The 72,089-nt window shown below is 42.9% G+C and overlaps 4 protein-coding genes and 1 non-coding gene across 5 annotated transcripts in view; 3 read left to right on the top strand and 2 right to left on the bottom strand.

The window, feature by feature from the left end:
- The window catches only part of LOC126563853 (guanine nucleotide-releasing factor 2), a 22,826-nt gene extending 19,307 nt beyond the window's left edge, over positions 1-3,519 (bottom strand). The window contains exon 1 of the mRNA XM_050220633.1: positions 3,057-3,519. Coding sequence (XP_050076590.1) covers positions 3,057-3,519 — 463 coding nt within the window. The remainder of the gene's footprint in view (positions 1-3,056) is intronic.
- Positions 3,520-28,864: 25,345 nt separating this feature from the next.
- LOC126560843 (ubiquitin-like-conjugating enzyme ATG10) lies at positions 28,865-29,504 on the top strand. Its single transcript, XM_050216795.1, has 2 exons — positions 28,865-29,174; positions 29,236-29,504. The coding sequence occupies exons 1-2, from the start codon at positions 28,865-28,867 to the stop codon at positions 29,502-29,504; spliced, it is 579 nt and encodes a 192-aa protein (XP_050072752.1).
- A 2,344-nt stretch (positions 29,505-31,848) lies between these two features.
- On the top strand, positions 31,849-33,351 carry LOC126557626 (2-(3-amino-3-carboxypropyl)histidine synthase subunit 2). Its single transcript, XM_050213475.1, has 2 exons — positions 31,849-31,995; positions 32,059-33,351. Exons 1-2 carry the CDS (start codon positions 31,849-31,851, stop codon positions 33,349-33,351), a joined length of 1,440 nt encoding a protein of 479 aa, XP_050069432.1.
- Positions 33,352-34,513: 1,162 nt separating this feature from the next.
- Positions 34,514-36,318, top strand: LOC126557598 (mitochondrial-processing peptidase subunit beta-like). Its single transcript, XM_050213421.1, has 3 exons — positions 34,514-34,599; positions 34,862-36,076; positions 36,166-36,318. The coding sequence occupies exons 1-3, from the start codon at positions 34,531-34,533 to the stop codon at positions 36,304-36,306; spliced, it is 1,425 nt and encodes a 474-aa protein (XP_050069378.1). The 5' UTR covers positions 34,514-34,530; the 3' UTR covers positions 36,307-36,318.
- Positions 36,319-62,128: 25,810 nt separating this feature from the next.
- Positions 62,129-62,225, bottom strand: LOC126564783 (U6 spliceosomal RNA). Its single transcript, XR_007607083.1, has one exon. It is a non-coding gene; the product is annotated as a U6 spliceosomal RNA (small nuclear RNA).
- Between the last annotated feature and the right edge of the window lie 9,864 nt (positions 62,226-72,089).

The raw sequence follows: 72,089 nt of genomic DNA, 5'->3' as shown, positions 1-72,089 counted from the left end.
ACACCACTAGTGTGGAGCCGTGGGTTCGGAACCGGCTCCGGCGCAAGCTCCGAAAACGGTTCCTATTATTTGTGGAACCGATCGGAGCCGGTTCCGGTACTAGAGCCATTTTTCCCATCACTAGTATGTACAGTAAATAAAACAGAGCAAGCCATTATTTATGACGGTATTGTTCTCCGACAGGTTCATGCTAATATACGTTAAGAAGCTGCAAACGTAGCAGAAACATCTTAATTATTATCAATTAGGATAAAACATCAAACTCATTTATCATAGACAAAATTAAGCTATAAGATGCATAAAACTGCACAAAGAATTGTATACAGCAGTAGATAAAAAAAGTCACTCTCGTTAATTAAACGCATTAGCTAAATTAATAGTCCATTTCTCTGATGAATCTTGCATTGGTAAGTGAGCGTAAATTTGCAACCATACATTGGCAGACGGTGATCGAAAACACAAATAAATCGCATCGAACAGAATGCAACACACAACAAGCAGTGAAGTTTTTGTTTTTATCTTCACCTACATTACGCAGCACGCAAAACACCGAAGAAAGCAAAAGCCAGCAGAGTCTATGGTATCCCGCATTTCATTGCGTGCGTACAGCTTAACTTCAGATTCAGACAGAAGGCACGTAAAAAAATTACAATGATTGATTATGGGGTGAAGGAGGGAGCCTCAATCATCAATGTATGCTGTCTACCATTGTTCGATTTTTGCCACCTTCCTTCGGATCAGCAGCCGAACCGGATAAAACTTTCTCCACCCAAAACATCATTATCAGAAGTGAAGCGTATTGGAAGGACGAAGAAAGCAAGAATTATAATCATCTCGGATACTTTTACTTTCCTTGTGCTTCAGAATTAAAAGAAGAGAAAGAGATGAAATTAAGCGAAAGTCAATCGTGGAAAATTCGTGTGGAAAGGAAAAGAACAAAACTACAATAAATGGACTAGATGGAAAAGCGCAGGACAGCGGCGGACCGTTAGTGTGACGCAAACGGTACCGGTCTTTACTCAGCAGGACCTGGGTTCAAATTTCATACGGATAGTCCTTTCGTAGCGAGGACTTAACTATCAAACTACATGCCACCAAAAAGTCTAGTAAGCGAGTAAGCTGACTGTCTGGCCAACACAGGTCGGTTTCGTCAAACAGAAGTGTACAGGGTGTTCAATAAGTTCGAATACAACTTTTCATCGATTTGTAGTTCTGCACTCTGTGTATTTATATTAGTGGCAGGTTTAGTATCATGTATATGCTAACCGTTGAATGTGGTGTCGACTAACTGTCAATTAGTGTGTAAACACTGTGCACGATAAAATAGTGCCACGATGTTATAGTAAAATTGTTTGTGGGAGTTGAGCAGCCCGGCGACATATTCCGGCGGTTGAAATCTCACGGGAATTTGCAGCGGAATTTTATTTATACTACCATCCGTCGGTACCGGGAGACGGGCTCAACCAATGACCGTACAAAATCCGGGCAGCCGCGTTCGGTGAGGACGCGAGCAGTCATCAAGGCAGCGAGGGAGCGAATCCGTCGAAAAACCCCGCTCGATCCGGGAGACCGCTGCTGACCTGAATGTGTCAATCGAGACGACTCACACTATTATGACCAAGGATCTAGGGTGCAAACCGTACAAGAAACATAAAGTACATGGAGTAACGGAAGCTCCAAAGAAGAAGAGGCTGGACAGATGCAAATTGATACTTTCGCGGCACGCATGTCAGAAGTTCGTGGTTTTGTATGAAAAGCTCTTCGTTTTGGAACAGCCGCACAATGTTCAAAATGATCGACTGTGGGCACCTACGTTGGCCAGCATCCCCCAAAAAACATCTTACGGCTCCAGAATGCCGCGTCGGTGATGGTTTGGGCGCCGTATCCAGGCGTCGGAAGCTTTTACTGGTTTTTATTGAGAAAAACGTCAAAATTATCGCCGCGTACTACAAAACTCAGGTTCTGGAGAAGGTTGTGGTTCCGGCACTTCAGGATCTCTACGGGAAGGATCCTTACATTTTCCAATAAGACGGCGCTCCGGCCTGCACGGCGAATATCGTTCAAGCGTGGTGTCAGGAGAATTTGACGGAGTTTCTAGATAAGGTTGTTATGGCCATCCAGTTCCCCGTATCTCAATCACCTTGATTACTATGTATACATGCTGGTCAAGCAAAGGGAGTATAAAGTGAACACAGTCGACCAATTCAAGAACGTTATTTACAAGATCTGGGACCAAATGTCGATGGAACAGGTGCGTGCCACGTTCATTTGAGAAACGTCTCAAGCACGTGGTAAAGTACACAGAGAGGGTGCTCCCTCCTAATATTCCAAAAAGATAGTAAATAAACATGGCTTCACGAAAATATACCCAAAAAATTATATGTTAAGTTTACATTGGTTGAGATCGTTTTTAAAGTGTATTCGAATAAATTGAACACCCTGTATACAACACTCTTTCCTGCCGAGATGCGATCCGCTTAACCAACACCATAATATCTTTGGAACTGGAACACCACCTGGCGCAACCTAGAACTCAGCAACAAACTCCGACCCATCGAGTTCAACACCGCTTCATGCGAAGATACTCGAATCCAGCCATCATCAAAGAGTCCTAACTCGCTTTTGAAGACATACACACCTAACCCATTTCTACATCCTCAACAAATCCAGTCCTCCACTCTGCAGCTTCTGTGGCGTTGACATCCTCACCGATTGCCATGGATTCACGACACACCGAGCTACCTCCCAACTAGACGTCGATTATGCAAATTCTATCACCCGAAAAACTGCATCAGAACCGCCATATTAGATTTCTACGCATAAGCAATTTATAAAGAGAAATTGAAGCAATAGTTTTAACTTTTTACCAACCATAAGTGCAATAATTAAAAAAAAAAATAGATAGGCCACATGTTCGATAAAGTTTTATATTAGGATGAATATCCTTTTGTTTACAGCAGAGAGGCGAATGTAGTCTCAGGAATTCAATGCCTCTCTAAATAAACGAAAGAAAAAAGGTCCCAAAGAAGCCACTGCAATGAACAAATCTAGCTTACTTGAAGCGTCATCGTCATCTGCTAATAGGTCCATCTGGTGCTTGTACTGGAACTGTTGAACGCCTGGCACCGTGGATACTCGCTGGCTCGCCTGCTCTCTTTGGAACACGTCGTAGGTGGATGAATTGGAGCCACCAAACAGCTTCATTTTGCTTCCGGTTTGGTGGCCTTTTAAGCTCGGAAAGCTATATGCGTCCTCCTTTCCGCGTGTGTTCTTTCGGGAAGATGCTTCCGACTGAATCACCTCCTCCCGTGCACATCCCGAAAAGCCCTTCCTTAATGTGTCTGAGCCGCCCGCAGACGGTTCACAGTCCGACTGATGGTTGACGTGCAAAAATGAGTCGAGATTGCTGGCACTTTTGAGAACCACACCAGAAGGATGATAGCGTAGATTATATGTCTTCCATTTTTTCCGTTCGAACGACGCACAATCGAATAGGAACGAATCGTCAAATTCAGGCATTTTGTGGCCTATTTGTACGGCTATCGGGGCAGAGAATGTTGATACGTTTACGAGAGCAGTACACTGCTCTCGTAGCTGAGAAGCTTTGATTTTATAACACTCAACGCGGTAGTTTCAATTAGGCTGTGTCGATTTTCTGAAACATAAATGATTTTATTGAAGTCTACTGTACATCGATGCCTCTTTAGATTCAGTCTAACCCATCTTACTAATTCCATCCAACGTTCATATCAACCCTCTTAGCATAAAAATCACATCATAATATACCACAAACATCCCTTGAAACCCACGCAATTATAGATTAATGGAGATGTTAAAATATATTCCACAAATATGCGAGGTGCGATATTGCTCCATATATGCATTTGTTACGGTCGGAAGTGACATATCTTATAATGCGACGGATTTGAAGTAAAAACAATCCCATTCCATCAAACATAATCAGAAACTATCTTCTGCTAGCGTGACAATAAATCATCCAACAGCAGACTAGACGCGTTGTACGAACGCTTCCAGCAGCTACCAGTTGTGCCATCGGAAAGATGGAGGCAAATTCCGTTGCAATAAATATTTTCCATCCGTATACGATACCAACAACCAAGCAGCGGGTAGCATTCTCAGCCGTGCGGTGCGCGATATCGTTTTGCCGGGTTTTTATTTGTTTTTTCATAAATGTGACCCTGAACCGTGTACACCGTCTTCCGAGCGAGTTTGCTCAATCACACCGCGCACAGCGAAAGGAAGAAAATTTTGCCACCCAGCACCGACAAATTTGAGGTCGCAGTTTCCCGCAACCGAGAAATCCCCTTGGATAAACGCATTAAAAATGCAGACCGCTGGCGGCACACCCGCTTCCCACGTCGCCGCCACGCGGGCATGGATTCTTGTGCAATGCCACGGCATTAATTTAACTATTCGTTCCGGTAAACTGGTGGACAGGTAAGCCAAGAACAACGGCTTAACCATCTGGCGGCAAGGGAAACGTTTTCCACGGTTCAGTTCGATCCAATTGGCAAGCGTTCGAAGTCTGTTAGGAGGAACTAGCCGAGGCTTTGGGATGGTTCCGGTTTCCGGTTCTTGAGCGCACATAGGCATAACGAACGCTCAACGGCAAAGTTCTAAACTAAAGAGGTCATCGAGCCAGTGTGACCGGAACCACCAACGAAATCTTGTCCGAACGCTTGACATCACCAAGGGGGAATGGGCATTTCGTTGCTTTCGGCGATGATACAGGGTTTTTGAGTAGAACTAGACTAGTGCGAGGCATTTCTAGACAACGGATACGATGAACTGGACAGCGGGTAGGTGGAACTGGACAATCGTCGCCCTTTCCTAACAGTGGTCAAGTTGAATTGGACAAACGCTAGATTGAAGTGGACTAACGTCAAGTAGAACTGGACAGTCATATTTAAAATGGTTGGTGAAACTGTTGGAAGCGTTTCGGAAACGCTTAGCAAATATTTTAAAAACAACCGTTGAAATACACATTGTTCATAATTTGCATGCATAACATGCATTCAATTAATAACATTAATATAGTTTGTACTATGAACATGTTTGAAAGCGGTAAAACAAATGTATATGATTTTTTGTACGTCTGATTTTACATTTTTCATTCTGTAAAATATCCATGGCAACAGCTACAACAGCTACAACAACAGCTAGAACTCGATTCAGTGATTATAAACAGAAATGTCTTCTGTCATCTACTGTTAAAAGATAAAATTTTGAACAGGTATTGCAAATATTGTATTTCTGCATGACATTTAAAAAAAAAAAACCCTACATTCTGATCGAAATTATATTCGGTGTGAAGTATACGTACGTTTGGGAATTATTTAGAATTTTTATTTATTTATTTACAATTGATTATGACGGTCCAATGCCGTATTGTCAATTATTTAGAATTGTAAATTAGAAAAAAATGTGTATTGCAGCAGTTATTTTTAAAATTTATAAAATTTGTCAAGCATTTCCGAAACGCTTCAAACCGTCTCGCCAACCATTTTAAATATGACTGTCCAGTTCTACTTGACGTTTGTCCAATTCAACTTGACCACTGTCGAGAAAGGGCGACGGTTGTCCAGTTTCATCTACCCGCTGTCCAGTTCATCTTAGCCGTTGGCTAGAAATGCCTCGCACTTGTCTAATTCTACTCAGAAACCCTGTATATCGTGCACCAGGGTGTAACCGCTTGTTGATGCAGGTTGATGCCATCTGGGGTCTTCGGAGGCGTGAAATGTATTCCTTCCTCTAGCACACACTAACACTGCCTTTCTTTAGCGTGAAGTTTTTGTAGTTTTCCTTCGTGAAGGTTTTATTTTTACCCGTGCGATGGGCGGGATGTAAGGTAAGTCTTACACATATGCAAGGCTGTACGTTAGTAATGCATGCTGAAAGTTTGCCTCAGACACGAAATCTTGCACATATGACAGCTATACGCGTGTAAGATTTGCAGGAAGTTAGTGTTTTGTCTAAATGTTTGCCATGCCAGTCGCAGCCGTTAATATTATTCCAGTTCTAGGCTCATACTACCGCTTGGCAACTTCCCACATATGTTTGAATGTCTGCATACCACGACTGTGGATGCACCAAAAATGCAACTATTCTATACTACTCCTCCAGCATTACATACTATATAGGCTAAGAATAGATATGCGGCTTTTGAGCGGCAAATGAAACATACAGGCGCGCAAGTAAAAGATCAAACATTTCAGTATCCGGCCAGCGGGGGTTGGGTTGGTAGCAATAACAAAACCAAGTGGGGAAAAAATCGAGCTGTATTTCAATTTTTAAAATCGAACGAATCATGTCTGACGTTCGCCTCATATAAATAGATCATATTGTCAGTCGTTCGTTCTTGGTTTTGTTCTTGCTCTTACGCCGGACAACGCAAACGGGGGCAGATCGCAAAAATAAATGAAACAATAATAACGATCTCGCTAAAAGCGTTCTGCTGCCTTGTGCGATTGGTGACGTAAATATTTGACGATTCTTTTTCTCTGCCGAGGCGCGTATAGGATACGGTTCAGAAGCTGTGCTCCTTTACGGTTAACATATTTGTCGACCTTCATTCCTAGTAAACATGATGACGATAAGTTCCATCATCGTCGCGAAAAGCAATTAAAAATGTGTCACATTAGCTATTGCTCAACGCAACGTTAACGGCAAAAAAATCATCCAAAATAATCGTCGCGACATGCACAGAGGAAGTAACATAGAAGAAAAGAATAGAGATATGCCCATGTGGAGTAATGTAGACATTGGGCAACTAGATTTACGGATAGCATGTAGTCATTCATGTGAAATTCGACCACATACCAGCAACAGTAACGCGCTAAATAAACAAACCAAAGATGTTATGTCGTCTGCATTTCCGCCAAAAGAGGTTATAGTGAAGAATTTATCGGTTTCGTATTTCCTTACGCTTTATATTTTCTACATTCTGGAAACGACACATTTGAATTTGGAAAGACTGGTGGCGCCACGATCACTATCATTCTTCTTGCTCTTCTTCTTCTTCGTGGTTTAACGACCTTCTAGGTCACAAGATGGTCGTCTTACTGGACTTTCTGTACTGGACTGGAAGTCCTCAGTACGGGCGAATATTCCGGATGGGCTTTGAGCCTCGGCCCTAGCGTGTGAAGACCGGCGACTTTGTCAGCTCTCCGCCGACCAAATCCCCCCCCCCCCCCCTCCCCTCCGTCATAATCATTACAGTGCTAATATAAGTTGACAATTCAATTTTTTCATGCTTATATCAATTAAAATCCAATCAAAATGTGGCGTTCATTAAATAGATCGTTTCCTCACAACCGCTACCCATAATCGAATTTCCCTTAAACACAAATAAAGTATTTAATTCAAAACGGCCAGTTACGTAAAGCACCAAATGGTGTTCGATCAACCCTGTAGATGCTATTTTGCTTAACCAAAAATGCAATTTGGAGGTCTCGGTCCTACACTGCGCAACTTGTGGCTCATCTTCGTCCATAACTAATCACGATTTTCTTTTTGGACTCCCCGCATTAGTTGGAGCACGATGTTGGGTAATTTTTTGTGTGCTACCATCCTTAAATTAGGTTTCAGAGTATCATTGATTTGCCGACGTAAACATGATATAAAAACCCAAACAGAACTTAAGCAAAATTAATGAATTGAACGTTGATAGGAGGTTGATTGGAAAGATAGATGAATCTGAGGCATCGTGTCTTAATTTGATTACACCCTACCGTACTAAACACTATCACCACATTCGCCCAAACAAACCCCCCCCCCCCCCCTCACACACAAACACACACACGCATACGCTGGGATTGAATGTTGTTTGTTGAAATTTAAATAAAGCACACGTTCATGCTTTCTTTTTTTTACGAGCGTCGATGATCACTGGACGTATCACTTTCTTCTACTTCGGAATGCGGCTAGCGAAATGCCCAACCGACGATCGTGTGTTGAATAATCGAAAAGCACCTATTGGGCATAAACGTTGCGTTTCGTTTGCTATTCACACATTGCGTTTCATTTTTGTCACTAAACAAAACAGAAAATCACATAAGTTGATTGTAAATGCACAGCGGTTTTCCTTCAAACTTTGGTCAACTTTGATTGAAGTAGTGATGTCGCTAATTGCCACCGCACACAACACAAACAGTGTACTAAAGCACAATTTACTCTGCGCGGTAAAATAACACTTGCTTCAAGGTCCAACAAGCTACACATCTTGCTCACGAAGCGCACGACGTCTCGGCTGGACGACAAAACACTAAATAACCGAATTATAAAGCCAAAACGGTAGACAGCGAAGCAAAACCGGCGGACCGGCAGCTAATTCCGGCCCTATGCTACCATGATCCGACGTAAGTCGCTCAACGTCTAACCGATACAATCGGTTTGCTTGCTTGTGCTCCTGTTATTCGGCACACTGTGGGCCGATTTAGTCGGTAAAGCGGGAAAGCTTTCTAATAAGGTTTTTAGATGGTATAACATCAATAATTATTATTAAAAAAATATATCGATCAAGTGTACAAAATTTAATAATACCCATCAATAAAGACTAAATTAAAGAAGTAATTTATTTAGCATCATAATGTCATTTGTCAATTATTGCACACCTAAGTAGAATTTTTAATGATTACATGTGTCTCAGATCGATAGAATTACTTGTTCAATACATTGTATGTCTAGGACCTAACAATTTCGATTGCAAAATAAAATATTTTTAATTTAGGCAGGCAATTTGTGGGTAAAGTCCAAAGTGCATTCATTTAGAAAGGTAAGTCTTTACGATTTTTTTTATTCGCCATCGCGCAGTAGACATACGTCATAACCATTTGTTTGTTTGTTTACACAATCAGGCGGCGTCCTAGCAATACAAATACCATACGTATAGCGGTGCACTGAGACATTAATAAGCATTTCGAGATTACGATATGAAACGTTTTCACAGTACCAGTACGAGAAGCAACACACAATCCATTAATTTTTTAGTTGAGTAGCTGTTGGACCTTAGAAACCCATTCATTTCGACTGGCGCCTATGGCTGAGCTAAATATTTTCATTGTCATTTAAAAATAGCATCCTGATTTTGAACGTAATCTATGTATCTGTAGCAAAAATCCTTAAGTTTTCAGGAAAAATTATGTCAGTCATTAATGTGTGCTAAACATTAAGAAATAAAGTAATTTTAACGTAAAACGCAATAATTGGATGGCAATAATTGGCAACTTTAAAATTAGCAATGCATTATTGCAAAACAAAAAATATGCGTAAAAATATGTCCAGCGTCCGTTCCATAGTGCCAACGATAACTCTCAGCTCTCGCGTACATGAGCTGTCTCAAAACATTGAAGAGTAGAGATTTTTAATCATCGCTGCTTATGTTGTTCATATCCAATCCATATCTCACGGTTATACGTATATTATAGCACGATGATTAATCCTATTTTGATAGAAGCTTAGTTTTAGAAAAAAAAACAAATCATTGCTTTTTGGGCCCGAAACAGCAGCTGGAACAAGTGTAGCAGCTAAAAATTTCCATACGTGGGTATACGTTAAACAAAAAAAAAGTTTTACTCGCTACAAAACCGAGTTACATAAAAAATACAGTGCGTCGTTAGTCGGATGAGTGCTTAGTGGCTACTAATTCTCTACGTGCAGTCATTGATCGAATATACTAACCAAAACATGGTGACGCTCTTCTGCAATGGATTATTTTTTCCACTAGATTTACCATCATGCGGGATGCAATAAATAGTGCCTAAGGGGGGTTTGGCCATTTTGTGCGGAATTAATCTGTCGTTCCAGATTTCACTATTGTTCCCTGGATTGGGAGAAGGTTAAGTGGTTCTTTGCTTTGTCTTAGCTCTGCTTTTCGTTGCTGGGAATGTGTAGTTTTTGGTTTTACACTCCAACTTTGGACATGATGATGGTGATGAAAACGATGCCGATCGGGGCAAAAACATTATAAATTGCCGATTGTCTTCTTTGCCGACACGATGTGATTCGCATTATTATTGTTTTGTGGGCTGATTTATTTCGTCTTCCCTCTTCTTCTGCTCTGACTGTTTTGTGGTGCGTGAATGTGTTTGTGTGTAGGTGTATGTAAATACGTGGGAGCACTGATTTTTGGATGAGCATGTGGTATGTGTCCAAGGCGCCCATTTTCGGACAACCAAAGTCCACCATGATAGTCCCATCACAGATCATTGTCGGGTCATTGCTCCTCTCTTCGCTGAACTTGCCACTGGATGAAAAATTGTCTTCAGTGGTGATATTAAAAGTATTGTCCAGCCCAATCTTTCTGATTACGTGACTTTAGTAGAAAATCTGGTACTATGTTAAGTGAATCTCATCATCATACTCAACATTGATTACTGTTACAGATTTGATCAGACCAGCTCAACATAGTAATACCTATAATCAGCCAACAATTGCGACTTGCGAGGTAAATTCTTAAACGTTCAACGTCAAACCGTATCAAAGGGTCAAAGTGTAACTGATGATCACTATTTGGTTGGCTTAGCGATACTTTATGTTATTCAGATATGGGATAGCGAATCGATGCCTTGTGATTGGAACCTCAGCATCATCAATCCGATATACAAGAAGGGAGTTATGTTGGACTGTTGGAAATATTCTCCCTAATCCTTCAGGATAAGCTTGTCCCATTCGATGAACAGATAGTTGGAAACTATCAAAGAGGAGTCCAAAACGGAAAATCTACCACTGACCAGATCTTCACCAATATTGGAAAAGATGGCTGAACAACAGTTGAACACGTACCATCACTTCATAGATTTCAAGGCCGCATATGATAGCATAGCCAGTGTAAAACTCTACGAGGCCATGAGCTCTTTTGGAATCCCGGCCAAACAAATCAGGCTTGTTAGAATGACCATGACCAGCGTAACATGCCAGGTGAAGGTGGATGGAAAACTCTCAGGGTCCTTTGCTACCACCAAAGGCTTGCGTCAGGGAGATGGGCTCCCCTGTCTCCTATTCAACTTGGCGCTAGAGTGGGCCATCCGTGACTCGGAGGTGGAGACTTCGGGAATCATCTTCTATAAATCAGCCCAGATCCTGTCATACGCTGATGATATAGACATCATTGATCTGCGGCTCTCTCAGGTAGCAGAGGCCTACCAAAGAATCGAGCAGGCGGCATAAAACCTCGGGTTGCAGATTAATGAGGCAAAGACCAAATTGATGGTGGCACCATCAGCGGTCCTACTAAAAAATCCGGAACTACGTGGGGGTGATGTACGGATAGATGACCGTAAATTTGAAGTTGTCCAAAACTTCTCCTATCTCGGGTCAAAAGTCAGCACCGAAAACAGCATAGAGACGGAGTTACGCGCCAGAATGCTGGCGGCCAGCCGGTCTTTCTACGGCCTGGGGAAACATCTCACCTAAAAAAAACGAATCGAAGCTGAGACTGTATCGTACCTTTATAGTCCCAGTACTCACATACGCCTCTGAGACATGGACCCTGTCCTGGAAGGACAATAGAGGAGCCGCTACAACGACGTGCTGTACGAACTGTATGACGACCTCACCGTCGTGCAGCGAATTAGGCTCGCGAGGATCCGATGGGCTGCCCATGTTATATGCATGGCACTGGACGACCCAGCTCAGAAAGTCTTCTAGGCTGTCCACACGGACAGAGGAGGCGTGGTAGGCCCAGATTGAAGTGGGAGGATGGCGTGGAATCATCCGCCATCAAGGCTGTGATAACAGATTGGAGGATGACGGCGCGGGAGTGACCGTGAGCGGTTCCGGATTTTTCTGCAGCAGGCCACGACCGCAAAGCGGTTATAGCGCCTGATAAGTAAGTAAGTAACCGATGCGTTATAGAATTGCTCGTTTCCGTGTCAAAGGAGGTTAAAGTAACAAGCGGCCAAGTGCATCGCCTTTGTTTTTCGGCATAGAAGTTGAAGAGCCAACCCGACAAACCCAGAGGCTCTTGTGGAGGAGGAGTACGAAGCCGAAGAACGGCGGGCGGAACATCGATATCAACAGAACGAGCGGAGGCGAGCAACTAGGGTCCTTAGAGCAGACCTAAAGAAAGGGGGAACGATCATCAAGGACGATCCAGAACGCCGCAGTTCTGGTTTGACAGTTGACAGGTGCCAGTAGAGATGCAGCTCTTCGAGCTAAAGTATGACCATCACCAGCCCCCATATGCCGAAAAAATGGGTATCAGGCGTCCTCTTAGTAGCAATATGGGACGGCAACGGTGGCACCTCGCCATAACAAGGTACTAGACCGCACTAACTCCGGACGAATAGACGGTGCTTAATGAAGCTGCGTCACTTTCTTAAATAATAAGAAACGACGGATGGAACGTGAAGCTCTCAGGTATTTGGTGAGATAAATGACGATACAATAAAAACTCTTCCAACGATTACAAAAAGGACGACTGCATATCATGTCGTCAACATGAACAGAGGATGCTTGTTAGGTCAAGGTGGAGATAGAGTGATGACGTTGATACGTTCAACAAAACGACCGGAAATGAAGGGTTGGTGTTAGACCGTGATCGGGTTCGAGGATTGTCCAGCAGGCAGGCCAAAACTGCGAAGCGGTGGTAGCGCCTGATAAGCAAGTAAATAAGGTCATGCCTGTCATCTAATAGTTTACTGGACTTTTAGGTACGACGCAATTGGATGCAGACTTCACTGCGGTGGGCCAATCCAAGAAGCATTTTTCTTACGATGGATGTTCCTTTAACATTGAATTTAATGCTTATTTTTATCCACATGTATTGGCTGGGATTGTCTTCATTCAAGCATCAGCACGTGTTTGGAATACACCAAAGAATGCGCATGTTCAATCGCCATTTAAGATACTATATTGGTCAGATAAAAATCATACAGAAGTCCGGTAGATAAAGAAATTGGCAAACGAGGAAATATAATACGACTGAAAACTAGTAAAAATGTATTGGTAACAAATTAGTTGGAACCAGTGAAGATGGTGCCAATCGATCATGGAAAATAAAGATACCCGTGGTCGACCGCATACTAGAGCCGATCGAATGGCACCATTAATAGTCCTCACTAGTGCCCTGTTCGCATCTGTAACCAAAGCAGCAAAAGTTTGAATAAAATTTAAATAATTAAGAAAACTGATACCGACACGTTCTCGATTACGAATGAAAAGAGCAGCTGAACGTGCTGAATGGTGCGAAAGGAAGATTACTTTATTTTATATTAATATAGGCGTTCGCGTTCGCCCGGGCCTATTTTTCTGCCTTTCTCGTTTGCCCTGTGCCAGCATGGGAAAGGAAGAAATGATGTTTGTTAGTACAGTTTGGTAGAGCATGGTACGTGGAAATGTGGGTGGAAATCGATCGATGTAAGGGAAGAACTGCTGAGTCGCTCCCGTGGCATAGTTTCCTTCAGCGCTCTCGGGCAGCAAAATGAGTGGAAACCTCACTGATAGCGGGATAAGGTAGAGTGAAGAACGGGTTTGTAAGCAGTGTTTTGAGGAAGCTGATGGGGTATGGAAAGTGTTGACAATGAGTGGGAAATTGATTGAGTGCATTTTTCCGGTTCTCCACCCGGATAACCCGTTCCTTTCCTATCCGTAACATTCGTTCCATTCGTTAGGCAAGCGGTTGGTATCGTCCTTGCAAGATTCGTGACCGTTTCGCTTCCTCTTTCTCACTATTACGCTTCTTCACACTATATTTTGCTCTCTCATCGTTATCATGTTAGTCCCCTGTCCCATCACACAATTTTTACGTATAGCATCAACATCAGTGTGCCTGGTACGGTGCAGTGCAATAACACCACGCAACTAGAGATGTGCGTACTGAGTAAAAGCTATACTCAGAGACTATGTGTAGACTAATGATTCACTCACTCATTATTTTCGGTTCACACTTACTCACCATAGATGGATTAAACTATTCTGAGGCCCTACGCGGAAATGTTGTTGGGTCCCCTTCAAAGAGGCCCCTGTAATACTATATCCTGTGACCGGGAGGGTTGTGGCAAATCATGCCGTTTGAAGGCCTTTGGCGGAATGGATATTCGGGCCCAAAAATCAAAATACTAACTTAACAGGCGTTGCAACCGCTTCGTGGTCTTGGCATGCTTTTTTGCCCCGGCCTTTCTGGTGGAGGCATCAACGCCATCACACCATCTCAATTTGGGCCAGTCACGCCTTCGTTGTCCATGTGGACAACTTAAAATGTACGGGCTTGGTCGTTAGGCGTCATTCTAGTGACATGACCAACCCATCGGAGCGTGGCCGAGTTTAAAGTTGAGTTCATCGTACAGCTCGTAGAGGTTTGGGTCAGAGATTTTTTTCGGATTATAGCATTACTTCGCGCACTGAGTGAATAAGTGTGCGGATATAAACCGAAAACTGTGAGTTATAAATCGGCACAGAGTCCTAGTCCGATCATCCGAAAAAGATGATTCTAAACTGTTCTTTTTTTATTCAAATCATTGAGTTTTCTCATCGCTACGTGAAACGTAAAACTAATCGTACATCAAACCCGGCTTTGTGAAAACAGACATGCGCCTTCAAATTTTCTTCCTGAGCAGGCTTGAACGGATCAACTTCACTCTGCATGTAAGCAGATGTGGATAGTTTCGACCTTTGTTTTATTTTGCAATAACGGCCTGGCAGGAGTACAAGTAGGCTCGACCTTATTCGATAAATATTTTGACGGTCGTGTACAGCTTTTAAACTACTCTGCGCAATCATATCTCGGTGTATTTCCACCGTTCACCCCCAGCCCAGTAATCGCTATCATGCATAAAAGTGAAGAACCTAAAGTGTCCATTACAATTGTTAAACGCCCTTTATTGCCCCTGCACGAGACATGAATCATCCAGTCTAGAGCCGTAGTACAATAGCATGTATCTTCCGAAAGCTTCTCTCTTAGTTTTCGCCAGCTCGCGCTTCATTCTCTATGTGCCCTCTAGCAGGGCTTTGCTAAAAGGGTGAAAGGCATACGGCTGTACGTTCATTTGTGTCCCGTGGAGCGTGTTCACGAAAATGTAAGCACCTGGTCGAAAGTCGCAAAGCGTGAAGCGGAATTGAAGCGCATTCGGCTTGGCCTTACTGCAACAAGCAGAAAGAAATTGATTTCTTTCGTCCACTTTTCGTTCGTCCCCAGGCCCACCAGCTTCAATTGAAAGCAAAACCGCCTCTGTGCTTTCCAATCGGGTGTGTTGGGTAGAGATATGCAACTTTATTTTCCCTTTTTTGTTCATTATTGTTATTATTACCTCTCTGCGCATCCTTCGCCTGTTTATCTGGTGTAACTTCAACAAATTTATCGCAATAACATCAGCGGTGGGAGCAGTGGAAGCAGTAGACCCAGGTGTTAATTAGATAATGTTGCTAAAAGCCGCGAATTGATGTTGGCAAGTGCAAATCATCCTCCTTTTGCTTTGTTTTGTTTGATTATTGGGGGTTTGTGCCGGTCTTCACACGAACAGACATCCAAATCCCATCTGGACCGTTCCTTCCGTAGCGAGGGCTTAACTATCAAACTACGTGCTATCAATAAGCCTAGTAAGCGATTAAGCCGAGGTCGGCTTCTTCTAGCAGAAGTGTAAACACTCTTTCCTGCCGAGATGCCATCCGCTTAACCAACACCATAATATCTTTGGAACTGGAACACCACCTGGCACAACCTAGAACTCAGCAACGAACTCCGACCCATCGAGTTCAACACCGCTTCATGCGAAGATACTCGAATCCAGCCATCATCAACGAGTCCTAACTCGCTTTTGAAGACATACACACCTAACCCATTTCTACATCCTCAACAAATCCAGTCCTCCACTCTGCAGCTTCTGTGGCGTTGACATCCTCACCGATTGCCATGGATTCACGACACACCGAGCTACCTCCCAACTAGACGTCGATTATGCGAGAATTCTATCACCCGAAAAACTGCATCAGAACCGCCATATTACATTTCTACGCATAAGCAATTTATAAAGAGAAATTGAAGTAATAGTTTCAATTTTTTACCAACCATAAATTCAATAATTTTAATTTCTGCAATAGTTTTGTATCAACCTTTATTACAGGGTGTTCAATAAGTTCATACAACTTTTCATCGATTTGTAGTTTTGTACTCGGTGTATTCTCTGTAACTGTGACTTAGTTTGTGAACACTGTGCACGATAAAATAGTGCCGCGATGTTATAGTAAAATTATTTGTGGGAGGTAATCAGCCCGGCGACATATTCCGGCGGCTGAAATCTCACGGGGTGAAGCGGAATTTTATTTATACTACCATCCGTCGGTACCGGGAGACGGGCTCCACCAATGACCGTACAAGAACCGGGCAGCCGCGTTCGGTGAGGACGAGAGCAGTCATCAAGGCGGCGAGGGAGCGAATCCGTCGAAAAACCACGCTCGATCCGGGAGACCGCTGCTAACCTGAATGTGTCAATCGGGACGACTCACACTATTATGACCAAGGACCTAGGGTACAAACCGTATAAGAAACATAAAGTACATAGAATAACGGAAGCTCCAAAGAAGAAGAGGCTGGACAGATGCAAATTGATACTTTCGCGGCACACAGATCAGGAGTTTGTGTTTTCCGATAAGAAATTTTTGGTTTTGGAACAGCCGCACAATGTTAAAAATGATCGCCTGTGGGCGCCGACGTTAGCCAGCATCCCCCAAAAAAACATCTTACGGCTCCAGAATGCCGCTTCGGTGATGGTTTGGACGCCGTATCCAGGCGTGGGAAGCTCCTACTGGTTTTTATTGAGAAAAACGTCAAAATTAACGCCGCGTACTACAAAACCGAGCTTCTGGAGAACGGGAAGGATCCTTACATTTTCCAATAAGAAGGCGCTCCGGCCTACACGGCGAACATCGTCCAAGCGTGGTGTCAGGAGAATTTGACGGAGTTTCTAGATAAGATGTCATGGCCATCCAGTTCCCCGTATCTCAATCCCCTTGATTACTATGCATGGACATGCTGGTCAAGTAAAGTGAGTATAAAGTGAAAACAGTCGACCAATTCATGAACCAATTCAAGTGTGGCGCACGTGTCGCGTGCGATTCGTTTGAGAAACGTCTCAAGCTGGTAGTGAAGTACAAAGGAGGGGGGGGGGGGGCTTGCTCCCACCTAATATGCCAAAAAGGTAGCAAATAAACATAGCTTGGTGAAAAAAATACTCAAAAAATTATATCTTATGTTTACATTGTTTGAGATCGTTTTTAAAGTGTATTCGAATAAATTGAACACCCTGTACAGTAGAGAGGCGAATGTGGTCTCAGAGACTCAAAGCTTCTCTTAATAAACGTACAAAAAATGTCCTGTCAGCCAGGACTTTTTTTTTTCAATGTCCGGCTCGATCTGCCAGAGATCGTTGAGCCAAGAAGAAGAAATTAGATTGTTCCATCGGCTACGGCTACTTTAACTCCATTCTCATAACTTTCGTGTGTACTCGATGAGTGTTTGAGTTACTACAGAGTTCGAATGCTATTTTGGTTACATATCCTGACCTTCATCAACAACATACCGGCAGACGACTCTTTTGCAAAGCGTCCCAGGATACGATATTCTACAGTTTGAAATCGCGATGCTTAGTCTCCCTCCCGCTCCTGAAACGAGGCTTTTGTGTTTTGGTTTTCTTCTACAGATAACGAGCATTTGTACTCGCGCACGCGGATATATTGCATTTCTCCACACGGGTGCAATAACGAAGCGAAAGAAGCAAACAAACAAACAAAAACATTCCCAGAAGGAATATAGATCGATGTAGAAAATAGGAGCGTATCATACTATTGTGCACATGAGCAGTATTAGGCATGTTAAAGTTTTCACTTGCCAGAATATATTCGGTCAGCTTCTGTTACCATTATTGTGGTTTATTCACCCGCCGTTAACGGCTGAACGAGGCAAAAAGGTTTATAAATTTACACTTTATTTACAAGGCCATACATAAGATAAAGAAACATAGGTCGTAAGTGAACGGAGGTGTAACAAATTTTTAAATGAGGACCGAGTCATGTAACGGCGTATCATTATTCTTGGGGGAGCATTACATCGTCTAGATGTATTTTATCTGAGTTTACCTAACAAGTAAAGATCGTCGAAAGTGCCTAAAATAAGTCCTGCTATGAACGTGGTTTGGTACAAATATTGCCGATGTTCCAGAGGCTCAAGGCCGAACAGTTGACGACACAGTCAGTGTAGGATGGGAGGGAGGTACTATCGACCCTATCCTAACTTACAGATACCGGAACGTGTAAACTTTCTTTGGATAGCGTTAAATCCATTTATCCATTAATTTGGGTATGGACAGCATATAGGTGAGCAGTACTCGAGGAACGTGCTAACTAGCAAGCAATACAGAGATTGTAAACACCGGAAGTCGTCAAAACCACGAGTCAATTTGAATACAAATCCTAGACTGCAATTGGCGCGGTTGATAACGTTGTCATAATGAAGTCCGAGCGTCAAGTTTTGGTCAAGCAAAGCATCTAGGTCGTTGAGGTGCCTATCACATATGCATCAGATCATAAAATAGCCCATCAGATCATAAAATAGCGTGACAGAACGACACCCACAAACACCATAATGAGCACATTTTTGCAAAACCAGCAAGCACGTGAGGTTGTGGGTTGTTGGGAACGCTATCTAATTCTTGTGCAGTTCCACCGGGTTTCCACCTTCTGTGGTATGCATCCTGCATCCTGAAAACAAACTCTGTCACTCTGTTAGCACAACGACAGATGACGGCGATGTGGTAACCAGCAACAGTGTCGCTGATAATCGCCCGGGCAAACACATCTTTCCATTTATTTTTATTTCATCTCTGTACGTATCTCAGCATTTATATCGCAAAAATGTTCTCTTCCCGAGCCAACACATATGAGTGGAGGATACACCTCTGGGGATACTGACCGTGAACAACTCGCCCGGAGGCAAAAAAAAAAGCAATGCAAGAAATAGTTTAAAATAAAATAACAAGCTGTTTCCGTGTCCAGGACATCCAGTCACAGCCGTCGTGGCGATAAAGTTATCCACGCGCACATCACCCCTTGCTCATCTCTCCCCAAACCCCCCCCCCCCCCCCCCCCCCCCAAACACTCCAATAGGTGATTTGTTACTTTACGGAGCCAATTAGTGCTACTAACAACACCATCGGTACCTTTGTGCGAGAATTTACACCTCAAAGTTTGTTGGCCGGTTAGAAGGAATTTTTGTGCCGGTGAGTAGAAAGGCAGCAGTGTGGATGCAGCTAGTTAGTGCACAGTTTAGAGGGCAAGGACATACGCGCGCATACATAGGCGATAACAATCTCGCGGCCACGCGCCCGAGCGCTATGATCTGACCATGAAAATTGTGTTCCCGCGCAAAACTATCGAACAATGGCGCGGGCGCGCGTGCGACAAACTTTCTCCGGACGGTAACTGATGTGCATTATGAGGCTCTGGCTCAGCAACACCGTTCCAGTGTTGGAGAAAAAGTTATTGCCGATCGAAGCGATGGCTTTGCTCCAACTATGATAATTAAACAAGGAACCAGCCGTCTAGTTGCGCTTCGGACAGTTCGATAGGTTTAGCCTGAAGCAGTAGTTCCATTAATTTTACAAAATGGCAAACATTTATATGATTTGCATGATAATAACTGAAAAGTGGCAAACAAATCGTTTAACCAATATCAATTTTATCAGTTTAACCGCAATTGCATCCAATGTTGATGCTGGTGGCCGGTTGTATGGTCTAGTAAGCATCCGGTTCACCAATCACATGACGTTGCAAAGACGAAATAAGAGCTTTTGGTCTCATCGCCAGTGAAACACTATCGCTCACGGTGTAGATTACGCGCCAAAATTCACAATACCTTTTAACGATGCTTTGCTTTGTTTTCTGGTGGGATTACGTTTCGCCATTCGGCAGAAGAAAAAAACCTTACAACAACGTCGGTTTTCTTTTTTCATGCCGCCATCTTTTAAACTTGGCAACAATTACAGTACAGGCGTTTTATTGTTTTTTTTTAACTCTAGGACTGTTTGCCTACATTAACACTAGAACTACCGCAATTTTGGCGCGTGCAACTCCAACGCGACCAGTCAAAATGACTGATGTTTACCAAATAAATATTTTTTTATTATCTGACTGACATTTTAACATTTTTTAAGTTTGTATGCTTGGCTCAATGCACATTTGATTGGTTGTTTCTTACACCAGCATTGAAAAACCCTCAAAAAGAACAATCCTGCTGTGTTGCAACCTCCAATATTCGCATCTTTAACAGCAAAATGATCAATCTGCCTTGTTATTCGTACAATTGTAAAACGATATTTTCTTTCTTGTAAACTATATATTATCTTCTTCTTGGCCTTAACGAACTACTAGGTCACGCCGGTCATCGAATGGTTTATAGACTGGCTGATATCAAGTTGTTGCATAGTCATCAGTCCTCACTACGGGGGGACGGGTCTGGATGGAATTTTAACCCTGGTTCTGCCGTATAAAGACTGGCACCTGGTGGTGTAGGTGCCACTGGCACCTACACCACCGGGCCGCCCTTATAAAACTTTATATGTCTAACTATTAAGTCCGCAAATAAATAACAGCCGTTTTAAAATCGATGGAGCCACTTTGGACTGTGGTGCGATTTTCACCTTTACAAACGTCATAAATCAAGTTCGGGAATGACATAATCAAACTGTGTTAAGAGATTAGCGATTATTTCATGCAAGTTAAAGTTCCTAGTTCTTGAAAATGTCTAATTTTGAGCCGGATAAGCGCCATATGCGGAAGGTGTTACTGTTTTTATTTCGAGCAAAGAAAACGGTAGCCGAAGTGCACCGAGAGTTTTCGTGTGTTTACGGCGATGCTGCTTGATGCGAAACAAGGTGTCGGGATTGGTTTCGACGCTTTCGAAGCGGTGATTTCGCCGTGGAGGATGCTCAACGTGAAGGAAGGCCCCAAACGTTCGCCGACGAAGAATTGACCGCGCTACTGGAGGAAAATCACTGCCAAACGCAAGAAGAGCTTGCAGCCGTGCTTGATGTAACTCGTCAGGCCATATCATCACGGCTGAACGCGTGAGGCATGATACAGAAGGAGGGCAAACCGATACCACACGAATTGAAGCCGCGGGACATGAACGCAGACACTTCATGTGTGAATTGCTGGTCCAGTGGCACAACAGAAGGTTCCTGCATAGAATCGTGACGGGAGACGCGAAGTGGAATTTGTTCAGCAATCCTAAGCGCAAAAAATCATGAGGATCCACCGGTCATACCCCAACATCATCAGCTCGGCCAAACATCCTTGAAAGTTATGCTGAGTTTTTGGTGGGACCAGCTCGGCGTCATCTACTACGAACTTCTGAAACCGCGAGAAACAATCACTGGTGAAAGCCACCGGAAATTGATTAGTTTAAGCCGAGCACTGTGTGAAAAACGGTCAGGATGCTCAACACGCCACGACAAAGTTATTCTGTTGCATGGCAATGATCGGCCACGTGTCGCGCAACCTGTGAAAAACTACTTTAATACCCTCAAATGGGATGTTTTAGCGCACCCGCCGTATACACCGGATCTGGCACCATCGGATTTCTATCTGTTCCGATCCATGGCACATGGATTGGCTGACCAGCGGTTCTCCTGCTACGAACAGATTCAGAATTGGTTGGATACCTGGATTGCGTCGAAAAATTTATCATTTTGACTTTGATCCAATTTCTACAAATAAAAATGCCACGAGTAAAAATAAAATTATAAAAAACGGCCGTTATTTATTTGCGCACCTAATAAAAAATATAAATTCACTTGAAGGGTATGGAATCAGTCAAAATGATTGGTCCGGTAGTTCTAGTGTAAATGAAAAAAAGTTGTTTATCCCGGCATAATGAACTGGCCCGACGCTAGAACGCAAAGCGTTTGATTAGATTTCCTTCTTGGCTTAACGGCCTTCTAGGCGGGCTATCTAATGGCTTACTCATAGGGATTAGTTATAACACATGTAACAACGTAGGCTATGGTTATAAAAAAATGAACCGATGCTAAAAGTTCACTGAATAAACTAAGCTCACTTATATTCTGTTACCATCAACAGCAGCACGTGTGTTCTACTTTCTTCCTCCTTACGTCCGAACAGGTTATGGGCCCAGCAAGCTTTCACTGCGCGTGACACGCTTGATTAACTTGATTCAAACGAATCCTATCGCTCACTCGAAGGAAGTTTGTTGTACGTGGCAATGAATACAGGACCGGCCATCAGCCTAAGTATGTCGCTGCTCTGCCGGAATTTGATGATTGGAATGATTGGACGGAGGCGAAGTACGGTCTGCGTTACCTGAAGGGAAATAAGGACCTTCGATTGCATCTGGGGAATCGGTGTACTGGAATGCTACGTGGATGCAGATTGAGCCGGAAATGAGAGAGATCATAAATCCAACTTGGGTTTTCTCATCAAATACGGTGGCGGTTTAGTGAATTGGGGAACATGAAAGCAAACTTGAGTTTCATGATCTTCCACAGAGGGAGAATTTGCAGTACTATCGGTTTGCTGCCAGACGCTTTTGTGGACTCCTAAGGTGTTAAACGTTCGGAAGGAAAGTTTCGAAGAACCGATAGCAGTGTGGTAGGACAATCAATCCTGTATAAAGCTGGAAGAATCCGATCGTATAGATAATCGTTCAGAGTGCTACTGTGTCCGAAAAGTAAGGTGACATTCGATGTCAAATTTCGCGAGCGCCTAAAAAAGGCCCTTGTTTTTATGTGTTTTTGTCCATATTGACCATGTCCAAGTTTGTGGAGCAGCGCGCATGTATCAAATTTTTGTTTGCGCAATGAAATAAACGCTACGGATGTTACAAAAAGCCTTCGGGGAAGAATCTATGTCCAAGAAAAATGTGTACAAATGTTAAGGTGATTTCAAGAATAGCCGGTGAAAAGGTCGAAGACGAGGACCGTCCGGGGAGACCATCCACCTCGACCGACGACGCCCACGTCGTCCAGATCAAGGATTTGGTGGCCAACAATCGTCGGTTGACAATACGAGACCTTTCGAAAAGTGTTGGGATTTTCAAAGCCTCGGTCAACACCATCCTGAACGATGTGCCGTCATTTTGAAGGAACGACTGGCAACTCCCCCCCCCCTCCCCTCCCCCCGACTTGTTAGCTTGTTGAACAGCCGACTTCTGGCTGTTCAACAAGCTAAAACGGTCACTGCAGGAACGTCGCTTTGACACTATCAAGGAGATAGAAGCCGCAGTGACGGCGGAACTAAAGGACATCCCAGCATCCACGTTTTCCACCCGCTTCGAGGAGTGGAAGAAGAGGTGGAAGAGGTGCATTGCATCGGAAGGGGATTACTTCGAAGGTGATGAGCTTCATTTGGCCTAATAAAAAAAACCATTTAAGAAAAAACGCAAAGTCACTTCATTTTTCGGGCACAGCAGTACATCGATAAAAAAACACGCCTTCACGAAGGATCTGCGTCAGAAGGGACTAATAGCACTGCGATATCTACCGATTGAACGAATGGAAGCAGATATTCTTACGAAGCCGTTGGATCGTGTGAAGCTGGAGAGACATCGTGCGGCAATTGGTTTGAAGAATTAAATATGCCTTCAAAGTTAATAAATTTTACCAATGAAATATTGCACTGAAATACAAAAGTACCTTCTATTGCATAATATGAAAAGCAATTTTAATTGACCATGTTTTTGAATGCGACTTGCAAATTCTACGCTCGGCGAAGGAATCCATGAGGTTCAAACCATGAGTAGGCAATTGAGCAAGTGGGATGAATCAGCCCCTTCCGAAACATCATTTATGGTGTGATGATCAAGTAAGCATGCACACGGCGGTGTCTAACAAATGCATGGACATGTGGCTGTGGACATACACTCGTATGATTTCTTTGTTGTTGCCTTGGCGCGTTTGATGGATTGATTGGTGAGTAATTTTCCTTTCGAAGAAAAGTTTGTCATAGCCAGTGTTGTGCAAATTGTGGTAGAGTACTGAGTAGTAGAGTTACTGAGTATGAGGGAGTGAGGGTTTTAAAAAAATTCCTATCAAAGATTTTTTGCAAAATATTGCAAAAGTTGAAATTCTTTTGGGATTCGAATTGCAAAGACTCTTAAACCCAGGCTTCGATCTGTCACAGCAGTTATGAGAGACATCCACCGGCAGGACCGGTATCAATAAGACTATTAAGTCATTAGATGGCCAACGTGACCTCAGTGGTCATTAAGCCAAGAAGAATGTTAGCAAATAGCGGATAAATGCAGTTTTTTTTATGCAAGCAACTGTTCTGATGCTTCTAGTTGATTGATGTGGGTGTTTGTATACAAAGGCCCGAGTGGAAGGGTGTAGGAGGAATGCTAACGAGAAGGAAGAGCTGGTAGGGGAGATGTTTTGTAAACTTAACAAATATAAATGAAAGCATGCTCACACTTATCCGGACCAAAGAGTCGGACCAGTTGGAACAGCTAATTCGACTTTATGGAAGGAATGCCGCTGGTGGAGCGTCCGGGTTGACCGAAGCAAAAGGTCGATAATGTGCAGTGCCATCATTTTCTGCCTTGTTTGCATAGCAAGTACATGTTTGTGTAGTTGGTGCATAAAGCAATAGGTTCACGGTCAACGGGTGTGCCGAGCCCGAGGCCGAGAATAAAAGTGTACACAGGAAGGAGTCGGATGTGTCATCTCGGAAAGTGCATTATAAGGCGAAAGCTTAAGCCAAACACCACACCACGCAACTGAACAGAGAAACAACAGGAGGCGACAATATGGGAAATAATTTTTCTATCCGCTCGTCATGTTTACCCTAGGCGAAGGCAATTTGTGGCAAAACCTGTTGAAGCGGTTACGTCTATCTTAATTGGAACGAACGGCATCACAGATACGAAATGTGTTGCACTCGTCAGCTTCACGCCAGAGCTTAGCGCTCACCAGTGGATAATTTGCTTCTCATTATTTATTTTTTTGTGTGCCAAATATTTTACTTGGTGCTAAGCCAATTGTTTTGAATTGGAGAATTCTACCGAAAACCACGATGAATTGGTCATGTTTATTTTTGTTTTTAGCCCGAGAGAGGTTGTTTAGGAGAATTGCGGAGGCGACACAGGAATTATTTAGGAGTCGACTTCGATTTCGGTTTTAAATACTTAGTTCAATCCCCAGTAGACTCCGCAATAGGCCACAGTTGAGCAATCCGGGGAGTAACTTTCGGTTGATTCCGCAGTGTACTCCAGAGAAGAATCCTTAAACTCGGAAGTCGACTCCCGTTTATTCCGGGGTCAGCTTCAGATTTGCTCAGGAGTTCCCACCACCAATGACAGTAAAGTGATAAAAGATAGTAAAACAAAAAAAAATTAACAACAAGCTTCACTTACCATTCATCGGAGTTGAGACCAAATTGTTGGCCCGTTCGTCCTTTGGAGTCGCCATCGCTGAGTGTTGTTGCTGTGCCCTTTTACAGCACGAACGTTCAACGTTGATAATAAGCAGTGATGACGAGGATATGAAGCAACCCCGGGCGGTGTTAATTGCTGGCCCCCGTTCTGCTAGGATCTGTTTTTCTTAGCACGAAGATGATGGATCCTGATTTGATTGCAGAACGTAGTAATCACAGATGATATGCAAAGGGACCAGCTGGTATTAGCACTTTCAACACCACATACACATACACACACACACACACAGCAATGACAGGATTTTAATAAATGCGGGGTAATACTTCGTTGGCTGCCGCAGGACGGTCTCGGTGCCGGGTCAAATTGAGGGTAGCCGCCGTGCGGCGGATAGCACTGGTGCAGAGATGCATCGTGTCTCCCTCGATGCGCGCAAATAACACAGGATACCTCTCCAAACTTCGTTCCGATGAATCAAAGTCCCTTCGAAACGGTTTTGTAGCTGCAGAATAAATGGTGATGTTGATGTATTTATATTAGGATGGAGCCGGCTTAAGTTAGAACTATGACTTCATCTTACAAAGCAGGCTAACTGAACCTAAATTAAACTACTAGAACTCTCTCAATCAGTTTATCTACCTGTCAAAATGTTTAAGAAATACTTCTACAGTGTAGCTTCAGTACGCTTAGTACGCATCTATCCTAAATAGTCGTTTATCATACGAAGGTTGTACAGAAATTGCAACCGGATGTAAGCTATTGGAATGTTCGTACGCACGCCTAGCTTTTTTTTTGTGTTGTAATAAAATGGGTGTGGGAGCTCACACAATTCACTGTGTATGTGTGCTGTTCATCGTTTCCGAACGATCCTATCCGTTGTACGCACTGCACCGCATTCGGGATCGTATTCCCTACTGAGGTTTGAAATGCACTTTTCGGCTGATTATATTTGTATTCGCAGCAGGTGTGTGTAGAGAACTCGTCGGCCAACCTTCACCCCTGCCAACCATCATGCCAGCCATCAAAAGTGCAGCAAGGGAAGAAAAAGGATGCTGCATCTACATCCATTCAGAATATTCCCGGCTGTTTCCAGCAGCCGCAGCATCCTTGGAGTGCCAGCACCGGAGAATGTGCGGTCTCCCGAGATTCGAGAGAGAAAGTATAAACGAGAGAGGAAAAGTGCGCGGCACCCGGAAAAGGGAAAGAGATAGCTGCACTTAAATCTGTCAAACTTGACGCTCCCGAAGTGGAGTTTTTGCTGTGCCGTTTGCGGCCGGAGCAATTTTCCCATTTTGCCAGGGTGACACCGAAACCTTCGTATGGTTTCCGTCTACGGTTCAGAAGCTAGATCATAAGAATGAAAAATAAAACATTAAAGAGACATCCTACGGACCCCATATATTATTATAATAACAAACGAACCAAATTCATCCCTGAACTTGAGAAGACATAGCTGCAGGTTCTTCCTTCTTCTTGACTCAACGACCCAACGAATTACGCCGGCCATCTAATGGGCTTACTAAAGACTTGCTTGCTGCTGATAGATAATAATACCCATAGTTGAATAGGCGTCAGTCCTCAACACAACGAAGGGGAACGGTCCGGATGGGAATTGAACCCCGGGTTTGCCGTGTGAAGACCGGCACCGTTCTCGCCTCCACCACCAATCCGCCCCTGCTGCTGCAGTTACGCTGCGGTTTACTTTGGTTTTTGGTAAATAAACAACCGATTGAAAATTTCGCTGTCGAAATGTTTGATTGTTGACTTTCGGGTGTAAAATTCACAGTCGCTCACAACGACCAACTTCATCTCACTCACTCCTTTCCCTATCTTCCACTCAACATCTCATTCTAGCGCTAGCACTTGCTCTCAAAAGATTTGTATAAACGCTTTTCTTCTACTACTTCTTGTTGCTTCGTGCGATATATTTCCATTGTATTTTTCGTAGCAAAATACTACATGGAAAATATTTTACAAAACTAATCACGGAAACTATTTCCATCGCAAAGGAATTGGGCACGCATTCAACAGAATATATAGATATTTACACAAACACACACTCCCGCTGCGGCTCACGACACTTTGCTGCACATGTTATTTTGTTGCATTTGGAGCCGCGCCAGGCACACTCACACACGATAAAAACTTATTTCGCCATATTAAAACACTCTTTGCAACAACTGCAAACAACTACAATTACTGCATCACAAACTTGGAAGTGTGCTCAATTCTATTTGATTTTCCCATCGATTTCCGCTGGGCATCAAATGCTAAATGCAGCCTTTGAGAGGGTAAACCACTCTATCTCTTTCGTTCTCTCTCCTTCTCTTTTGCTCTCTCTCTCTCACACACACACACACCCATACATATGTGCACTCGCTGTGGTGACATTTGTCACATGACAGAGCGCACAACACCTATCGTTGAATTCGTGTTTGAAGCTAATTGTTTCCAAGTTCCAAAATATATCTTGTTAAATCATTTTTATAGTTTCAAATGTGGGCTGGTGATGGGCCAATGCTAAATGAGTGGAAAATAATAATTCTCCAAAAGAATGTAGGACTAGCGGAAAAGGGAATGACAGTTGAAAGCCAAATACAGCAGCTCCCCGATTTACGCTATAGATCGGGACCGAGTGCTAAATACGTAGGGAAACAGTAACCAAATTTCAGCAGGTAAGGAAAACCTGCTTAAAATTTCTGAAAAAATGCTTTAAAAATAATTTCAGTTTTATTTACAATTTACAATTTATTTACACGGTACGATGCCGTATTGTCAAATTTCAGTTTTATTTCTACATTAAATGGTTTGTTTTTGTTTCTCATTGATATTAGCACCAACATTGTAAAAGATTCACAGCATTTTAAGTAAAAAATAAATAAACTGTTAGTTTCTGAAACAAAAGCGTACAGGGAATTCGCAAATATCGCGTATAGCGAGGAGCTACTGTATCTTTTAAAGCTTGAGCTTAAAGTTTGTAATTAAAAGTATTTTGTTTTCAATTATAATTGCCATAATATAATTACCAGCCTCATGACATGGAATATATCAAACACCCGGTAATTTCAGATATTATTAAACAGTTTCGGTAATGTCGACCAACAACCATGATGGGCCTGGGTTGATGAAATTGTCTAACTATTCCTATACAAATGCATGCACCATGTATGCGTATGTGTTGTGAAGGTAAGCTGTTTACATTGCAATCACATCTTTACGATGTAGTGGAAGAGCCAAAGTAGCAAAGAATCACATTTCAAAGGAGTGATTCCTGCAAAACTATTGTTTTTGCGTAATGTTGCTCACCAACCACCATTAAAGGTACGTACAGCGGATCATTACACTGCTTTCAGTGGTGAAATATATTTTATTGTAGGAAAGATGCCATTAAACGCTGCGGATTAAACGTTCAACTGATGCCACACTCATTGCAATTATAAGCATCTGACAATGCTTTAAGATACAGAAATGCATGAACGAGATTTTAGGTCCTACTGCGATGCATTGGTTCGTGCTTCACAAAACGGTGAACAACGATGGGCATGGGTACACAAGGGCGACCGTTCATATATTCGCTTGGAAAAGAAGTACACTCCGCGAAAGCCTAAACGATATGTTGATGGTGACGCGATGAAGGGTTTCCTCGAAGCGCAAATTGTAGCAGATCCAGCCTGTGCCTCTGCTAGTGATAGCGGAAGAATATTGTCTTTCGAATACCATGTGCTATACAACGAAAGTTATGAGGTACCGTCACTGCTTTTCAACATATATGAAGAAGGTATGAGCTAAAGTAGTGTAGCCATATTCAAACTATACTAATATCCGTTTTCATTTTGCAGGCGGTGAAAGGCTTAATCTTGAGGAAGCATGGAATACGTTGAATATTTGTGAGATCGTTCCTTCCAAGGAAATGTATCATTCGATCACGATGTTACACCATCCAATATTATTTCAGCCTTATTTAAACTTACATCCCTGTAAAACATCTGAACTGATGGCTTCCTTGTCAAGCAGCTTGAATCCAATAATCTCCTTTCTAACAACCTACGGGCCTTTTGTTAATCTTGAGCTTCATGAAGTTTGTTTTCAATTATTACGATCAAAGTAAGAAGTCCGGTTAGGATTCTTCTGTATTCAATACGACTCGATTGGATGGTTTTCTTTCACAGCTATGAATGCTTACTGTGGTGGCAAGTTAAGGTTACAGAGGTTTTCTATCCAACCCACAACCTTAGCCATTAATCTCAACACGTTCCATTTCATTGCTAAAGTAGAGGGGTGACTATAGTCTCAGAGACTCAAAACATCTGCAAATAAACAAAGAGCAAATATCATTGTAAACATTCTATGGAACGCACACACTCTCACACATGCATCCAGATTCTTAACGCTTTTGCATTTAATGTAAACATGTGTCACTTCGATCTCGTGAATTTCAAGTGCGGGCAGGTTTTTTTTAATCCTAACATATTTTTACAGCGTATGAATTTCAGAAATACACTTTCAAACGATTAATCGCTATTTAAAAGAAAAGCTGTCTAAAGAGGGCTAAAGAGTAATAAAGGCCCTACAAGTTGTACGGGATTCATCTCATACAAGCTTGTGTGTAAAACCACGGTAGATAGTGACCATTATGCGTAGGACATAAAAATATTATTTAAATAAATCATTATTAAAATTAGGAAAGTAATTTGAAATTGTTGTTAAGTGTCGTAAAAGCTAGTTTCACTAACAGAAACATTTCACTAACTTATTTCATCATATAAACGAGACAGTTCATACTGTAATGTAATTGAAATAATTCTACAGTGAGTCAATTTTTTTAATTTTACTGGCATGAACATACAGGAAAAAAATAATATTTAAACATTTGAGAAGAAAGTTGATTGAATTACTAAAACTTAATTAAAACTAGTTAAAATAAGATTTTTTTGGATTTTATAAACCAATAGTTTTCATATTTTCAATATGTCCTACTCAGCCATGTTCACAAACGACTGTGGAGCTCGCAAGTGAGGTTGTTGCATGAAACTTGTAGTTCTATATTACTCTTTAGCCCGAAAAGGTTAACATTTTTGGAAACTGAAAAGAAAGATCTGCGAAACACACCAACATTGCAAACCAAAATGCCCCAACCAAGGATTTGACAGTTACTACATTTTTCGAAGTAACCATTGTTTACATTGTATTCAAAAGCGTTGAATGTGTAAGCAAGTCTCATAGAATATTAATAATTATATGAATCGTGTTGAGATGAATGATTGAGATTGTGATTTAGAGAGAAAACCCCTGTTAAACATGTTTTTGTTTGCACTAGAAAATTGTAGAGAAACTGTGATACTTTTATTGGCTAAACAAGTGCGTAACAAAATATTCATACAGTGCGTAACAGAACAATAGTGCTATTAGTTTTTTTTTTAGAATAAGAGATAAAGTTGAAAAGATAGGTAAAAGTTATGTTTAGAAAAAATGTAGAAGGTAAAAAAAGTTAAGTCTAAATTTTTCATATTTTAACGCGCATTATTACGTATTTTTACAGATTTTAAAGAAAGTTTGAAATACCTTAACGATAGAACCCTTAACGAAAATTCATTATTTTTATGTTAATCATAATTTAAAAAATCGAAAAAAATTCATGTAATAAAATGAAGTTTCGAGCAAAGTAAAACCAATTATATTCAATTTTTTGTTGATGTTTAGTGTAACATGGCGTGCAATTATTTGAGTTTTTAAAAAAAATTTCTTAAATTTTCTTTTTTAGTTTTTTATGCGTATATTTTGGTCCCAGTTTTTTAATATATTAAACCTAAAATATTCACTTTTACACCTTGTTCAGCTTTTTGGAACAGTGCCAATAAACGTAGTGAGAAATGAGCTTTTCTGCTGTATGAATTGCTGAAGTAATGCGTCGTGAAATTCGAATACCAAAAATAAAAATTTACAAAAAAAATGGGCATAATGAGGAATGTCAGAGAATATCAAAACTATTTTGCCCAGATATTTTCTACGAACCCTCAGTAGCTCGTTTATCTCTTTATCGCTTGATCTCTTAAACATTTCCATTAATTAAAGCATAAAAACTAGTTCACCTATTGTTCTGTTACGCGCTGTATGTGCGGAGCATCACCATATAAAAAAAACTGACGAATTGTTATTTTATTCGTGTTATACGAGAAAAGCAGGAATATGAGCAAGTAGCCAGTACTGCAGAAACAACCAAAAGTGAAACGATGTTCTAAAATACCGCTAAATCCATTTAGGTGCCACAATAAACCACACAACGGAAGCATATATTTATACTGCATGCGCACACAAGCCTTGTTGATGCTCACAAAATACATACAATTTGACAACTTGACAGTGAAAAACCTTGCCGACGGGCATGCGCTGCGTTTGTTTTTAATAAATCCAAAATAAAAACAGTGCAGACTTAGGAACAGCGCGTGTTAACAATGTCTTCTGCGTTCAGTTCTGGCGATAGTATAATACAAAATCAGTCCTCAGCCGCAGATGTGGACAAAGTAGCATTACACCACATCTGGAATGATGAGCAGAAGCAGCGTTGCGTTCGTTGGATAGAGAAACACAACTTGAAACGAGTAGGTGATTTAATCTACATGTGAGCAAGTTTAAAACTCATTATCGAAAACCTTTTTTTACAGGTTGCTTTACAACTTCCTGACGCACTTTTGCACCATAGCGTGGAGATCGTGAGCCAGTTACAATCCGCTTCAATCGACGACTTGCGGATTTTTGTACTTGCTGACACATCCTACGGTAGTTGCTGTGTAGATGAAATTGCGGCGGCTCATGCAAACGCCGACAGTATAATCCACTTTGGGCACGCATGTCTAAGCAAGGTTGCTCGAATTCCGGTCGTGCACGTGTTCTTCCAATACACCGTAGACGAGGAGCATCTGCTCGCGACACTATCGAACGAGTTCGATACCAGCAATGACGAACTGATCTGTTTCTATGAAGTTTGCTATGCGAATGCGGTGACCAAAATACGAGAAAAGCTTGTTGAACGTTTTCCGAACCTTGTGGTGGCATGTTTAGCGGAAGACAATGAAATCGCCGATATACTCTGCTGGAAGTTACATGTGCCGGCTGACCCTAAGCACACGGTGCTCTACATTGGTAGGGATAATCTGAGCTTCTTTAACACCGCGGTAGCTCTTGAAGCATCACAGTGCTGTTTGTATGATCCCTCCAACATCGATCCACGGCTGGAACGAATCGATCCGATTGGGGCGAAATGGCTGCGCCGGAGATACTACGCTATCGAGCGATGCATGGACGCAGGCTCGATCGGGATCGTGGTGGCAACGCTGTCCACCAAGGGCTATTTGGAGATTGTGTCTCGAGTGCAACGGTTGGCAAAAGCGCGCGGTGTCCGCACGTACCTTATCTCGATTGGCAAGGTAAATCCGGAGAAGTTAGCTAATTTCGTCGACATTGACTGTTTTGTGCTGGTTGGATGTCCTGAAAATGACATATTCACATCGCGAGACTTCTTTCGTCCGTTGCTATCCGTGTTTGAGGCCGAGATGGCCTTCAACAAGAAGTGGAAAGACAAGTTGCTCAGCTGTTATACTACAAATTTCACCGATTTGCTACCCGCTGGTCGCCTTTACACAAATGTTGAGGAAACATCGGTAACTTCGGAGGATACAAATGAACTTCCGGATGTTAGCTTGATCACGGGCAAAGCGAGACATGTGATTCAACACCGAGAAGCTGACGGTGAGGAAACGTTGGAAAACAGTACGGGTACGGATGTGGTACCGAAAGGAAGGAATGAGCTAGCACAAATCAGTTCGGCCGATCAACTTACGAGCAGATCTTGGCAGGGGCTGGAGCAAAAACTTGGGCTCGATGCTCCGGCCGTTATTCAAATGGGACGTTCTGGGATTCCCATAAAGTATGAAAACGAAAACAATAGCTCACAGTAACCCATCCACATCCCCCCAAAAACCTCATATACATGTCCCAAAACTTGTTATAAAGGTCATGATTTGCCTTTGCTACTTGAGCAACATGTTATTATTTGCTAAGCAATGAATTCTACTATGAGTTTTTCTATATAAAATTGAACAGAAAGAAGTGCATTGAGTTCGTGGCAACCGCTTTGTTACCTACATGTAAACATTTTCACTGTTAAAGATTTTCACTTCATTCTTTCCTTGTTCTAATCAGCTGTATGTTTACATTTTTTTATGAACACAGTGAAATATCTGCATCAACTGTTAAACGATTCCCGTTTTGACAGGAGGAGAATTGGGCATTTACCCACTAGCATGAAGCAGTGTATATTTGATTGCATAGATATTTCATTTTTTCAGACTTCTCTATTTGTTATCTATTATTAAATCTTATAATGTTTTTAGCGAATTTTATAGATGATGATGTTATTATTGATTGTGAATAGCAGACCGTTGGGTTCTCATTCCCTATCAATCAAGAATTATCATTGTTTAAGGGTTATTATACGGGAGAAAATTCTGTCGGCTGATTTTGGATTTTATCGATCAATATGAGCTTTTGACAGACTCTTTCCACTTTCCACTCGTGTGACAGCACATTTGTCAGATTTCGTATTCCAGCTCCAAAATTTGAACATAAAAATGGTTTTTTCTTGGATGAAACATCATCTCGTATTTCATTTGACAGTTATGTTCCACCCAAAACGATATTGGAATTGTGCACGCTGAATTACGAGTTGACTGTGAAACCCGTTTTGATGTCGAAACCGATGAGAGTATTTTCCATCGTGTAAATATATTCACCTAAATGTACCAAAATCTTTTATTTGAAGAATTAAGGAAAGGTCTTCTTAATAAATAGTTTAACAATAATTCTTTCACAATTTTTTTTAATATGCTTGTTTTGCTACCCTGCCGAAAACTGGTTCAGTGAACTCTAGTGCAAAGCATTTGTTTTTTTGTTATTTTTGATAATGCGGTTGTTCAATGGGTGGATTGAAGCATCAGTGTGTCACCACCCTAAAAGCAGCTCAGAGAACCGTGTTGCGCAAATCGGTCCGGCCGCAAATCCGTAGTGTTTTTGTTCGTCATTTTACATTTCAGGCATTCGCTTTTTTTGCAATCAACGGTACGGTTTTGCTGCAATCAATGGCCTCGCTGCTGAAATTTTCGGCTGGCGTGCGGGCATATAGCCGCGGTCATCAGCTGCTGTTCCGGGTAAGAGCAAAGTCATACCGAAAGGGTGTTGTGAGCTTCCGTTTGCTGTTAAGCTCGATCCGACAGATGATGAAACTAAAATTACGTAATTGTAGGATATATTTCGCATTCGAACCGAACCTTGCCGGATCGAAAGTTACTCTAAGTGCGTGTTATCCTCGTCGTACTATCGTTATTCTTCCTATGTGTATTCGTCCAGTGTTACCATGCTCGAGAAAAATAAAATCTAAACAAAAGTAACTTGTCTTTTGTCTCTTTTTAGCGGGCCAAGGTTTCAAATGCGGCCGAATTCCGGGCTGCCCTGGTCAATGTGCCACCGACGGAAGTTACGACTCTAAACAGTGGTCTGCGTGTCGCTAGCGAAGACTCGGGTTCGCAGACGGCCACCGTTGGTCTGTGGATAGATGCCGGCTCGCGCTACGAAGACAACAACAACAATGGCGTCGCACACTTCCTGGAGCATATGGCGTTCAAGGGTACGGCCAAGCGTTCGCAGACCGATCTCGAGCTGGAAGTGGAGAATATGGGTGCCCACCTAAATGCGTACACATCCCGCGAACAGACCGTTTTCTATGCCAAATGTCTATCTCAGGATGTGCCGAAAGCGGTCGAAATTCTGTCCGACATCATCCAGAACTCGAGACTGGGAGAGACGGAGATCGAACGTGAGCGGGGTGTAATACTGCGCGAGATGCAGGAGGTCGAAAGCAACCTGCAGGAGGTAGTGTTTGATCATCTGCACGCGACCGCTTACCAGGGCACGCCGCTCGGCAACACCATCCTCGGACCAACCAAGAACATCCAATCGATCGGCAAATCGGATCTGCAGCAGTACATCGACGCACACTACAAGGCGCCCCGCATCGTGTTGGCTGCGGCCGGAGGCGTTCGGCACGCGGATCTGGTACGTCTGGCCGAACAAAGCCTCGGTAAGGTAAGCTCCACCGTGGACAGCAAGGCGACCGCATTGGCCTCCTGTCGCTTCACCGGATCGGAAGTGCGTGTGCGCGACGATTCCCTACCGCTCGCGCATGTTGCGATCGCTGTTGAAGGATGTGGCTGGACCGATCAGGATAATGTACCGCTGATGGTAGCCAACACGCTGATCGGTGCCTGGGATCGGTCGCAAGGTGGTGGCGCTAACAATGCGTCCAAATTGGCCGTTGCCTCGGCCACGGATGGACTCTGTCACAGCTTCCAGTCGTTCAACACCTGCTACAAGGATACCGGCCTTTGGGGCATATACTTTGTGTGCGATCCGCTCAAGTGCGAAGATATGCTGTTCAATGTGCAGAATGAATGGATGCGTCTCTGTACGATGGTGACGGAGGGTGAGGTCGAACGCGCCAAGAACTTGCTGAAGACGAACATGTTGCTGCAGCTGGACGGCACTACGCCCATATGTGAGGATATTGGTCGCCAAATGCTTTGCTACAACCGTCGCATCCCGCTGCACGAACTGGAGCAAAGAATTGATGTAAGTGGTACAATATATTGTTGTATATTATTTAAAATTTACGGAAAATAATCAACGTTATACTATTTGTTTTGCTTGTATCTTTACAGAGCGTTACTGCCCAAAATGTGCGTGATGTAGCGATGAAATACATTTTCGACCGTTGTCCCGCTGTAGCAGCTGTCGGACCGGTTGAAAACCTCCCTGACTATGTACGAATCCGTTCGTCTATGTACTGGACCCGTCTGTAGAGTGATGCCTTGAAACCAAAATGTTGGCGATTAGAAAACAATACAAATTACACTATATAACGAACGCGCGAACGAAATGTGATTTCCAACACCTAAAACGCACGACGTCATCTGATCGGTTTGTAATAAATCCTCCTTAACACAAAATTGTCCATCGTAATCGAAAGATGACAGACGGATGGAGAGTACAGATAGCCTAATTGAAAAACAAAAACTTTAAATAAAACTTATGTATACATAATCTTATCTTTTTATCTATTATTTATCCTATATTATCCAGTGCAGTACCTGTCACTCAAATACCAACGATTTTGCACTTAGTGTGCTTCTGCACTTTTCCCAGAATTTTCGATTATCATGAAATCATGACTATTGTTTCATCTATCTCTCCTTCACAAGCAAAAAAACCGATCCAAAATCGGTATAGCTTTCGACCTATAAGAGAAACTATAACAAAAGCACCATATTTCGCAGTGAGCATTCAATTCCGGACACCTCTGTTTTACAAGAATTATTTTTAGATTGGATGAGGATGATTGTTTTGAAATCTCTATAAGATCAGTAGGAAATGAAATCAGACTAGATTATATCATCAGTAATTATGTCAAAGGCTTATAAATCTATTAAACATGCGATTCTCAATCTAAACTCGTAAAATGGTAAAATACGTATATGTATATGAAGCCTGAAAAAAATATAATTAATAATATGATTAGTGGAAAAAGTGTTGAAGGGATAAGTATAATAACAAACGTAAAAAAATACTGTTTATTACATAGTTTAAATGTTTATTCTTACTGGGTAGAAGCGCGCCAAGTGCAAAAATGGCCGGAATTGTTTGACAGGTATTGTGTCTATTTTTCTATCGTTTCCTACGCTTCTTTTTTTGCGAAGCAATTATGTAATTTTTGTAACACAACCAGTTGGTATAAATTGATCTTATATGTCATATGCTATCTATATATAACTTACTTGAAACAAAATGTTCTAAGGCAGTTGCTGTATACAGAAAGTACTAGTACTAGTGATGAGAATTTGGAAGAATCCGGACCTATTAGGTTCGTTCGGTTCGTTTCGTTACCTATTTACATTACTTCATAACTAGCGTAAGGGGAAGAAGGGAAAGGAAAACACGTTTGATGGAGATTATAAGGCAATTGTGGACACCATGAGATGGGTACGGAAATAGGAACATGGAAAATGGATGTCAAACTTATGATGTTTCCTATTAAACGCTCTTAACCAGGATCATTCTCGCCAAAAACTACACGTTAGGAAGATATAAAGATAGGAGGTCTTTCACGAAGTCGACAAGAAGGAATAAAAAGTGGTAAAGAGGAGAGAGGAGAACGTCGAGTTCAGAGGAAAGGATACCGGCGATGAAGTATGACTGCGCACGCGAATGCCAAGATTTTACCTTAGACAAGCCCAGCAAACGGCAACGGAGGGAATCTGAAGGCACAGGGGCATTGGAACCAAGTAGAACTCGACGGACTGCAAGCCTCGTAAATTTCCTCTGGACCCTCACTGCCATCTGCATAGAGGTAGTTCCGGCTGGAGTCCACATTACGCTGGCATAGTCCAAAGTGGAGGGGACCTAACAGCAGTTAGGGTCTCGTATTTCGGACACCATACGAAAAATGAGGTCCAGTGCTTAAGCACTCGGGTTAATATGCGTATGAAACGAAAGGTTTTCGTCCAACCATACCCTTTTTGGTATGGTTGGAACTTTGGTGCAGGAAACTCTACTTATGTGTGTGCCGTACAAGGAGTAATTCCAAACTAATCGTCCTACCGTTGTAAAACTGTGTCTTCTAAACCATTTTGTTTCTTCTGTATAAAGTTCCATTATTTTACAACGAATGTAACACTCAGAGTAACAAAGCAGTGTTAACGTTTGTTCTATTTGGGTTTTGTAAAACTAGATGATTTCCATCCGGGCCGTTCCCCTGACTATCCAACTATATGGTATCAACAAGTCTAGTAAACCATTCGATGGCCGATGTGATCTAGTGGGTCGTTAAGCCAAGAAGAAGAAAATGAAGAGGAACGAATTTCGGTTCTCTCTAACGAAGGAAGGTTCCTGATCCACGATATTGTTCGGTGGACGAGATGACTAGACTGACAATTCCTGTACAGGCAGACACTGTGGCGTTTTTCAGTTTTTGTCAAAGTAGGCTCGAAGATTCTACCAGGTTCGTTCTGTTACTTTCTGACGATAAATTGGTAACGTTCCGTTCCGGAAAAAAATGGAACTTCCCCACCACTAGTGGGTACGGTGGAACAAACTTTTACAACGAACCTCGACAAACAGCGTCTATTGCACAACGCTGAACGCCAAAGATTTTTCACAAATCGGCATTCGTGTCCGGTATGTCAGACAGTCGCAACTACTTCCGTTAACACATCACGTATTTCATATGTTTCAATTCCAGGCTAAAACTATCATTTTAGTGATTCTCAGCTGTCTACTTTCTTTCCCATGTCTTGGTTTAGATTTTTTTTATTTTATTTTGCAGCACGTAGCCTCAAGTTTCGCTCAAGAGCTAAAGGGAATGGTAACTAGCAAATGTGTAGCCGCAAATAGTACGGATTCAAAATTGTTGCAACCAGCGTGGTTGGGTCCTTTTTTTTTTAACAACGCTTAAGATGCTTCAATGGTTTAATCTTTACAATTTAAGTTGCTCCTTAAAACGTTTGACTAGATGTGTATAACGAATGACACAATTTACATTTGTTGAAGCAATGTTTGCTCGTTTCAAATTTGAAGTCTTAGTTTTTTCTAGAAGTTGGAAAAAAATCAATAGAACTTCAGACAGAACTGCACAAATAAGCTGATATCAAATTAGGACTGAGTTCGAATATATAGGAAGCATTTAAGCATCATAAATTTAGTTTATTATGTTCGGAGCTAATACACTCAACTATTTACCTCCATAAATTGTTCTTTAGTGCTCGGATGGCAATCAGAAACAGTTAAAAGTTTTGCTAGCTTTAATCTTGTACTGGCCAGAGCTGGTTTTGCAGACCAAGAGCATTGTTTGCTATCCGGAGAGGCCTGCGAACCTAAGGCACAGCAAGAAAAAAGGAAAACAAATGAAAATACGTATAAAGACAGCGAGGGGACCTGAGAGTCCCCGAAGCAAGAGTGTGCTCAAATGCTATTTCATGCTCTGTTGGCAGACGTTGCCATTGAAATACGTTTCAATATATATCCTAGACCATCGTCCATTGGCGATAGCAAAACGATGGTCGCTGATATTGTTTGTGCTGTTTTATAACATTTTGCCCCTCTCGATGCTTTTGGTATTGCTAGCTTACAGATAGTTAGTATGAAAGCAATGCATATTAGTGAAGTATGTTTTGTTTACGATAGCTGTAGGGCGGCGAAAACAATCTGGCAGATGATTTGGATTCATTTTTGTTCAGTGCATGGTTTGTAAATCACGGCCAGGTTTTGCTACAATTCAAACGACAACCACACATTTTTATGTGCTAGGCGTACTGTACAATCATACTCCAATTAATGGTATTCTTCCGACGCGTTTCGATGGTGGATATACGATGGAAGACGATTATCTAGTTGGTTTTACCAAATTTGTGCTTCTCAGGAAGTACTCTCAAGTTCAGCACTACGATGGGCCGGCGAGTAAGTTGAGAAAAAAAGGTAGTATAACGGCTTGTTTAAGTAATTTCCAGCTGTACATCAGTTTTCAGTCCGTTGGGTGTAACACTCATTTGACAGTAGCACACAGTAGCCGAACGAATGACCGTGTAAACGAATGAATCCCCACCGGTTGAATTCTATTTGTGGACAGTTTTTATGCAGATTCGGTGCTGTCCTAAGACGCTGGATAATGTTATTTATTTCGAAACGATTTTAAATTGAATGATTATTCAAATTCAACTGTGATCGAAAAATTGTAACCATTTTTACGCTGATTCAGATAACTCACTCTTTACTCGCTGCAGAACCATCGTTTAGCTAAACAGGCAAGAATCTGCTAAATATGTATCTTGGTCAAGTTCTAATTTAAATTCAAAAACAACTGTCTTACTGTTTTGTTTTTCGCTCGTGTCATCAGCCAAGTCGGTCGGAATACTGTAGAGTTATGCTAAGTGGTTTAGAATTGTTTCTAGTAATTCCATCCTTACCCTATTTGATCAAAGGCTCACAAAAAGCAGCTTCATAGTGGGGCCCTATGCAGCTGGTCTATTGAATAATACCTGGAGAACATGAATAGTTGAATGGATATTTAAGGTGCGACTGGAGCAATAATGTGTTTGAATAATTTTTTTTATTGAAACATTCTTTTTCTTGGCTTACCGACCACCACGTAGTTGGATATTCAGTCCTATGGCGCTATAAGACATACAGAAAGCTTTTGATAATGTATGGTACCATGGACTACTACATAAACTAAAGCCCACATTCCCCTACTTTCTACACGACTGTGATCCAAAAAAGGTTCCATCTACTTCGGATATTAAATTGACCAATAATTTGCTCGATCTCGCCACTCCTAAAACTGTGAAGTCATCTTTCGTCGGATCCTCTGCCAGTTATATTCAAAATTCGGCATACTCAACCAGTGGCTACGTCGAACAAAACCGCTTATAATTATAAAGAAGCTAATTGGCAAGTGTTTAACAACGAAATCAAAAACAATATTAATCTTGCTGAACTCAACAGTATGATATCGAATCTTTATGATATAATTTCAAATGCCACTCAATGTTCAAATCCCGCAATTCATTAAAGACTTAATAAAAAAACAATGTTACCAGGCGTAATTGGTAAAGACATAGAAGATGTTCCGCTTTGAAGAATGCATCTAATAGCTTAAACATACAAATAAAATATGAACTGGACCTAGTAAGAAACGTCAGAAAAACTAATGCAAATCAAACAGCAGAATAATAATTATTACAACATGCTGAAAATTATTAAAAATAAGAATAATTTCATTCCACCACTTAAAACAGACGGCAAGATTTTAGTGTCTCTAGTAGATAAATGTGAAGCAATAAAAAATAAGTTTGAGTCAGCCCACAAAACCACATTCGTGTCAATTAACCCAGCTGAAAATAAGGTTATTTCTACAGTCAATATATTCTTTAAAAGATACCGCGATAACTATTTAGACACTAAATTGCTGAGTTATCCATCGAAGATAACAGTTATACCAAAGAAACTTAAAAACAAAAAAAAAGATTTCATCAACAAAAAATGTCTGAAAAGGCTACAAATTAAAGCAATCAGTTATTTAAATTTTATATAATAGCAATTCCCAAACCGGTTGCAAATAGATCCTTACCAAACCAAACCAATCAGCCTGCTCGGTTGCATCGGAAAGATATTTCAAAAATTGATTGCGTAAAGAATTTACCATCCCACCGAGACCCTTAACATAATACCCGTTTCTCAGTTTGTCTTTCAACCATTTCTCTCAGCAACACATCAACTACACCGTAAAGAACAATAGGTTAACTAAAACACCAATCATTCCTAACTAACAGGGTAAACAGTGTCCATATTGCAAGAAAGAGCTCAGAAAAATTCACACCTGTAGCCGGAGTGCCAATAGAATTGGATTGAGCATCAATGCGACGAAGACAAAATACCTGCTTGCCTGAGGCTCGGAAGCAGAGTATCAGATGACGGCGACGATCTCGAGGTGGTAGAAGAGTTCTGCTACGTAGGCACCGAAAGCCAAAGGCGCATTGTTCAGGGGAATCGTGCCTACTACGGACTCCAACAACGGGCAAACTCTTGCGATACAGAAGACTCCAACAACACACAAAATTTACGATTTACCGCACCTTGATACGTCCGGTAGTCCTCTACGGGTACGAGTCTTGGAATATGCTGACGGAGGACGCCCATGCACTCGCCATTTTCGAACGGCAGGTGCTAATGACTATCTTTGGCGGTGTGACGAAGGCGATTGAACCACGAGCTATATTGAGCACTCATGCCCCACCAAGAAGGTGCTCTACAGCGACCCGTTCGACACGAGGCGTAGAGAAGCACAGCGAGCTCGTTGGCTGGATCAAGTGGAGTCTAACCTGTCGGAGATCGGATGCAGCCGTGGATGGACGATTGAAGCCCTAAATCGAGTTTCCTGGAAACGGATTTGCGACTTCTCCATGTGGACACGACGTGCTCAATCCTGAGCAGGCCAAGGAAGAAGAAGAAGAAGCCGGAGTGCCACAAGTTAGTATACTTTCACTACTGTTTAATATCTTCATCTCTCACATTCCCAACATGGAAAACCGACATGGTACCTAGACGCAGACGACTTTAGCCACCACATCTAAAAGTCAATAAATGCAAAGTCAGTAATCAAAACTCTAAACAAAGCTTTAAAAGTTTGCAATTATTATTGTCTAAAAAGGAAATGAAAAATTAATGAATCCAAAACTGAAGCTATGATTTTACACGAAATCTGAGTCACCGCAGGCTAGCCAAGAACTAACATTACACAATGTCACAATACCTTGGCGCAAAAAAGTAAAATATCTCGACATACTATAGGACAAACGTTTGACGTTCAAACATCACATTTCAAGCGTGGTAGCAGAAAAGCAGAAAAACTTATTCAAATATTATATCCTTTCATGAACAGAAAATCCAAACTTAACAGGTTGGCTGATAAGTCCCCGGTCTAACAAAGAATAAAACATTTTTTTGTCAAAATTCGTTTTTATTATTCAACTTAGTTCCCTTCAAGAGCGATACAACGATTATAACGACCTTCCAATTTTTTGATACCATTTTGGTAGTACTCCTTCGGTTTTGCCTCAAAATAGGCCTCAGTTTCGGCGACCACCTCTTCTTTGTAGTCAAGCTTTTTCCTTGCGAGCATCCTTTTGAGGTCTGAGAACAAGAAAAAGTCGCTGGGGGCCAGATCTGAAGAATACGGCGGGTGGGAAAGCCCGGGAATTCGAAGCCCAATTCATGAATTTTTGCCATCGTTCTCAATGGCTTGTGGCACGGTGCGTTGTCTTGGTGGAACAACACTTTTTTTTTCTTCGTTCTTTTTTCGTTCGTCAAGCAACTTTTGGTTGACAAAAGACGCTCTGTCTCACAAACTAATTGACATACAGACGTCAAATTTTGACACGAATCATTTGAAGGTTGGTGCTATATAAAAATAATATGCATTTAATACTAGCGGCGCCATCTATGTGTCAGACCGGGGACTTATCAGATAATTTCCATTGATTGTGGGTTTTTGTGTAATTTTTCCCACTATGTTTACATAATCAAACTATACCAAAGAGCCCACCGGCTACGCTATACGAGACGAAACACAAGGCAATGAGGAGAGTTATTGTTGAACGGACGCATTGATATATTGTACAAGCAGATTAATGTAACACATAAATTCCAAAATAAACTCTACTACTACTACTACTACTACTACTACTACTACTACTACTACTACTACTACTACTACTACTACATAAATTAAAGCTACAAGGTTTTCCTTGTAGCAATAGAATATCTGCAACTGTGCTGGAGTACCACAGGGAAGTATTTTAGGACCTCTTCTCTGCAATTGCTACACAACCGATCTTCCATCACTTGATAGAAATGCTCATCTCTCGCGCTATGCAGATGACAGTGCCATACTTTTGTCGTACAGAATCTTATCCCGTCTACATTGTGGCCAGCCAAAAGAACTTCAAAAAGACACTTGCCACAGGGACTGGACAATTTTAGTTAATAGTTCTAAGACCCAAGCTTTAGTTTTCCCCATTAATTGCAGAATACACATGTCAACTATAAATCGGAAAGTGAGACAACTTAAAATGCAGGGAAACACAGTAACCATGGACGCCTGATGTAAAATGCCTGGGTATAACCTTTGACAGAAAATTGTTCTTCAAGGCATACCCGCCTATGAAAACGAAATTATTGTGTATATTGATGAGTTTATACCTATTAATAAAAAGAAAATCTACTCTTTTTTCGTAAGAACGGCCTGGCCGTATTGCTTTGACTTATGAATACTCCTCCGTAGGGAGGATTTGAACCCCGGTCCTGCCGTTTGAAGACCGGCGCCGCTGCAACAAAATGGTACTTTTCAAACAGGTTATATTACCAATAATTATATACAATTCGATGGGGCCAATTGCTCTGCAAGCAATTTAAATGTGGTGCCAAGAATACAAAATAAGTTTCAAAAAAATATACATAATCTGCCAAATAGATTCCCTTCTACTGAAGTTCACACCATCTATTATACCGGTGTGGCCCGGTGGTGTAGGCGACAGCGGCGCCGGTCTTCATACGGCAAGTCCGGGGTTCAAATCCCATCCGGACCGTCCTCCCTCGCAGTGAGGTTTTGACTGTCCAGGTGATACCGGCAAAGTCTAGTAAGCCTTTCGATGACGCCAGCGTGTGATGATCGTTAAGTCAAGAAGAATAATGCTGGCAAACAGAGTCCCTACTATTTGAACTCCACGCCATCACGTGTCTCCAATCGGAGACAGAATCAGGCAAGACTTAGACCATCTATGCACATCATGTCTGTTATCTTATTTCAAAGTTATCAAACATTTGTTTGAGCAAGTTCTTTTCTCTCTCTTCCTGCCTGACATCCTGTTCCTCCTAATCTTTTCTCTCTTCCAAAAAAACAATAGCTTTGTAAATAAGGTCTAAGGTAGAATTATATAAAATAAAAATGTAGGATCTTCTTCTTCTTGGCTTAACGACCTCTAAAAAAGGTCATTTCGGCCATCAAAAATGGCTTACTAGACTGCCGATACCACGTAGTTGGTTAGTCAGACCTCACTATGGGGGGACGGTCCGGATGGGATTTGAACCCCGGTCCTGCCGTTTGAAGACCGGCGCCGCTGCAACAAAATGGTACTTTTCAAACAGGTTATACTACCAATAATTATATACAATTCGATGGGGCCAATTGCTCTGCAAGCAATTTAAATGTGGTGCCAAGAATACAAAATAAGTTTCAAAAAAATATACATAATCTGCCAAATAGATTCCCTTCTACTGAAGTTCACACCATCTATTATACCGGTGTGGCCCGGTGGTGTAGGCGACAGCGGCGCCGGTCTTCATACGGCAAGTCCGGGGTTCAAATCCCATCCGGACCGTCCTCCCTCGCAGTGAGGTTTTGACTGTCCAGGTGATACCGGCAAAGTCTAGTAAGCCTTTCGATGACGCCAGCGTGTGATGATCGTTAAGTCAAGAAGAATAATGCTGGCAAACAGAGTCCCTACTATTTGAACTCCACGCCATCACGTGTCTCCAATCGGAGACAGAATCAGGCAAGACTTAGACCATCTATGCACATCATGTCTGTTATCTTATTTCAAAGTTATCAAACATTTGTTTGAGCAAGTTCTTTTCTCTCTCTTCCTGCCTGACATCCTGTTCCTCCTAATCTTTTCTCTCTTCCAAAAAAACAATAGCTTTGTAAATAAGGTCTAAGGTAGAATTATATAAAATAAAAATGTAGGATCTTCTTCTTCTTGGCTTAACGACCTCTAAAAAAGGTCATTTCGGCCATCAAAAATGGCTTACTAGACTGCCGATACCACGTAGTTGGTTAGTCAGACCTCACTATGGGGGGACGGTCCGGATGGGATTTGAACCGCGGTCCTGTCGTTTGAAGACCGCCGCCGCTGTCGCCTACACCATCGGGCCACCGCAAGAATGAAGGATATTTTCCTATTTGATGCTGATGCAAACAAATTATTAAACGGTACTTTAAACGCTTATGACTAATTTCACTCTATGATGTTTGATATGCCACTATCCATTTGAAAAATACCACTAATTGATTCAAAAATTCTATTACAATGAATATTTATCGAAACCCTTTATTGTACTCGAAAAGGTGCTAGCCTTTCACACGACATTCAATTTAAGCTATATCTTTGATAAATATATAACGACCATCCTAAGGACAAGGCGAAAGAACGTCTGAGCTTATACAGGTTTGCATAATATCCTCAGAGACTCGGGCAAATCTTGCTTTAATTAAAAATAAATATAACAATAAACTGAAGGAGGCAGAAGACGATCGAACAGAAATACCAGCGCTCCTTACCATAATTTCACTCTCCCCAGAGGTTTTGCATGTTTTGAACTGAACTGGCTCTTGACTTGAATTAGTTCATGGTATCAAACATGAAGAATCAATTGAATTGATATGCCAATAGCCTGTATCCATCAGTGTTCGTCTTCGCTAAAGCTCTGACCAGGGATGCACAGCGCAATAGAGGTACAAGAAAAAAAAATATATTAATAGTACCGTTGCCAGCAAAACTAGTGCAACGATGCATACGCTGTATGTTTGTGTGCACTGTCCTCTCCAGATCACTTGCGCACTTATAGCTATCCCGTTCCGTCGAAGAACTCAAAGGAATGGGTGATTTGGTATTCGTCCAACGCCTCCAACCTCCTTCGGTATGTCTCCACCGTTTGGGATATTGGCTTAGGCTTGATTCATCATTGCTATGCTCCAGCGTATGACGATGCTGCCCAACGTTCGTTGGCATATTATTTATTGTGAGCATCATACCGTAACGACTCCTTATCCAGGTTGATTCTAGCGCTCGTAATAGAAATGAAAAATGGAGGTAATAGCAAAGGCACAACGTGAAGGTGATGCACCTAAATGGATCTTCTCCCGCCGGTGTTCTTATGAATTATAGCCGGAAGCGTTATAAACGACAAAATATTTATGTTACTGAAGTTGCGTAATGTTAGTGAGTAATGTTGGATAAACAAAACTGTACTATTTTGTTGAAAAATAATTTTGTTCACCTTATTCCATTAACGTTCTGATGTCTTTCAACTCATATAAACGAGCTAGATGAGCAAAATTCAACATTATAATAATACACCCTTGCTGGGAGAGTTGTATGTTGCTGCGGTAAAATGTCTTATGTTCTTGCTTGCAACACATGTTTGCTGTACTTTTTTTGTCCACCGAAACAGCCGTACGATGGTACTTGCAATGCTTGGTAACAGTGTCCCATTGAATATCGTCAGTTTTCATTACGTTAGTAGCAACATCGAGCCAGAACCACACATACACACAAACTCTGGGATGTCTGTGACTGCTGCTTCTCAATTTTCTTCATTGACTTTCGTTGTGATGCGTTTCTTATTGAGAAGCGATTCGTAAAGTTGAATTCATAGTCTGGTCCTTCCTTTTATGAGGCTGGGCTATGACCAGTACAAAGCATAGTATCTGTCGTATCTGGTACGAGTGAAATGCTTCCATGTGCAGTTATTTCCCGGTTTGCACAGTGTGCAAGACAAGCGCATCGCCATGCTTCCCAGGCCTACAGAACCGTATTTACTATCGTAAGGTTGGCACGGTGTGGGCAGAGGGGTGGGTTTTGGTAGAGATTACACCGGGGTGTAAAATTTATACCTATCCGAGGATCTGCCAACAACTCGATTGGGTGCAATTGAATAGCAGAAGCTTGGATCGCAGTATGCAACCAATTTGCCGTTTTACTTCGGTTTAGCTCAGGATCAGTATGGTTACGGCTGCTGATGCTAGTGTTTACGTCGTCTGTTTTACCAACAAGACTAACGTATCGATTAGCTTGGAGCAGTAAAATTGCGTTTGATTAAAATATCCGTTGCACTGATTTGCTCCATACTGTGCTCACTGGGACGGTTAGAAAAGCTTCAGTTTCATTGTGCTATTGGATATGCTTGCAAGATTGCAAGAGTTTCTCATGTAAAATATATTCATCGCTTTGATGTGAAAACCGTGCGCAACTTCTCGATTGTGTCTTCATCCTTTCTTGGGGCTTAATTGGCCTTCTAAAGGTCACGGTGCCGGGGCCATTTTGAATGTCTTACTAGAGTTGCCCGATGCCACGTAGTTGGATAGTCACAGTCCCTCATATAACTACGGGGGAACGGTCCCCGTCCGGATGGGATTTGAACCCTGGTCCTGCCGTTTGCAGACCGGTCCTGCTGTCGCCTACACCACCGGGCCGCCCCGATCATATGTTGATATCTCGAGTGTATGTCAAACACATATCCAAAACTAACATTTAACATTTATAGCCAAGTTAATGTAAAAAAAACATACGTCCAAATTATCGGTCCAAACTAACAAAATGCCGGACAACACTTTCGTCTGAGACAGGAAGATACAGGTAATTCTACAAGAACGTATCACATAGCTTGTGGCGATGCTTTTGACCTGCACTAGTTCACTGAGCATTTGGGATGGCGGCCGGAAGGTGCTAAGGTCGTGTGAATGCACGTCAATAGACACTTGAGCAGCACTCGGGTGAACTAATTAAATCAACTTCAGTGATAAACGTCCGTAGATCTCAATATATTGAAGACGTGGATAGGTGTGTGCGTGTAATTGACTGTTAGAGCAGCTGCTGCTAAATCGTAACGCTATATTGCGTAACAAGATTACCCTTTTTTTTCTCTCTCTCTCTCTCTCTCTCTCTCCCTACTTTCACCTCGATGCAGACTAAACTTGAGACAAATTCGTAAGGCGTAAATCCCCCAGACAGACAATGCGCTGCCACCGGCGGTAGCAACGGGGAAAAGGGTAACGATTGCTTTGATAAGGCATGAAGGTACTGGTGCGAAAGGTGATTGGAAACCGATTACTGTCCTCGTCGTCGTCGTCCTCATCCGCTGGAAGCTTAGACCTTTGGGATCGTCAAAAGTAAGCCAATAGATGGCCTGTTCCGGCTCGCCCGACTGCCTTCAAGTGAGCAATTGGGTACGGGGTCAAGCGGCAGTTAATGAGATGTCGACCGGAGAAATTCATTAGCACTCATGTATCAGCACTCCAGTGTGGCGACGGGAGCACATTCTTCGGGACACTCCTTTTGGACGGGAATCTCATTACTCATTAGGTGGTACTTATCATTGAATGTTTCTCTCTGCCCGGGTGCAGCACATGGAGTGGCATCTCACTTGAGCCATCTTGACGTTGACGATTGTGGCACGCTATAGCATCCCTACCGACGACTAGGGCCAGCACTAAGATTGACAAATGATCCAATGCGAATCGTGTGAAAGGCAGATTCACTGCTTTTTAGCGTTGGCAGCAATGGATGGGAACGACGTTCTTTGATGAGATTTCTGCCGGAACACAGACCCACTGCTCGTCTGTGCACTTTCTTTAGCAAGACACAAAGGAACCTACGCTTCGGATGTGGTGCATCGCTGTACAACGGGGTGTGTGTGTGTGTGTTTTTTTTTCTGTCTTCGTACATTCGTTGCATCGTTCCGGGCGATAAAGTACGCGCAAGGAGTAGTCAATTTGAATTTGGTCATATAAAAAGCACAAACTCAAACACACACACACAAAATGAACGCACTTGCCTTTGGAGCCAGCTTCGAAAGTCGTGCTTTATCTGCGGTACCGTGAACAGAACCCCCCCCCCCCCTTCCCCCCCAAAAATAACGACGCTCCGTGAATATGTTGGGTGCGGGATTGATGTGGGATGAATAATTTACATCCCGACTTACTTCGATACGTACGTCGTACGGTCCGTGGCGTGGCGGGGAAGATTATTGCTAGTAGAAACACTCAGAAACACTCGCCGTCGCGCTGAGATTGGACAGATTCAGCAGTTTCTTCTTGCGGAGTACAGGCAAATTCCATCGTGCCTTCGCGCGTTGCATTTATTATTCCGTAACTCATTGTTGGCAATGGGTATTTTTGTTGGCTCCAGCGAACGAACTATCGGTTTTTCCTGTTTGGCCACCCTCGTTTGCCCTGCCCGTTGACGGGTCGGAATGAAAGCAAATGCGCGAAAGATGTCCACCTTGCGAATGATGTCAACGCTCGAAAACTGTACGCTGCTTGCTACAAGCGTTGGCTGATTACATGAAAATAGATGATTTGTACAAAAAGGGTCGCCAAGAAAGAAGCGGATTCTCTTGCTGAAAGCTGAAGGCTAGTTTGGTGGCTTCCCAGAATATCCTAGTGTCCCCGGGGTAGCGGTAGCGGAACCGGGAAGGAACGGCTAATATTATTATCTACCATTGTCCACTCAAATACACCGAAGGTATGAACATGGCGTCGTATCTCCGTTCCGTTGGTCAACACATTCACATCATCTGTAAAATTCATGCACTTTGACCATTCAATCCGGAACGGGTTTGCTGCAGGCCCGCACCGCCGGGGGCCATCGGGGCGTGTAACAAAGCGGCGAATCGGTATGCAGCAGTAAAAGCAGCAATTTCTGGTGTCTGTAGATTTAAAGTTTTCTTCGCATTTTTACGACGGTCATAACTTTTGCACGCGGGCACGCGGGGCGCGTGGGAGGGACCGGTGCCGATCTACGTGGCTCTGCCTTCGTGCTTATGCAAACTTTGCGCGGCGGGATTGCGAAACGAGCTTTCGCAGCCTTTCCGGGGTCGTCTGCTGACGCCGGCAAACTGTTTGTCAAAAATGTTCGACTTTGTGCCTCTTTATTTGCCAAAGCCGAACCCGCGCGTGCTCAGCCCGCAAAGCTTGCTGGCACTGCTCTGTCAGGCTGCTCGTGCAGTTTCTTTGTCGTAATGTCCTTGAGCGGCCACTGTTTTGGGGTGGAAAATGTCTTTTTTTTTTATTATTATTCCGGTGCTGTGACGCTCATTCATTCCGTTTCGGTTTTATCCGTTTCTTTGAAAGGCCAGCAAAGGCCCCGCCAACCCCCCCCCCACCCCCACCCCCCCCTTCCTCCCTTTATTTTTTGTTTAAGCATTACACATTCCTTCATTTCTTATGCTGCGTTTCGCTACGTTCTTCTAGCAGAATGGACTTTGGACCGGTTTTGGGGCACGGGATGCTGCCGAGTTCCGGACAGTAAGTGTAAAAGTTAGTACATCTTATCAGTATATAACTGACGTTCGGCATTATCGAAAGCCACTGTATGTTGCAAAAGTGGCAACGAGCAATTCATTACTCTTGGCGAAGGAAAGTTTTGCTTCTCCTGCTACGGTAGCACGATTTGGTGTTGCTTTACAACGATCAGCACGAACCGGGGACGCACGTTAGTCGTTGGTAGCGTTAAAGTGTTGTAATTTGTCGCCTGTGATGTTAAGGCGTTAGATTTTCCAAAACTTTTCCCCCGGACGCTTCGCCGCGTGTTTTGAATAAAATGGGGAATTCTACCATACATATTCATTGTTATGCATGCTAAGCAGCAAAACATCACGACCATAAGGAAGGTGAAGGGGAAATGCTTTGCTACGAAAATTCTTCCGAAAGTCTGCAAAAATTATGAGAATTGAACTCCGTTGCTCTTACTCGAAAACACCTCAAACATAAGGTGCGGTGAAAATGTCATTCCTTGGAAGCCAAACACACACACAATGTTCTCCTGGCAAAGCACTTGCTTACCTAAAACACGTAGTTTGGCGTCCCTTAATCATGCTGATTTGACGCAGCCCAGCGTTCCACGTACGACCAGCGCTACTCTAAAAGGGGGGGGTTTCGGTTCAAGCCACGCACGCAAACAATTTTTACACTAACGCTCCGTGCTGGTGGTACCGTTCCTGTGCTATTTAGCAGCGAATAAAAGAAAGCCACCCAGCATTTACGGTGCTTGCCCGCCCGCCGGGATGAAAGCACAATCACGGCGGAAACTACATGCACATAACTCATCGTACGCTCCGTGGTCCGCCCCCCCCCCCCACGTTTTAACGGTGTTGGTAAGGATTACTATGCTGCAAAAATCTACACACCGACCCGGTACCCTTTTACGCTGTCCCCCTCCCCCTATCCCCCCTCCCCGGCAACGCTGCGGTGAGGAAAAACTTCCGCTACGCGATGAAAAAAAAAGAAACGGGAGGGGATACGAAAAAGTAAAACAAATACCGAGGAAACGGAAGCTAAAAGGAGAAGATGATGCTCCCGAACAGACAGGCCAGCCTTGGACAAGCGATGAAGAGAGTGCGGCGGGATAGGATGGTGGGGGAGTGGTAATGGGAAAGTGAAAATAACGTAACAACAAATTGAGTTATGCTTCCATTTCATTAAACTTTTACTCAAAACTTTATCTTTATTCTGCATCTTTAAATTATGTTTAGCATCACGCTTGCTCGTATCTTGCTAAAGGGCGACGTTGCAGTGAAGGAAGTAACTTGAAAAATAGAGGGAGAGAGAGAGAGAGAGTTAGAGGGAGAAAGCGTCTAGAGTAGGTAGGGGCAGGGAAGGATTGAAAATGTAGTATAGTAATGAAGGTAGGCAGCAGCAAAGCTGAGAACGAGCACACACCCTACTGCTAAGGTTGAGGGTGGCATTCCTTGGCGAGTTCCTGACTTCCTGCGGGTGCCACAAGAAATTCTCACTGACGCCCTGCCCACGCCGACTAAAGTGGTTTCCACTGTTGTCTATCGTTCGCACCATGTGGAGCCGCACGCGACGTGGAGCGAAGACGGTTCAGACGTTTGATGTTGAAAAGTCTTTGACATGGCTTGCTTTTGCATATTATTTTATTTGAAGCAAGAACCCTGCAGAAAAAAGGTGTCGTCCGTCGGTACTGGCACGTCGTGCCCGCCTTAATCAGAAACGGTAGGTCGAATGGGAGGCGAGATTCTTGGCGAGAACTTGGGAGCCACCGGATTCTTCCCCAAACGAGAAAGGATCCCTAACGTAATCCGACCTGTAGGCGAAGGTGCTAGGTCTATGTGTCACGTTTCCATGCTGGAGTGCTCGTTGCGAGGTGTTGGGTAGTAAGATGCCAAGAAATTTACCTTTCTTCTTAGTAGGTGCATTCTTGCGCTATGAGCACACAGGACGTACGTTTCACGGAAAGTTTTCAACTTGCGCGCTACCAACGCTTGCCATGGCTTTACGATGGCTTTTTTTGCTGCTGCCTGTTTTCCTCTGACCATGAAAAGAAAGGTGCAAAGTATAGTGACAGCTGAGGTGCTCTGGGTGGACTTTAACAAGTCGTCTAGTTCGCTTCAAGAGTACGCGTACACATGTACACACACGTTTACAAAAAAGTGAGTTAGAAAGCGGAACCAGCAAAGAACTGCAAGGCGCAGTTATTTGTTTAAGAATCTAATATACTCGTTAGTTTAAAGAGGCTTGTTTGATGTATGTCCTCAATAAAGCTTATTTCATCTCCCGCAATAAAGCTGGGGTTGCTAATTGGGGCTACCAAACCGATATTACTTGCTTGGTGCAAACATGATGCATATCAGCAAAAACCGGCAGCAAAAACTCACAAGACTGTGCTCACATAGCCACTACAGACCAACGTAATAAAAAACAAAAAATGCGCCCCGTTTGGTGCGTGTAAAATTTGTCAGCTCAATTGATTTACGTCGCAGGATAATATAGAATTGCTCTCCTATGGCGTGCTGTTCGAGCAAGTTCGAACTTAACTGCTGTACCGTACTGTTGTTCCGAGCGATAAAAGTGTACACCGTTTCGCGGGCACCGCAGGACGCTGTGGCCAGGTTTTTGGACAATCGAACGCCAAAAACCTGGACCCACCAAACATGGTTCGACGCACAAAAACCGTGTACCGACCGTGCCAAACATGATCCGCAGCTAACGTAACGTCGAGTTTCTTCCCGTGTGCGTGGGCTAATTCTTCCGAGCATTAGCAGGTAATTTATCACGCCTGCCCGGTGCATCATGGTTTCGCGCGCGCGACACCAACCCGGCCGTCCGGGCGATCGCTGGATCGCTGGATTGGGTTTTTGGGCGGTGGAATCGAATTAGAACAGCAGTACGGCGTCAGTTATATGTGCATGCGAGCTGAAAATGGCTATTCATCGATGACACTTTGCTCCCATCACGCGGACTCCCAGCGTCGTCGCACTTATTAGACGAACCATATCGTTTGGATGGCAATTAACAATGCTATAAAATTGGCGATTTATTGCGGCTGCTGATAAGCATATCCGGACAACCGAGCTAGACCGGTGGTGTGTTTTTTCCTCCATTTTCGTTCGTGCTCCTATCATGCACGTTTTGTTCAGCACTGTAAAACGATGGCCGTTGAAGCATCATTTGGCGTAGCGATGGGTACATCCTCATTTTTCCCGGAGTCGGACTAATCCGACTCCTAGGCATTGTGGAGCTTTATCCGGAGTTCAATCTGGATCAATCCGAAGTCATCTCGGGCATTGATTCCGACTTCAATTCCGATGCGCACTGCGGAATCATTTGCTGGGTTTGACATTTGCCCCAAATGTCATCGCTGCCGGTATTTTCCTTTCTGCCTTCTGATGACCAGAAGAATACAAATATACACTGCAGTTGGATTGTAAGCCCAACAATATTTAAGCTTGCCAGGCACCTCTGTCTCATGTGAAAGGGTGTTCTTAAATAAACTAAACGTGGGTATTGCTAACAAATAAACAAATTGATGTTACAGAACAAACACTTTTTTGTTTGTTTGGGAGAATGCGGAATTACTCCGGAATCAACAGCTGGGTTTCGGTTTTGGTTTTTAATAAAAAGTAAAATCAGGAGTTGTCACTGGAGTAGCCTGCAATTGAATCCGCAGTGCACTCCGGAGTTGAATCCGGAGTTAAAATCCAGAGTTACTCCGGAGTGACTCCGAAGTAATTACTTCAGAGTAACTCCGGAGTAAAGTTCGGATTTTTTCCGGAGTGTAGGCCAGCGGCGCTGGTTTTCATACGGCAGGACCGAGGTTCAAATCCCATCCGGACCGTTCCCCCCGTAGTGAAGGACTGACTATCCAACTATATGGTATCGGGTGGAGTGTAGTAAGCCATTCGATGGTCGGCGTGACCTTTAGAGGTCGTTAAGTCAAGAAGAAGAAGAAAAAGTCCGGTTTGCGTCGGAGTCGGAGTGGATTCATTGATCCACTCCAGAGTTCCCACCACTAATTTGACGCATGGCGTTGGAAATGCTAGCACTGTTTTTACAACTGATTCATAATTAATCAACGAGGCGGGGGGGAAGGGGGAGTAACAGGTGCGTTGTTGTATAAAGTTTACCCTTTGCGTAGGCATAGTTGCTCCTCGGTTCGAAAAAAGGCTCAGCTGACAGAAAAGTTAGAACTTATTTACAGGGCGTTCGAAATAATTTTGACAGTTACATTTTTGTTTATAACTCGTGATGGAGTTGGCATAGGAAAACAAGCAAAACGTTATTCGACAGCTAAAAGTGTACGGAACAAGCAGCAAAAACATCCCGTGATAAAAAATGCCAAAAAAGAATACATTGTGGAAGCGGATCACATGCATCATGATGATCCGCGCCGGACGCGACAACCGCCGACACGGTTAACACCCAGAACAACCGGTGGCTGGCTTACTGCCCGGCAGAAGTGCCACGGGTGCCGCAAACCAAGTTCCCCCAGACGGTGATGGTGTTTTCCTGCGTGTCATCGGAAGGGGACGTGATGCCGCCCCACTTTTTCGAGCAGGGGCTGAGGCTGAACGCGGACGGGTACATTTCCATGCTGGACACCGTCGTAAAGCCTTGGATCACGAGAGTGGCCAACGGCAGACTGTACGTGTTCCAGCAGGATTCCGCTCCGTGCCATACAGCCTCCAAAACGATAAAGTGGTTGGCGACCAATTTCAACGACTTCACCGTGCCGAATGTGTGGCCTCCCAGCTCCCCGGATCTTAATCCAATGGATTATTTCGTGTGGTGCGCGGTTGAACGGGACACCAACAGAACCTCCAGCAACACCAAGGCGGAGCTCAGGTCCGTTTTCGCGGCCCTACCCCGCGAAACTGTCGCCAGGGCTTGTTCCCGGTTCCGGAGACGGGTGGAGGCCGTAATAGAAGCCGAGGGCGGATATTTTGAATAAAATGAATAAAATACAAGGTAAGCTACTATTTCTAAAACAAAAATAATTTCCCCGATGATTAATTTTGCCATAAAACATTTTTTTTCTTTCTCCGTAGGTGACTGTCAAAATTATCCCGAACGTCCTTTCAGATTTGCTTCTTTGCGTTTGTCAAACAGTAGTTCGTTAAAGGATGGCTTATTGATAACCTAAGACATCCCAGATTGCAGTAGTTAGATGCAACCAACAAAAAAGGATATAATAAACGATTGTTTGCAGTATCAGCGTAGAGCAACAATATGCTTATGCTGACATCACCCATGACACAGCAAATGAACAGCAGACAGCTGCAGCGAGTATTTGGCAAAGCCAAGCGCTCGTTACACTCCATACCGAAAATAAGCTTGACGTCTTGCATGGCTGCCTTAGAAGTGGTACACTGCGTTTGGCTCATGTCGAATGTTCTTCTTTCCCGGCTTGACCTGGCACCCGCGTTCGGGTCGGGAAAGGGCATTCAAGTGAGCCATATTCCAGTTCCACTGTTCACTGACCGTGAAGCGGAGCATAAGAATCCACTTTTCCATTACCTTCCCGTGGATTATGGATGTCTGTATATGTGTGTATGTGCGTTCGGTAAACAGGCAGAAGTGCAGCATGATGCAATGACACAGCCCGGCAAACAGTCAGCTCATTTTCTTGTCATGGGTTTGAATTAGGAATGTGGCAGGGGAACGAAAAAGCGACTAATAATTAATGGGCATCTGCCGAAAAGGACAGCCAATTCGAAGTCTATGAAGTTGTTGGCGAATATTATGTTATAAGGTGAAAACTATCAATCTTTCCAAGGAGTTACACTTGCCACTTTCGCTTGATTTTAAACGCATTTTTGTATGAATCATTTGTGTGGCTTTATTCGAAAACATCCATATTTAAATCCGCACCTCCTTATATTTTAGTAATGTTTAACACTTTCAAGCTCCAGAATGTGTGAAGAGAAAAGTTCATGAAAGAACGTACCATAATAAAGTTGTTTCTTTTTTCTTTTACTGCTCAAAAGCTATCCTCTGTCTTGGTTTTGCGGCACTGGATGGACGGCGTTTGCTAACTCACACTCTGGCTTTTTGACTTCACTTTCACCCCTGAAGCGTATACTATCCCGAGGCGAGATGAGTGACCGGTTGCGTGTTCACCATAACCCCAACGAACCGCAATAAACATAAATAATCACATAAATGACGGTGACATCACCAGCAGCACCAGCAGCAGAAATGGTAGAAGCAGTAACGGCGGCACCAGTAGCATTGTACAATGAAAATATGTGCTGCGATGGTTTTAGGGCCACTGCTGACGGTACTGCTGCTGTTGCTGGTGCTGCTGGTGCGTTCTATATGAATTATTGAACGAATTGGCATTGGTACGGCGTTTTCATTCCTCGGTTTTGTTCACAAATGGCGAACGGGACCGGTTCCGTTCGGTGCAAGGAATCTTTCCGCCTTGGTGATTCATTCGTTTCGTTTGTACATTGATCGACAGAGTAGAGAAGAATGATGATCGAACCATGGCTGTTCATCGTGACCATTACGGACATGGAGACTCGTTGCGAGTTCGGGGGCACTGTGTAATGTCCCATGTGCACTATGCGAAAGCTGCTCAAACGTACGATGGGTAACAAATTCCCCCCGTAACTTGTGCAGCTCAGGTTGAAGCAAAAATTTTATGCCAAATTATACCACTCAGGTGGTTACAATTGCACAGCTTTACCATACCTGTTACCTCGGGACTTGGACGGCAGTTAGTTTGAACTCTAAAAATCTCGAAACTAAAATCTAACTCCATTTGTGAACATTCTCTACATCTCGACCGGGATTACATTTTCTGACACTGAACTGGACGCCTAATGTTTACAGAAATTCGAATCTTTCACATTATTCCATTCCCCCGAAAAACCACTGTTCCGTCCCCTTTTCACAAAATGTCTTCGTTTATCTCGTTGGCAAAGATTTGGCGAAATGACATCCGCATATTTTTGGCAGCGGCAGGAAAGAGCGGACGGCGTGCGGCGACGCATGCTTTGACAACATTTCCAACGTTGCGGAACTGTCACGTCAGCAGGTTTTCTTCGCTGTCACGGTTGGCTTTGGTCGGCCGTTCATCATGACAGTGTCGGTACCCGGTGCCCTCGGTAGGAAGTTTTATTCACCAAATCGGAACCGAGGACCCCGGGTCCAAACCTTGGGACCTGAATACTTTATGAAAGTGGTCCGTTTCGGGACGGGACGTTTTCGGTGTCGCCGTGGTTCCGCACCGAACCGTATCAGCCGAAGTACGCTGACGGGCTGACGGTGTCTACGGGTCGGCACACCAAAAAGGGACTGGTGTTCGAACCTGCACTGCAATTCACCTCTCACCCTTGGCAAGAGCCGGGGGAAAAAGAGTCGCAATGATTATTTGTCATTTCGTTGCCTGGCGAATAATTGTATTTGATTGGTTTTAGCATAAATTATTACATTGCGGAGGTCTTGCGGTTTCGTACGGCCACGGGTACGGCGGTCCAGTTTCGGTACGCACGGTAACCGTGTAATTCGTGCGGACAGTGGCCAGATTTCTGCTGCAACAGCTCCATACATAACGCAAACAATTCTGCCGAGCGTGTGTCTCTTGGTTTGGTCGGAATTCTGTATCGTCACGCAACGGCATTGAGCAAGTTCCGCCACTAGCAGGTATGGGTGTGCATCTTCTTAAATTCGTTCTTGGATTCAGCAACGAAAGGAATTCCGAAAATGTTTCTTCAAACAAAAAAAAAAAAAAAAGAATGTCTCGCAATGTCTACATTATTTCGTATACAATCGACTAGCAACGGCTCGAGGGTGTCACTTAATATTTTGGAACACTAAAAAACAAGCATCAGCAGTAGATCATTTCGTACTATCACATAAAAATCGTTCTGCCTTGCAGAAAGGTTCCACCTTTGGTACGGTGCTGAAATGCGGGCCATGTCCCTGTGCTGGAACGCCGGAACTTCGTTAATGTCGTTTGATTAGTGCACTTTTGGTACGACCGGAAAAGCAGAACCTACAAAATCTGGATACATTTGCTGAGCACCTGCCACGGTTTTGGTACGAGATACTTATCCGCTCGTACAGTAGCAAACAGTTTTCCGCAAGGCGCATTTCCAGGATTTCGGGTTGGGGTGAGCATTTTTCGCCAGAATACTTGCTCTAAACGCTTTTGCAGGCCTGTGTTACGGTACTACCTTTGCATTCTTGATCTAGCACGAGTCCGAAACAGTGCATCCAAATGGCTGAGCAAGCGGAAAGCCGCAATCTGTTCCGCAAACAGCATAAAAGCATTGCGCGACACGAGGGGAAACGGCAACACGTTCATCGAAACGTGTCACTGTCGGTTCTTTGCTCGACAACCCACTTGGACAAGGCAGTGATGAGCAACTGTGCTGCCGCACCGTAATTGACATTAGACACGGGGCAAAGAAATTTATTTAAAACAAAACAAAAAAAAAAACGAATGTTTATCGTAGAGATTCCAAACGCTTGTAGCAAGCTAATTGCGTAGTAGATTTTTAGAAGGTTTAAAAGTTTTTAAAGTTTTCCCTTTACAACACTTTTTGGTAGCTTGTCTTAAGAGGCGAGCGAGAAACCAGCATCGTAAAGTAAGAAGAATTGAATGATTGTCAGCAAAGCAAAAATAAGTTGACCTACTATCGGTTGGACCGGTTGATTATCCCTGCAATTTTCCCACGTTCAGGCCTTTTCAAGCTGCAGGGAAAAGGAAAATCATTTGAAAATTTTCGACACTAGGGTTGTGCTTTATGGTATTGCCAAAAGACGAAAAAAAAAAATGCTCGGGACGGTCATAAAGGTACCGCATACACCTTGCAGGAGTGATTTTAAAACCTGCATTTACCATGTCGGTTTCCGCTTTTGTCATCTGCCCAAAACGCTACGGGGAACATACTGAACGATTTGTTGAAGCAATACGAAGGTTAAATTTTGCTTCTTCACCTTCAATCGATTGCATGAAACCGACTGTAGCCGTGACAACTGCTATTGTCGTAGGCGCTGTGCTATAAAATAATGCAACTCGTGTTACAGATGTTAGTGTTTCCGCACAAACACACATCTGGACTGAGTAGTAGTAGTAGTAGTGCATATTTATTGATTCGTTTTGTTTAACAATCTTGTTTTGCTATTGGTACCGCTCTTAAGACCTTAACTCAATGTTGTGGGGATTAACTCGCATTGCGAATTTGGAACATTTTTACATAATTTGGAAGTTTGAATAGGGAAAAATTGGAAAAAAAAACCCTTTTGTTTAAATTTCACTTATAACTATCCTCCACCTAAGTTCTTAATGCTAAAATTAAACCTAACTATGTACAAAAATACCCCTGCGGGCATTTGGAAGTATTTATTTTTCAAGGAACTCTTTGACTTTTTGCAATCCGGCAATCCTATGTATTTCGTATGTACTGTGCCATGGGGGGAGGTCGAGAATTCTTTTTAACATTTTGTTTTGGAAAATTTGTAGTTTTTTTTTTTTATTAATAAGGGACGGCCAGGCCGTATTGCTTACAATAAACTTAAAATTAGTATACTCCTTTCCTGGGAGACATTTTCTTCTCCGAGCTGTGAAAGGGCACCATATCCCGGGTGTGCTCGGTTGTTCCGTCGCGTAAGTTCCGACATCCAAAGCCAAAATCGTGTTCCTAGCGAGGGTCTTATCGTGTGAGGGTACCTTATCCCGGGGAATGTCAGGCGTATTGGCGAAGGCGAATTGAAGTATCCGGCAACTTTCCAATGCCCCGGACTGCGTCCAACAAGGCGGGTCGAGCAGCCTCGTATTCCACACAAGACCATAGAAGATGATCTATGTCATGGTATCCGAGGCCGCAGCCACATACTTTAATTAGACCTAAGCCTAGACATCATTCGAATGAACGCACGATCACCTGAGATGCCGTGGAACCAAGGCTTCAAGGACACTTGGGGAGTGATCGAATAAAGAAACTTCCCGAGCTCATCGGTGTCCCACAAACTCTGCCACCGAGCCATGCAGAGAGACTGTGGGGCACGCATGTACTCGTGAGGTAAGGTAAGCCTGTCGAAATAGGACCCTTCCGAAGCACCCTTTTTTGCCAATTGGTCCGCCTTTTCATTGCCGAAGATACTGCAATGTGCAGGCAGCCAAACAAGAGATATCCGGAATGATTTCTCAAACAGTGAGCTTAAGACCTTTAATATTTCTTTTACGAAGTAGTCCGGGCTCTTAATAGCCTTCACAGATTTTAATGCTTCGACAGCGCTTAAACTGTCGGAGAATATAAAATATTCGTCTGGAGGACAAGCACTTCATAATCAACAAGGCGTAAAAGATTGCGGCGAGCTCCGCTACATATATCGAGCATGGCTGGCGTAGTTGGAAAAATGCCTAGGATACAATGTTATGCACGCCAAAACCGATGCCGTGCTCTGATGAGGATCCGTCAGTATAAAAATGGTTGCTGTTACAATGGCCATACTTTTCCACAAAAATGCTGGGAATTACTGTCCTGCGAAGACTATCGGGGATAGACTTGATTTGCTCTCTCAACGAGGTGTCTACTCTAAACCGGGAACTGCAGGACCCTGGTAAGCTGGCACGATTTAAATTAGCTTGAGTGCTAGGGTGTACCTGTAAGGAAGTAAAATCATGAAAGGTGTTCATGATTTTACATTTAGAACCTATCTCATGCAGTGTTCGAAAGTTCTCGATTATCAATGGGTTTGATACTGTAGAGCGTACGAGAAGGCGAAGCGACAGTAGTTCAAAACGGAGCGGAAGCGGCATCACTCCACACATCACTTCGAGCGACATCGTGTGGGTTGATTTTATACAACCAAATGCGATTCTAAGACAACGGTACTGGATACGTTCAAGACGGATCAAATGCGACTTGGATGCCCAATGGCAGCATATGCATCCATATTCCAAGACGGACAGTATCGTTGTCTTATATAGCTTAAGGATATCTGATGGGTGTGCACCCCACCAGAATCCTGTAATTGTTCTGAGAAAATTGATTCTTCTAGTGCATTTTTTGCGCAGGGGCCATGCTAATCTTCTCTGTATCGTTCCAATTTTAGTATATGTCTAGCCGTAGCTAAGACTGAACAAAATTTTAGAATGTTTTGAAGCGCTTCTAGAGACTGGTTCTAAGAGCAAAATCCTCAAGATTTATGAAGATTTTGTTGCCCTACAAGTGCATCCTAGCGCTCCACAGGTATTAAATCGTGCTGCCCTTCCTGAGAACTACAGTTCCATTTTAATAACAGATTCCTCGATGCGCGAGGAAATTAAGACCATACCGAATGATCTTCGATCGAGGGTAGTTCCGGGTATTTTCATGAATAAGTATGGTCATTTAGACCAAATAAGCCAGTACTACACTGATGGATCATCCTCTGAGGAGGATACTGGCTTCGGTGTTTTTAGCGAGTCCACCGAAGCTTTTTTTCAATTCGAGGCAGCCATGTAGTGTTTACACCGCAGAGCTAGCCGCAATATTTTACGCACTATCGATGATAGCAGCGAGACCTTCGGACCAGTACTTCATCTTCACTGATAGCCTTAGTGCTATTGAAGCTCTGATATCTCCGAAGGCTGTTAAGAGTCAGGATTTCCTCACCATCAAAATAATTGAACTGCTTGGCTCAATGTTCGATAAGGCGTGTAAGATCTCGCTAATTTGGGTCCCTTCTCATTGTGGAATTCCCGGCAATGAGAAGGCAGACTCACTGGCCAAAACAGGCGTCCAAGAAGGCGCTTTTTACGACCGACCTATCTCGGCCCAGGAGTTCCTTCGTTTCCCTCAGCAACTTTTCCTGTCTCGCTGGCAGAGCATGTGGGAGGCGGATGAACTCGGGCGTTTCCTTTACTCGATATCTCCGCAAGTGTCCCTGCGGCCTTGGTTCGATGGGCTCTCTGTGGACCGGGCGTTCATACGGATGATGTATCGACTGATGTCGAATCATTTTGCGTTGAATGCTCATCTACAGCGTATAACTCTGGCTCAGACAAAAGTGTGTGGCTGCGGTGACGGATTCCACGATGTGGATCACCTTCTGTGGTCCTGCGTGGAATTTGAAACCGCAAGACCCTCCTTGTTGAGCGCAGTCGAGGATATCGGCAGACGACCGGGTACTAAAATTAGAGAAGTGTTGGCTACCAAGGACCTCCCCTACATGAGGATCATTCACCGATACGCCAGGTCTTGTCTCTGGCGTATCGGCTTCCAATCCTTATTCGTATTCCCCCATTCCTTTTTTGTGAAATGTTGTGTTGTCTATGTTTTAAGTGTATTTTTTGTAGTGCCACGGGCGATCCGATGTCTGGGCAACAGTACTCGAGGGTGATTCCAACACTGCCGTAAAAGGGAGGCAGGCGTTGTTCGAAGTGCAGTGTTCTCCACTCCAGTCCAGTTTTGGCACATTGAGTTTGACAGCGTTGGCGTCGGGTTCGGGGTGTTTGGCGGGCTCAGTCTCGGGAGTAGTGAAGTCGCTTTCGCTGCTGCGGGATAGAGCTTGTCGATCATCCTTTAATTGGACGTTGACTAGATTGAGCTTGGAATGTCATTGCTGGAATGCACTGGAGAGCACTGTACGCAGACAAATAAATGTTCGAGCTGTCTTAACGATGTTTATTTGTTCGTTACAGTCCAGACCATAGCAAAATGATCAACAATAGATCAGCCACAACACCACAATAGCCGGAATTCGGATGCAACCAACCACCATCATTACAATAGCCACCGCAATAGAACCGGACCATCAGCCACGAATACATCATCATCATCATCATAACCATCATCATCACCATAACCGAGTATGCCCGGGATAAGGCAAAGAATAAGGAGGAAATGCCTTATCAAGATGATTATAAAATTTACTCAACACAAGCGGAGTTGACAATACGGCACTGGACCGTCATTATTAATTATAAATAAAATAAAATAGTGCATTTTTTGACGAGATAGTCAATATTCTATATGTTTCTTATATGTTAACCTTTTGTCTAGAAATACAGCAAGATATTTAACATCGTCTTTCCAAGCAATCTTCCGATCACCTATCTTAAGCTTGCGATCTGAAAGATTTTTAACACTCGTACACCGGGAGAAAAATATGGCTTCTGATTTGTCTTGATTGATTTTTAATTTCCATCTAATGCAAAAGTTTTTGTATTTTCTGATTCCATCACTTAAGGAGTTGATGATTATTTTAGGATCCTTGTTTGAGCAACTCATAGCAAAATCATCAGCAAAACAGTATTTTTTTACGGGTGTCATTTTGGGTAGATCACTGGTGTAAATATTAAAAAGGATGGGATAACACACTGCCTTGAGGCAAGCCTGCTAATGGATGGAAAGAATCAGATTTAGATAAATTTCAGTTGAACAAAGCAATTTCGATTGGATAAAAATTACTGTATAATAAGGATAATTTCCGGAGGAAAGTTGAAGCTTATCAGTTTGTGTATCAGTCCTTGGTGCCACACTCCGGTTCAAATCCGGTTGATTTTTTAGGGTCGCGTTGGGTTTTTATGATTTTTGTTAGTCTATTGATTTGTTTTGTGGTTGAACGCCCTGGTTGGAAGCCATATTGGTAAGGTGGGATGATAGCATGAAGATGAAGATGTTTAAGGATTCTTTTTAGAATGATTTTTTCTAGGATTTTTCCCAAGCAGCTCAGAAGACTGATTGGTCGATAGTTTTTAGGGCTTTTTTGATCTTTTTTTGCTTTGGGGATTGGTAAAATTTTTGCAATCTTCCAATCGTGCGGAAAATGGTTAAGTTTTCTACAAGCGTTTATGATAAACGTCAAATAAATGATCGCATTATTCGGTAGCCGTTTAAGTGTACGGTTGTTAATCTGGTCCTGTCCTTGAGATTTTTTGGTTTTTAAGTTATGGATTATTTTTTTAATGTGTTTTGGTTTTACTTTAGGAGTGAAATTTGAATTGTCATTACAGTGCGTTTCATGGTAGTAAGTGAAAAGATTGTTGGTTGCTTTCACACTATTCTCAATTGGGATTCGGTTTTTGATAGTTGTTTTATAAGCCTCTTCAAAATGGTCTTTAAGTATGTTGCATTTTTCTTTGTTTGTTACATAATAGTTACCATTTATAGAAAATGAGGCGACGGATGCGGAATGGCCTTTCATTATTTTAACAAATTTCCATAGTCTTGTGTTCCTTGGGTCCTTGTTCATTTCGTCTAAGTTTTTAGACCATAATAGATTTCTATAGGTTTTGATTTCCGAAGCTACTTCGTGTTTCAATTTGTTGTAGTTGGATTTAAGAATTTCGTTTTTCCTGTCCCGTTGCCATTTTCGTCTTGTTGTATTCCTTTGTTTAATTTTAATGATAATCGATGGAGGGAGGATTAGTTTAAAGTATGTCGGTGTTTTAACTGGGATAGATTTTGGACATCTGCACTGAAAGGATAAATCGTTCCCATGTGTATGCTGTAAGGGAAATCTTTTGAATATGAAATATACATATGTACAATAATGCAGTGCTCAACATTCTTCTTCACTGTATTGCCCTGCGAACGTTTCTCCGTAAATGATACAAAAACAATTATATACGAACCTAAGACAGACAATGTAATGAAGCGGAAGAGAGGAGGAAGAAGAAGAAAAAACCACCGAAGCGAACGAATGCCAACGATTAAGTTGTAATGAAGACGGAACACGACCAAAAAAGTCTAAATGGGGCAGTTTGAGCAGCGCACTGAGCACAGCGGTGCGCACAAAAGGGAAGATAAACGGAAACGGCAAGGATAAACAAAAGCGATGGTGATGGAGAGGCGACTGTCAAAAGGGGGCATTAAAAATGTATATATATATATAAATATGAAGGCAGAAAAGGCGACCCCGGCCCGACCCGAGAAGCAAACATTTAGCATACTTGATCTGCTGTGAAGGTGAATGAAAATAAACTTTTTACATCTTGCTACCGTTTTGAATTTTAATGTCCTTGTAACAATAAAAATTACATAAAACCCCTCGAAACAATTTCGCTTTCGCTCGAATATTTGGCGAACGCTGGAAGCGTTCGGTTGAATGGACGAAGAAACGAGACAGCCGGCACAGGCTGGCGGGGGTGGAAAGTATTTCTTTTCGACGCACGATGATCGCACTTGGTTTACTTATTATACCGTAGAATTATGGAAGCTTTGCCTGGGGTAAATTTTATTGTTCTCTCACGCTGACGCACTGCTTCAACCCGCTCAATTCAGTATCCGGAATGGAATGGACGGGCGGAAGTTGTGGTTACGCGTTTTTTTTTTTTTTTTTACGCGAAACGTTTTAGTCAAGAAAACCGTGGAGACGTGGTATTTGTTCCGTGGTGTTTTTTTTTTTTTGCTGTCGCCGTGTCCACGAGTGCTTGTTTGTTTTTGTTGAGAAAATGTTTTTTTTTCCAGTTTTGCTCTCGTTTGAATAGCGTCAAAAGACCTGAGATCAGTGAGAAAACAGAATATGTTTCAATTACAATAAGATGTTGGTTTGCGGCTAAAATGCTGAGAAATTCCGATGCCTCCTATTCGTGGCAGCGCATTATGAACCCTAGCCGGAACGTTTTAAGGTGGCGCCCTTTCCTTTTACTTCGTGACTTACGGTACACAGTAAGGGAGGGCCCATTTTCCCGAATGGGGCAATTCTTTCAACATTTTCATAAATCTCCTAAGAGGCATGGATGTAGCTGGGGTTGAGGGGGGAGGGGGAGGGGGGGGGGTGGAGGGTGCGTTAAAGTGGAGGCAGAACAATGTTTTGCAAATGGAGGTGCAAAACATTGGGCATACCTTCGGTCTAGACTTTATCAGCTTGCTGGTGTCAACTCGGATCGATAGTAATTATCCAAATGGCTTGTACTGCGCTAAACAAATTCGCGTGCAAGCTTGTACTTGTGCCGTATTCATTAGCGGTGGTTGGAACGGTAGAAGCTGGGCAACTGTTTGCGACAAAATATGATAAAACCCTTAGGAGAATTTATGAAGTTCTATGCTGCGCTAGCAATCATCACTGAAGACATCATAAACCGCTTGAAGCGTCAATAATTTAATGATAAGTTGTTAAATTTGCTGTTTTATTTGCGCTTTAAACAGAAAGGATGATTGCTCTCATCTATTGTGCTGGATAATTTCAATCAGCTACAGCAACGAATTTGCTAGAAATGTTGATCATTTTCCTAGGAATTTCACGTATTTTAATGATGATATTCCGTTACCATTACTTTAAGCGTAAACTCATGTTACCCGTGCAGCAGCTCGTGTCCGCGTTTCAGCTATCCATCGAGTACGAAACGTACCCCGAAGTAATGCATACTACGTTGCTCAATCAATTAACTATAGATGAAAAGTAATAAATTCGCACAGTTCATTGAATATTAATTTCCATCACCAAGTGTTTTCCGCGTAGCCGAGGCACCCGTACCTGCCACGCTCGCTTCATGCGGCAGCAATTGTCAGTGGAAGCGTAAGCAGTAACCATGGGCCAGTACGGATGCGGAAGCCACTTTAAACTTACAACTTTGACCCCAGGAAATGTTGTTTAGGCAATATTGAGTGACGCTATGTGGACTGGAATATTAAATTGCACAGTCGACAAAAGGAGCAAGCGTTGAATTATTTGGGCAAACAATTTGCTTGCCTAAATAAATTATCAATCGACCAGGGGTCACTTTCTGAACGCGAGATATAAGATTATATGTAGAAAAAAAAAAGCAACGAGGGCTGTTCGTATTTTCGGAATAAAGCAAATAAATAAATAAAATCACTGCTTTATCTTTAAACCTATTCGATGGTCTGATGCAGGTGACATGTTATTATGAGTCTTTTTTTTTTTTTTGTTCTTCCTTTCTCATTGCTCCTGGCCATTTCTCGTTCATCTTTCACCGAACTTGCCCGTTTGCAGAATGTTGATAATCGGTTCCATACACCGATGTTGCAATTATCATCAAGTGTGCGAGCTAATTAAGTCGAGCGTTGTAACATCAATCAATTATTCACTTGACTCCGATTCATTAAAATGGTAATGAGTAGTGGGAGACACACGGGACCACACACATGAAGCATGTGTGTTAGACGTAATAATCCGCCGCTACTTTTGCGCGTGGGAAGCAAAGTGCGAGTTGTAAAGTTTCTGGAGAACGATGATGGTACATTTATACAATGTTGTAAAGAAAATCATAACAAAACTTGCTGCTGCACCATTCATTCTGGGAATGCTAGAAACATGCATTACGGTGCCCAGTCCAGGCGGACTCTCATAAAGAAATAGTAACTTTGTTTCTCGCCGTTCTGGCTGCTAACACCTATCAACTCCCCTTTCATTATGATGATTTGGTAATATCCCATTTAATTTCTTCACCAGAGGTTAATCTCGAACAATTCGACCACCGGAGTGCCGACCGAGCTCCAGATCCGCAAGCGTGCAGGCCCGGGGATGGAATGAGTATTCTTTTTTTCATTATAATCTACCAATTACCAGGCGCCTCCATCAACCTCGAACACGTGCGCCCCCATCCAATCGCAAATCGTACATTGTTCCGCAATGTGGAGAATGTAAAATCCAAATAAAACATATTAAATGTTCCACCGTTTCCTGTTTGCGTAACCCCGTTTTGTTGAGTGAAGTGTTCTTTGTTTTAACTACGAGCCGGAGAACGGGTCGGGTCAGCCGGTGACGGTTGGCGTTAGCAAAAAATCATATCAACAAAAAAGCTTTGCAAAATTCATGGACCAGCTAAAGACGAACAATCATTGGGCGCGTTTCAGCGAATCACGATTGCTAATTGATTAATTGAAGGATAATAGGGTTACCGTTTACCTCATCCGTCGCACAGTTGCGTTTTTTTTTTCCTTCTTCCCCCGCACAAACTTTTCCGTACTCGGCGCGCAGAATGCATTTATACAGCATTACTGATTGAAACCATAATACTTCATGTGATGGTGGAAAGTTTTGGGTTGAAACAATTTTTTTCTTTCCACCCCATCCCCCCCTCCCCCCCCGTAGGTGACAATATAATCGCTTAATGCTGCTCCTGATGATCCGGTAGAGGCAGCTGGGGATATGTCAACTGGAATAAAACTGCTTTTATTTATTCCAAAATTATCGGAATATTCACAGACAGATGGTGAAAAACAATTGCATCGAGCTGATCGTGAAAGTTGATTTCAAAATTTAAAACATTTTAAAAGCAAAGCTATTTTTTCCCAACCCGAGGGATGTACCCGAGGGGTAGTAAACCGGTGATGTGGCAAGGACGACGGGCTAAAGGACACAGTGCGTCATTTGAAACCGTGTCATATATTCCCATTTCCTGACATAGATCTATTTCCCCGCTCAGGGTTGTCCTTTGCTTGCGATTATCTTTACTACCCATTGTTATCAGTGAATGGAAGGTATGAATATAGTAGTTGGAGCGTACAGCAGACAGTCCCCCTAGAGTGACGTGTACAGTGTAGCGTAAGACGAATGGTACGAACATGTCCCAGCGCTGACGGACTGGTGATGGTTTTGCTTCTGCACTCTTTGCGATAAAGCAAAGGTAAAGTGCGGAAAAACGGAAACATCAAGAGAGGGGAAAAAAAAAATCATCAAAGCTCGCCCTCTGGAGCACGTTGGTTTGCTCCGGTACCATTACCCTTCCGTTGTCGGTAGCCTTTACGGGCCGTCTGCGATGCGCCCTAGCTGACGGTAGGACCTTATTATGAAGAGGATGCTCGGTATATCGGTGGCACGATTTCTCTTCCTTGCTGGTTGCAGTTGATTCTCATCTAGTGCTTTATAAAATCTGGCAGCATGCAATCAGATTTCATCGCATTAGTCGTTTGTCTTTTTTTTCTGCTAGCAATGAACAAATGAATCAGAATTTTAGATAAATGTTTTCAGTATTGCCCAAACAGCAGCTGCTCTTTTATATATTATGAAGCATCGGGTAAAAGTCAATTGTGTTCCAAAAAAAAGAAAAAAAGAAAAAAAACGATGATCCCAAATGGATAAATGAGTGCATGATGAGTGGTGCGCAAAGATTTACCGTACTGTGTAATGAAAATCAAATGTCATCCTGACGTGAAAAATTATTCCTCCGCAGGCAATCGTCACCAACCGTTGGTGTGATGGTGTGGAATATAATTTTACATGAGCTAAGCTGGTAACGAAATATAACCGATGTGTTGAAAGTAGCCGTTGCTCAGATTTCTGTAGCAGTTGAATAAAGGGAATACGATTTAACATCTTGCTCGTGGGCTCTCTCTCTCTCTCTCTCTCTTCTTGCAATGAAATTCAACATCCAGTCCAGTGCCCTGCCGGAAATTGACAGGGAACAATAGACGTGCAAAGATGGAAGACCGACCTGCTGGCCGTGGCGTTCGCGCTGATATAATAAATACGGACCGGGAGGTCAGCAGAATGCAGACGGTCCATGCTAAGTAATAGTCATATACGGGTAATTGTGTTCATCTCGGTTCATGAAATTTTAATAATACGTGAATTTTATTAATCTCAGCTCACATCTCCTGCCACGGTTCGTGCAAATGCGGCCGGACGGTCGGCAAAGGCAAGGTGTTGGAAGCGTTCGGTTGGGTCAACTTTCCGGTTTCGAGCTTTGCAGCGCACGGCCAATGCGAAAGAGCTGCAGCTCGCGCACACGGTGGACGGGCAGTGTCATCGAGCACGGGACACGTTTGCCTCGACTGCCATTTAACGTTTGGAACCGTGTGTTTCTTGCCCTTCATTGTGTTACGCTTACGCTGTTCGGTTGACGTAGGTCGAGCGAAACCTCGGTGTGCTTGGGAAGGGAGGGCAACGTCACCATCATTGCCGGGTTTCCTTGATGGTGGAGACATTTTTCGGCGATGGCTTTTGCTCGTACGGTAATATATTTCAATCTTCTTGAAAATTACTCACCTGGGAGTGGCTACTACCCCTGCTGTCGAGATTGTCCTTGTCAAGGCGGCGAAAAACAACACCGGATGAGAAGTGCCGCATTGTGGGCCGGGTGCGGCAGTTGTACGGGCGGATGTAAGCGGCAGTGGTCACGATGGTGACCGTCATTTCATTATGGCAGCATTCGTCGCACACTGTCATTCTCGAAGGCAAATTGGATGATGACAAGCGTACACTTGGGTACTGTACGGCTACTACTGTTGCCTAGGATGCTGTCAGACGGATTGATATGTTCTGGAAATATTACAAACTAAGAAACAAAACTTTAGTATTATAAAGATTTAGATTTACCTTTCGTTTTACAACAGCACAGTAAAAAAAAACATCGTACGCGTGGACGCAAACAAATACTGAGGGAAATGTAGTTTTAATATGACTGAAATTAATAATTCTAATGGTTTTTTTTGGTGTTTGTCGGAAAGATATTGCTTCAGCCATTATATTTCTTCATGCCGAAAGCAACAACCAAGAATGTTTGTACAATAAAAAAAAAATCGCTTAAGAAATGGAACGCTGTGAAATGGACTCAAGAGCATTTTGGGAGCAGTAATGTACGCAGTGTACTGCAAAACACTGAAAACCAACGCGAAACCACTTGTGGAGCTGTCCGTCAAATTGTGGCGTGACACCCCAGGGTTCAAATTTTAGCATTCATGTGTTGATAAAACCATTATGGCAAACGATCACACCGCCACCACCACCACCACCACCAAGGAAATCATCCATTACGTGTCCTCAAGAAACCAGCCTATATTGCCTTATTTAGTAGCATTTGCTTGAAAAACTTCAAACCTAGTACGTCAGGTGATAAATGTACACATTAAAACAGTGACAGTGAGCAGGAAGACATCCGGCACGTTGGGACGCTCCCTGCTCCCTGCTCCCTGCTCCCTGCGCTGGCAGCGAATGTTGATGCGCTATAAAAATAAAGACATACACACAAACCCATACCCATATTCGACGCAATGCAATGGAGGGTAAGGTTGAGACCGATTGGGCACGGGTCTAAATTTATTTCCCACC

This window comes from Anopheles maculipalpis, chromosome X, assembly GCF_943734695.1.
Source record: "Anopheles maculipalpis chromosome X, idAnoMacuDA_375_x, whole genome shotgun sequence".
Taxonomy (NCBI): domain Eukaryota; kingdom Metazoa; phylum Arthropoda; class Insecta; order Diptera; family Culicidae; genus Anopheles; species Anopheles maculipalpis.
Note: the sequence above shows the minus strand (reverse complement) of the source record. Positions and strands in the feature narration are given on the sequence as shown.

Excerpts from the sequence above, each read along its gene's own strand:
- LOC126557626 (XM_050213475.1), top strand. The coding sequence starts at position 31,849 with ATGTCTTCTGCGTTCAGTTCTGGCGATAGTATAATACAAAATCAGTCC. Across the intron at positions 31,996-32,058 it reads AGAAACACAACTTGAAACGA|GTTGCTTTACAACTTCCTGA; the intron begins GTAGGTGATTTA and ends CTTTTTTTACAG.
- LOC126557598 (XM_050213421.1), top strand. The coding sequence starts at position 34,531 with ATGGCCTCGCTGCTGAAATTTTCGGCTGGCGTGCGGGCATATAGCCGC. Across the intron at positions 34,600-34,861 it reads GTCATCAGCTGCTGTTCCGG|CGGGCCAAGGTTTCAAATGC; the intron begins GTAAGAGCAAAG and ends GTCTCTTTTTAG. Across the intron at positions 36,077-36,165 it reads AACTGGAGCAAAGAATTGAT|AGCGTTACTGCCCAAAATGT; the intron begins GTAAGTGGTACA and ends GTATCTTTACAG.
- LOC126560843 (XM_050216795.1), top strand. The coding sequence starts at position 28,865 with ATGCATGAACGAGATTTTAGGTCCTACTGCGATGCATTGGTTCGTGCT. Across the intron at positions 29,175-29,235 it reads TTTCAACATATATGAAGAAG|GCGGTGAAAGGCTTAATCTT; the intron begins GTATGAGCTAAA and ends TTCATTTTGCAG.